At 38.5% G+C, this 63,475-nt stretch overlaps 1 protein-coding gene and 1 long non-coding RNA gene across 2 annotated transcripts; both read left to right on the plus strand.

Moving 5' to 3' along the window:
- The first annotated feature begins 16,809 nt into the window (after window positions 1-16,809).
- LOC148268925 (uncharacterized) lies at window positions 16,810-57,118 on the plus strand. Its single transcript, XR_015816734.1, has 2 exons — window positions 16,810-16,910; window positions 56,678-57,118. It is a non-coding gene; the product is annotated as an uncharacterized LOC148268925 (long non-coding RNA).
- Window positions 18,942-21,480, plus strand: LOC110808742 (Pentatricopeptide repeat (PPR-like) superfamily protein). The gene has a single exon (XM_022034339.2). It carries the CDS (start codon window positions 19,014-19,016, stop codon window positions 21,150-21,152), a length of 2,139 nt encoding a protein of 712 aa, XP_021890031.2. The 5' UTR covers window positions 18,942-19,013; the 3' UTR covers window positions 21,153-21,480.
- Window positions 57,119-63,475: the final 6,357 nt, after the last annotated feature.

Raw genomic sequence — 63,475 nt, forward strand, 5'->3', positions numbered from 1 at the left:
ATGGGTGTCTTAGTTCATGGTTTTAAAAGTTCAAGTCTCTTATCGTTTGGTGTGAAATAATAATTTTTCAGTGTCCCATACTGGAAGTATGTTATTTTCAAATTTGAGAATGGATCAATTTATTGTTTGCAAAGGGATATCACATGATCGATTATTGCAAAGTAAATTGGTCTTTTCCTTTCAAGTCAAATGTATTTTTGCAAGTAAATAAGTGTTCTTCAATTTCCTAGATCGAAATAAAATTGCCCTGGTTCCTTAGACAACATACATTAGTAGTCTTTTCTTCACAAAATAGGAATTCTTTGCTTTATTGTTTTGAATATAAACGTTTCACAAGATTTTGTTAGGAAAGACTTTGCTTTCGATGTCTTATATCGTAAGAACTTTAGTTTGGAGTTAAAAGTTCATCCATTCAATATGTTGAAGATGAAAGTGTCATGATTTATTGTCTCATGATAAATGTTCTTGTTTTTTTAAAATTAATGTGTCACGACATCTATATAGATTACGTTGATTCTGAGACAAATAAATCCTCTTTGGTCATTTGGATTGTCTCATATTAGTAGTTTCTTGTTTCCAAAATAGGGTGTCCTAGTTAATAGTTTTGAAAATCCTATTTTCTTTATCTTTTGATATGAAAGAATCTCCTCTTGATGGTCCATAATAAAGCTATCTTAATTATAAAAGTTAAAATATTTGATTTAATTGTTACAGAAGTGAACTTATTTATACAACTTAGGTGTATTTTGTCGTCTAAGAGAATGTTCCTTAATTTCTTGGGTCAAAAGAAAGTGGTGCCCATATTGAAAGTGTTTTAAAATCAAAATAAAGGCTCCTTGATTCATAGTTTTAAATATTAAAAATTCTTGATATTTTGGTATAAAAGCGAGTGTCTTAATTTATTGTGTTAAAATAAATGTACTTGATTTTTTAAAATTATTGGTCCTTGGCACATAAACAAATGCTCCATTGGCTTGGTGAGGCAAAATAAAACTGCTTCACTCCTTAGGGTTGCCTTTGTAAATTATTTGTTGGTCGAAAAATATGGGTGCCTTGTTTCATGGTTTTAAAAATTCAAGTCTCTTCTATTTTGGTGTGAAATAATATTTTTCAATGTCCTATACTGGAAGTATATCACTTTTAAAACTGAGAATTAATCAATTTATCATTTGGAGTGAGACAGCACTTGATCCATTATTGCAAAGTAAATTGGTATTTTTCATTCAACTTAAATGTATTTTTATAGCTAAGCAAGTGTTCGTCAATTTTTTGGGTCAAACTAAAACTGCACTTGCTCTTCGGACAACATACATTAGCAGTCATTTCTTCCCAAAATAAGAGTTGTTTGCTTTATTACAAAGTTTCACAAGATTTTGGTAGGAAAGACTTGGCCTTTGGTGTCTTATATGATAAGAACTTTAGTTTGGAGTTCAAAGTTCATTAATTCAATGTATTGAAAGTGAAAGTGTCATGATTTATCGTCTCAGGATATCCTTGAATCACATTTTTGAATAATAAGGTTCTTAATAATTTGACATAAAAGCGATTATCTTGAATTATTGTTTCAAAATAAATGTACTTGATCTTTCAAAATTATTATTTCTTCGCACTCAAGCAAATACTCTTTTTGTTTGTGGGGATAAAATAAAACTGCTTTGGTCCCTCGGGTTTTCCCCCTATAAATCTTTTGTCGGTCAAAAAATATGGGTGTCGTGGTTCATGATTTTAAAAGTTCAAGTCTCTTCTCGTTTGATATGAAATAATGGTATTTCAGTGTCCCGCACTGAAAGTGTGTTACTTTCGAAATTGAGAATGGACCAGTTTATTGTTTGAAGAGAGATATCACTTGCTATATTATTGTGAAGTAAATTGGTCTTTTTCTTTCAATTTAAATTTATTTTTGCATGTAAGCAAGTGTTCCTCAATTTCTTAGATCGAAATAAAAATGCTCTGGTTCCTCATAGAGCATATATTAGCAATGTTTTTCTTTTCAAAATATGAATTCTTTAGTTTATTGTTTTGAATATAAAAGTTTCACAAGTTTTTGACAGGAAAGACTTGGTTTTTGGTGTTTTATATTGCAAAAATTTTAGGTTGGAGTTAAAAGTTCATCCATTCAATGTGTTGAAAGCAAAAGTGCCATGATGTATTATCTTAGGATAAATGTCCTTGTTTTATCAAAATCAATAAGCCATGACATCTATTTTAGTTTCTTGATTCTAAAATAGAGTGTCCTAGTTCATGGTTTTCAAAGCCTAATTTTCTTTATCATTTGTTATGAAGGAATCTCCTCCTAATGGCTCATAATGAAACTATCTTAATTATGAAAGTAAAAATATCTAATTGTATTGTCACAAAAAATAACTTGTTTGTTCAACTTAGATGTATTTTGTTGTCTAAGAAAATGTTCCTTAATTTCTTGGGACAAAAAAAAATGGCACTCATGTTGAAAGTGTTTTAGTCTTAAAATAGAGACTTATTGATTCATAGTTTTGAATGTTAAAAGTTCTTAATAATTTGGTATAAAAGCAAGTGTCTTAATTTATTGTGTCAAAATAAATGTACTTGATCTTTCAAAATTATTGTTCATTAGCACCTAGGCAAATGATCCTTTGGTTTGGTGTGACAAAATAAGCCGCATTGGTCCCTTGAGTCATCCCTTATAAATTATTTGTCAGTCGAGAAATGTGGGTGCTTTTGTTTATGGCTTAAAAAGTTCAAGTCTCTTTTCTTTTGGTTTGAAATAATAGTTTTTTAGTGTCCCATACTGGATGTATGTTACTTTTAGAATTAAGAATGGATCAATTTATTGTTTAGAGTGAGATATCACTTGATCAATTATTTCAAAGTAAATTGCTCTTTTCCTTTCAACGTAAATGTATTTTTGCATCTAAAAAGTGTTTCTCAATTTTTTTGATCGAAATAAAATCCCTCTGGTTCCTTGAACATCATATATTAGCAGGTTTTTCTTCCCAAAATAGGAGTTCTTTGGTTTATTGTTATGAATATAAAAGTTTCACAATATTTTGGTTGCAAAGACTTGGCTTTGGGTGTCTTATATTACAAGAACTTTAGTTTGGAGTTAAAAGTTCATCCATTCAATGTGTTGAAAGTGAAAGTGTCATATTTTATCATCTCAGGATATTCTTGATTCATAATTTTAAATGACAAAAGTTCTTAATATTTTGGTATAAAATCAAGTGTATTGATTTATTGTGTCAAAATAAATGTACTTGATCTTTCAAAATTATTATTTCTTGGCACCTAGACAAATGCTCTTTTGGTTTGGTGGGGCAAAATAAAATCGTTATGGTCCCTTAGGTTGTCCCTTGTAAATTCTTTTTCGGTTGAGAAATATAGGTGCCTTTGATCATGGTTTTAGTAGTTCAAGTCTCTTCTGGCTTATTATGAAATAATGATTTTTCGGTGTCTCGTACTTGATGTATGTTACTTTCGAAATCGAGAATGGATCAATTTATTGCTTGAAGGGAGATATCACTTGATCCATTATTGCAAAGTAAATTTGTCTTTTTCTTTTAACTTAAATATATTTTTGCAGCTAAGCAAGTGTTCCTCAATTTTTTAGGTTGAAATAAAATTGGTCTAGTTCATTGTACAACATATATTAGCAGGTTTTTCTTTCCAAAATAGGAGTTCTTTGGTTTATTGTTTTGAAGATAAGAGTTTCACAAGATTTTAGTAGGAATGACTTGGCTTTTGGTGTTTTATATTGCAAGAATTTTAGTTTAGAGTTAAAAGTTCATTTATTCACTCTGTTGAAAGCAAAAGTGTCATAATTTATTATCTTAGGATAAATGTTCTTGTTTTATCAAAATTAATATGTTATGACATCTAAGAAGATTTTGTTGATTCCGTACCAAATAAATACTCTTTGGTCATTCAGATTGTCGCATACTAGTAGTTTCTTGATTCTAAAATAGGGTATCCTGGTTTATGATTTTGAAAGCTCAAAATATTTTTATCCTTTGATATAAAAGAAGCTCCACTTGATGACCCATAATGAAACTCTCTTAAATATGAATGTAAAAATATATGATTTCATTGTTATAAAGAGAACATGTTTGTTTAACTTAGAGGTATTTCGTCGTCTAATAAAATATTCATTAATTTCTTAGGCCAAAAGAAAATGGCACCCATGTTGAATGTGTTTTAGTCTCAAAATAGAGGCTCTTTTTTTCATACTTTTGAATTTTAAAAGTTCTTAATATTTTGGTATAGAAATGAGTATCTTGATTTATTTTGTCAAAATAAATGTACTTGATCTTTTAAAATTAGTGTTCTTCGGCACTTAGACAAATGCTCCTTTATAATGGTTGAACAAAATAAAACTGCTTTGCTCCTTCAGGTTGTCCCCTGTAAATTGTTTATTGGTTGAGAAATATGGGTTCTTTGGTTCATGGTTTTAAAAGTTCAAGTCTCTTCTCATTTGGTATGAAATAATAGTTTTTCAGTGTCCCATATTGGAAGTATATTTGATCAATTTATTGTATAAAGGGAGATATCACTTGACCTATTTTTGCAAAGTAAATTGGTCTTTTCCTTTCAACTCAATTTTGTTTTTGTACCTAAGCAAGTTTTCCTTAATTTCTTGGGTCGAAATAAAACCACTCTAGTTCCTCGGTCAACATATATTAGCAATTTTTTCTTCCTAAAATAAGAATTCTTTGGTTTATTGTTTTGAATATAAAAGTTTCACAAGATTTTGGTAAGAAAGACTTGGCTTTTGGTGTCTTATATTGCAGGAACTTTGGTTTGGAGTTAAAAGTTCATCCATTCAATGAGCTGAAAGTGAAAGTGTCATGATTTATTGTCTCAAGATAAATGTCTTTATTTTATCAAAATTAATGTGTCATGACATCTAAGCAGATTTCATTGATTTTAGGGCAAATAAATCATCTTTAGTCGTTCAAATTATCCCTACTAGTAGTTTTTTAGTTTCAAAATATGGTGTTCTAGTTCACAGTTTTGAAATCTCAATTTTCTTAATCCTTTGATATGAAAGAATCTCCCTTTGATGACCCATAATGATACTATCTTAATTATAAAAGTAGAAATATATGATATTATTGTTATAAAAGATAACTTGTTTGTTCAAATTAGATGTATTTCGTCGTCTAGGTAAATGTTCCTTAATTTCTCGGGCTGAAAGAAAATGGCGCCAATGTTGAAAGTGTTTTGGCCTTAAAATAGGAAGTCCTTGATTAATATTTTTGAATGATAAAAGTTCTTAATATTTTATTATAAAAGCGAGTGTCTTGATTTATTGTGCAAAATGAATGTACTTGATAGTTTAAAACTATTGTGCCTTAGCACCTAAGCAAATGCTCGTTTGGTTTGGTGGGATAAATAAAACTTCTTCGGTTCCTTGGGTTATTCCTTGTAAATTGTTTATCGGTCAAGAAATATGAGTTCCTTGGTTCATGGGTTTTAAATTTCAAGTGTCTTCTCTTTTGGTATAAAATAATTGTTTTCACTGTGCCATACTGAAAGTATGTTACTTTCAAAATTAAGTTGGATCAATTTATTGTTTGGAGGGAGATATCTCTTGATCTATTATTCTAAAGTAAATTTTTCTTTTCCTCACAATTTAAATATATTTTGGAACTTAAGCAAGTGTCCTTTTATTTCTTGGGTTGAAATAAAACTACTCTGTTTTTCAGATAGCCCATATTAGTAGTCTTTTGGTCCCAAAATAGGAGTTCTTTGTTTTATTGTTTTAAATATAAAGTTTCATAACATTTTGGTAGGAAAGACTTGGCTTTTGGTATCTTATATTGCAAAAACTTTAGTTTAAAGTTAAAGGTTCATCAATTCAATGTGTTGAAAGTGAAAATGTCATGATTTGTTGCCTCAAGATAAATATTCTTGTTTTTTCAAAATTAATGTGTCATGACATCTAAGCACATTTCGGTGATTCTGGGGCAAATAAATCTTTTTTGGTCATTTAAATTATCCCATACTAGTAGTTTTTTCATTTCAAAATATGGTATCCTGATTCATGGTTTTGAAATCTCAAGTTTCTTTATCCTTCGATATGAAAGAATCTCCTTTTGATGACCCATAATGAAACTATCATAGTTTTAAATATAAAAATATATAATTTTATTGTTATAAAAAAGAACTTCTTTGTTCAACATAAATGTTTTCATCGTCTAAGCAAATGTTCCTTAATTTTTCGGGGTAAAAAAAAAGAAGAATATGAACAATATTCTAGGGTTTGTTATGACCAAATGGTAAAGAAAGGCTTCAGGAAATACGTTGGTATGTAGTGTTTTGAAGCAATTTGCAATTAGTTTGTTTTGTCACTTTTCTTTATATCTAAGTTACGTTGGAATGACATTTAAGACGTGTTCCACACCCCTTTCCCTCTTGTATCTTCTTGTACTAGTATGGACACTTAGTCTTTTATATGTTTTTGAATGCTATAAGGCATTATTTTTCAATGGCTTGCTTTTTTTTTTTTGTTCTTTAAAGTTGAAATAAATAGTGATTTGTGTTAATGTCTATTTAAAACATGTTCCACAACCCTCTATCTATTGAGGACACTTGGTATTTTATATGGTCTGAAATCTTAGAAGGTGTCGATTTTCTATGGCTTGGTTTTTTATTTTTTTTAATGTTTTTTTTCTCTTTAAGGTTGAAATAAGTAGTGATTTGTGAGAATGTCTATTTAACAATTTCTGTTTTGCTCCATGAAATTCATCTTAAATTAGTAGATACTTGAAGAAGTCTATCTGCCTATGATATGCTTGGTGAAATTTTAAAATATTTACTTTTCTGTATGCCAAACTTTTGGGATATGGCTCAAGACCTTTTCAAATAATTTAGTCTTTAAAACATGGATAGAAAAAACTTAGTTTTATGTATTATGGCGTTGCGTTTAATTAGGGAAGGAAAATTCAAATTATTGTGTGTAATAATTTTGACCAATTATGTTTTGCTGTCTTTGTTTCACTCTCTCTCTCTCCCCCATTTTTTCTAGAGTAACAGCTTGTTTTTTGGGTATATATCATACTGTTAAATTAAGCCCTTTTCCTCTATAATTTTTTTAGGTATTTCATAATGATTTTTCATCCTTGTTAATTCTTACTGTTTGTATTCTGAAATCAGGAACTGAATACATTAAATGTTTCGAGTCTATAAATAACTTAGTTTTCTATCATGTTTAGATACTTTTAATTTAATTCGGCATACCTAATTTTTAATTAATTTTCTAAAATAAATTAGGTTGTGTAGAAACTTTGTCTCTAGTGCACGTGTTTCCCTTGTGTGCGCGCGGAGAACCTACTGGGCGCATGTGTGTTGGTCGTGCCTTACATGTGAGCCTATGTGTCTGTGTGTCTTCGGTCTCGCGGGCAATCTTCCCACGGGTACTCTAAATCTCGCGGGTATCCTGTTCTTTCTCTGAGGGAAGGATGCTTGAACAGAAATGTTTAGAGAACTTCTGCGCATTGATGGCTTAAGGATGCTTGAACAGGTTTGATACTATGAAAGCTTTTACATGTCGATTGCTTGGTTAAAGTCCAAACAAAGTATTATTTGAACTCAATTCTCTTTCTTTTGTCTTGCATTTAACTTATCTTCTATTGCTACTAGACCTAATTACTTTTGTTCTTCTTTTCTGAGGTTTGTTATCACCAAATGGTAATGGCATGCTTCAGGAAATACGTTGATATGTAATGTTTTGAAGCAATTTGCAATTAGTTTGTTTTGTTGCTTTTCTATCTAATCCATTTACATTGGTTGGACATTTAAGACGTGTTCCACACCCCTTTCCCTGCTGTATCTTCTTGTACCAGTGTAGACACTTGGTCTTTTATATTTTCTAGAATGCTATAAGGTGTTGATATTCAACGACTTTTTTTTCCTTTAAGGTTGGAATAAGTAATTATTTGTGTTAATGTCTATTTAAAACGTGTTCCACACCCCTCCATCTCTATTGAGGACACTTGGTCTTTTATATGTTATGGAATCCTATAAGGTGTGGATTTTCTATAGCTTCATTTTTTTTGTTTTTTTTTTCTATTTTTTTTTTCTCTTTAAGGTTAAAATAAATAATGATTTGTGTGAATGTCTTAATAATTTCTTTTTTGCTATACGAGATTCATCTCAAATTAGAAGATACTTGAATATGTCTATCTATCTATGATGTGTTTGATGAAATTTTGAAATATTTACTTTTCTGTATAAATATATTTATTTGTTATATATTTTAATGTCTTATGTTGTTTATAAGAAATAATTTGTTCGTACAAATAATCTAACAACCAAAATAAACTATCATAGTATTTTATATTATTTATATATTTAAATTTATCTAGTTATAAGTTTATGAACAAGTATACAAAATCATCAGTAGCACAAGTATTATTTGCTTTCAACAAAACGAAAAGAACTCATAAGTTAAAGCAATTCACCAGTTGGCATGAAAAGGTGAATATTTCGTTTTGCCTGTAGTCACAGAAATCTCTTTTTAACTTGATTATTTCATAAGATTAGATTTTTTTGATTTTATAAAATTAAATAAAAGAATATTGGTCTAAAAAATGTCTATAAATTCAAAGTTTAATATTTAATGAAAATTTTGGTATCAATTGTAATATTGCCTTTGAGAAGTGATGAAACTTAAAGAATAATTTATCTTTTCAAAATTTTCATCAATTTTAATTATTTTGTCCTCATGAAGTACATAATTGGTAAATTTTCAAATTTTACTTTCAATAAATATTATATAAAATTATTAAATTGATTTTCAAAATTTAATACTTCTTATACTTTATTCTATTTTTTATTACAATTGTATCTTTGATATTTTTTATTTATTGTAAACGTTTATTTTCATTTTATTTTTTAGTAAAAAATCAAATAATATTTTAATATTTAACAAAAATAAATTAAAATAAATAAATAAATAAATAAATAATAAAAATAAATTAATATTATTGCTAATTTATTAATATTTTTAACTATTTTTTAAGCTTCTAGACATAACTAAAATATTTTAATATTTTTTTGTTAGAAAATAAAAAATTTAATTTAAAATAAATAAAAAGACACTATATATTAAATTCTAATAAAAAATTATTAGAAATTAAATTGTAATAAGTGTTAAATTTAAAAATTAATTTAATAACTTATTTTAAATATTATATGAAAATGACATAATAAGATTTCTCATAAAATAAATAAATAAATAAAAAGCACTCCCACTTTTTCACTTAAGTTATTCTACTTGTTTGTTTCATGTGCATATAAATGTTGAGATTTATATTGTAGCGCCCGGACCGAGAAAAAAAAAAAAAAAAAAAGAAGAAAAAGCCACGTCGGCAGCCACGTCAGCAGGACCGGCCAACTGGGACCTGCCACGTGGCAAAACCACGTCGTTCCAAAAAGGGCCACGTTGGCGATCCGCGTGGGCGCGATCGGACGACCCAGATCAAACGTGCGATCGGACGGCCCAGATTTAAACGCACGGACAGCCCAGATTCAATCAAAAACGGACTGCCCAGATTAAAACAAAATGGACGGCTGAGATCAAAAGGCAAGGGGTTATAAATAGAACCCCCACACCAGACCACAAACCCTAGCCGCCTGCCGCTCGCCGGAGAAGACGAACCAGAAGCCGGCCGCCGCCACCTGCCGCCGCACCGGAGGAACTTCCGACCGCCGATCGAGGTAAATTTCGTACCCCCGACTCGTTTTTCCACGCTGATTCCTCCTGTGGCCAAATCGGAGCCAAAATCCTGGCCAAACGGCCGGAATGCACGGCCGAAGCCCAGCGGCGCCGCCGCGCCCTTCTCGGTTTTTGCCTCCGATGAGGCCCTTCCCGGCCTCCGTTTGATGCAATTTTTATATCACCGTGATCACCACTCGTTTCTCTACAGGTTGACCAGAGCCGAATCACCAAAACACGAACCTCGCCGGAGAGCCGCCGCACCCGAGAGCGCCGCCGGCGGTAAGCTCCGTTTTTCCGTGATTTTTTGGCCCCCCGAGGGCCCTAGGGTTGTTTTCTCGCAGGGACCGATGCGAGTGTGGCCGAATTCGGCCGGAAACGGCTGAAAACAGCCAACCTGAGGTGAATCGCCGCCGTCAGCGGCGGCGCTGTCGCCGGAGCACGGCGGAGCCGCCGTGCCGGAGTTGCGATTAGGGCCGAAAGGGGCCCTGGGCCTAATTTGGGATTTTTTTAGAACACGTGCAGGTACCAGTAGTGCGTTTCAGTTCCCCGAGGAAAATTCGGGGAAAATTAGGGATAGCCTGCAAGCGCACTGTGAAGCCGTGTTCGGACCCCGAAACGAGTAAGGACCCCTCACCTTATTTCCTATCACGGTTTTAAAGTTCAATAAATGATAAAACGATATTTCATGAATCAACGAATGTGTGAAATTGCTTAAGGTCGCTAATGGAGCTCGAGTCTAGTGTGTTTGTCGGTTAATTGTTATTTGGCCTGTTTTACAGTTTTAAAGGTAACATGAGGTTCAATGTTTTCATTTTATAGTTTCGTGTGCATATTTTACTGTTTTATTGATTATGGATTAAATGACCGGGATATTGATGCTGTATGTTGTCTGCTTAGCATAAATTATCGTTTTGCTTGCTTGTATGTGGATTAATGATGCTGACTGAGGAAAAAGAGAATGAACAATTATGTAAATGGATAATGGTATAATGTGGTCAGCCTGACTAGATATCCTGGGAGATGGTGGACGGACCGGGTCCGTAGGGAACCCTACCGGGATTGTGGTCTCCCATACCGGACGGGGTATGGAGATCTTATGTGTTTTGGCGCCCATACCGGACGGGGTATGGGGACGGCCCGTTTCAACCTCATATCGGACGGGGTAATGAGGTATATGGTTTGGCGCCCATACCGAACGGGGTATGGGGACGGCCCTGGAATTTGATTTCAAGTGTTAAGGATTAACGGGTAGCGGGACCCCTATGGATCCCCATGGATAGTAGTGGGCTGGTGAATTAGGAAAATATGTTGTGTAACGATTGAATTACGAAAAGTGTGATAGGTATTATCTTATACAGTTCATATATATGTTTCCATGATGATGATGATGTTATTGCTTTCGTATATTGTTTTATGAATTTCACCGAGGTAAGTAAATGGTAAAGGTTTATTTATCGATAAAAGGATTTGTTGTAAATTATGTTCCATTGGTCGTTTTGTGTTTTCTACCCACCTTTACCTCCGTGACGGTGAGATATCGTGATGTCTTTACTGGGCTAGTGTAGCTCATTCCTTATTTAATCATTTCAGATCAAGAGGACATCGTTCCCGAGCTGATTCCGCAAGAGGACGACGAAGGGGACGCCTAAAGACTCCATAGTCACATTCGTAGTTTTTACTTTCAAGTTTCTCCTTTAGGTAGTTTAATCTTTTATATTTTGTGAGCACGTTTCGGTTTCAGTGTAAGGGATGTTATTCAAATTTTGACCTCGCTTCCGCATTCGATATTTATAATATAAATTCAATTACGAATTTTCGGGGCTGCTACAGTTGGTATCAGAGCCGCATTTCCTCGGACCCATCCCTTACACTAATGTGCCTTAGAGAAATACTCACCGATATATTGTTACTCAATCATTCCTTGTGAATGCAGGTACACAGGAATGAGGAGAGGAAGGCCCCCACTAAACCGAGCGGCCCCAGATAATTCAATTCGGGAGGATTTAGATAGACTATTCGAGATGGTGGAGGCTCTCGCAGCTGCCCAGTGAAGGCAAGAGGAGAGAAGGGAGTTACTGGGACCTCCTCCGCTAGCGTAGGTCGAGCCCCCGCTACAGCAGGCTGATCCCGAGCCACCCCGGCAGGAGCCTGTCTCTCCACGATACCACCCGGCACCACAGCCGCGGTCGATCCGGTACCACAGCCACAGTACCAACAGGTGCCGCCACAGCACATTCCAGTGTCCCCACCCCATCAGCAAGCACCACCACAGGGTCCCCCAGTCCACCCTCAGCCGGCCCCAGTCCCTCTACCTCGGGACCCCGCTCCCTCCTTGATCGACCCCGGCTTCATAGAGAGGTACAGGAGATTGAACCCTTCTACTTTTTCAGGGGGATCCTCGTTCGAAGAGGCCCAATACTGGCTGACAGAGACTGAGAGAGCTTTTGAGACATTGGGAGTAGTTTCTGAGCAGAGGGCTGCCATTGCCTCCTACATGCTGGTAGGGGAAGCAGTACGCTGGTGGGAGCTCAAGCGGGCCACCCTGCCTGTACCAGTTACTTGGGAGCAGTTCCTAGCGGCCTTCCATGCGGAGTATCTCCCTAAACACATCCAACATTTAAAGGAAATGGAATTTGCTCAATTGGTCCAGGGTAATATGACAGTGTCGGAGTATGCCCGCAAGTTCCTGGAGCTGGGCCGACATGCCCCGGAGACATTGTTGGATGAGGGCCGAAAGGACAGGAAATTCCAGTGGGGCCTCCGCCCGGCGATCAGACAGCACTTATTGGTGATGGAGCTCGAGACATATTCGGCAGTCCTGGCAAAGGCGCAGATCATAGAAAGGAGCTTCGACACCCGCCCTCAGCTAGCGAGAAGTTTCCGACCCTCAGCCCCGCTCCGCAGACCAGCGCCTACCATGCCTGTCCAAACCAGTAAGAGGCCCAGGCCTGCCATTCAGGCCCCTCCTCAGGCTATGGGGGCAGCACGTGGGAAGATCTGCCAGTACTGCGGCAGGGATCATGGGGACCGACCCTGCTACCGCCTCAACAACACCTGTCGCATATGCGGCAGTGCCCAGCACTATGCGAGGGAGTGCCCTAGGAACCAGAATCAAGGGAGGCCTCCAATCCAGGGCAGAGTTTACAACCTTACCCAGAAGGATGCCGACGCAGACCCGGACGTGGTACATGGTATGTATACTATCTCTGGCCACCTTGCTCATATTTTGTTTGATACTGGTGCATCACATTCTTTTATTTCACATGTTCTTGCTTCCAAAATTTGTGTATCACCTGATAGACTTGATTCATTATTGTTTGTATCTACCGCTGGGGGGGAGACATTGCTAGGAGAGGTTGTCTACAGGGCATGTGCCGTGGAGATAGCAGATAGGAAATTGAGGGTAGACCTGATAGGGTTAGACACAGGAGATTTTGATGTAATCCTAGGAATGGATTGGCTAGCGGCGTATCACGCCACCATAGACTGCTTTAATAAAAAGATTGTATTTAATCCTCCCAACAAGGAGCCATTTACAAGTTAATAAAATTATTCGGTACTGATTTTCTCCAATGACAAATTCTTTTCTTCTTAATGCCCAGTGCCTAACTAGGTAAACCCAAGAAAGAAGTTTGTATCCAAGAGATTCCAGTAGTCCGAGACTTTTCAGATGTATTTCCGGATGAACTGCCCGGTCTACCAGGGGACAGAGAGGTCGAGTTCACCATAGACTTACAGCCAGGAACCCAGCCCATCTCGGTAACTCCTTACCGAATGAGTCGCATCGAGATGGAAGAGCTAAGGAAACAAATCACTGAGCTACAAAACAGGGGCTTCATTAGACACAGCATTTCCCCATGGGGTGCCAGGGTTACATTTGCAAAGAAAGGGGATGGAACGTTGAGATTGTGCATTGATTATAGAATGATAAACAAGGTAACAATTAAGAACAAGTACCCTCTTCCCCGGATTGATGACCTTTTCGATCAGTTGCAGGGTGCACAGGTCTTTTCTAAAATAGATTTACGATCAGGTTACCATCAGGTAAAAGTGAGAGCAGAAGACATCCCCAGGACGGCATTCCGAACCAGGTACGGACACTATGAGTTCCTGGTTATGCCGTTTGGGCTAATCAACGCCCCGACCATCTTTATGGATCTAATGAACAGAATCTTCAGAGAATTCTTGGACCAATTTGTCATCGTGTTCATCGATGATATCTTAGTTTACTCAAAAAGTAGGGAAGAGCATGCTCATCATCTTGCCCAAGTCCTACAGGTACTCAGAGAAAAGAAGTTGTATGCAAAGTTGAGCAAGTGTGGATTTTGGCTCGAACAAACCGCCTTCCTAGGACATGTTATATCGAAGGAAGGGGTGTCGGTGAACCCCGAAAAGGTTGAAGCGGTACTTGGTTGGGAAATGCTGACAACAGTTAAGGAAATTCGCAGTTTCTTAGGGATGACAGGTTATTACCGCCGGTTTGTCGAAGGATTCTATAGTCTAGCAGCTCCTCTAACCCGACTCACAAAGAAGAATGCAAGGTTTGAATGGAATGAGAACTGCGAGAGGAGTTTTTCAGAGTTGAAGAAGCGACTGACTACTGCACCAGTGCTGGCTCTACCGAGTGGATCAGGAGGGTACACAGTTTATAGTGATGCCTCCTATCTGGGCCTGGGTTGTGTCCTAATGCAGCATGGAAAGGTTATAGCATATGGGTCTAGACAGCTAAAGAATCATGAGAAGAACTATCCTACCCATGACTTGGAGCTTGCCGCCATCATACACGCCTTGAAAACCTGGCGCCATTATTTGTATGGAGAGACCTTTCAGATCTACACCGATCATAAGAGTTTGAAGCATATCTTCACCCAGAAGGATCTCAACATGCGTCAGAGGAGGTGGATGGAACTCCTCAAGGACTATGATTGTGACATCCTATACCATCTAGGTAAGGGCAACGTAGTGGCCGATGCCCTCAGTAGGAAAAGTGCAGGCACCCTAGCCCATCTGATGGTTTCAGAATGTAGGTCCATTGGGGCTACACAGCAGGTTCGCCTGCGAGACCTGAAGAGAGTCACATGTTTGGGCCACCTAGCAGTCCAACCCGAGTTAATCCAAAGAATAAAGGAAGCTCAGTCAGTCGACCCCGCCCTAGTAACCCGCAAGAAGAGTGCAGAACAGGGAGTGAGCTCAGAATTTCAGATCTCCACCGACGGATTGATTCGTTTCAGGGACAGAGTGTGTGTCCCAGACGACAGTGAGTTAAGAAGAGACATCATGACAGAGTCCCATAGTTCAAGGTTCACCATGTATCCAGGAAGTACGAAAATGTACCAAACTATGCGACCTCGGTTCTAGTGGAATGGGATGAAGAGAGATATAGCCGACTTTGTATCTAAGTGCTTGGTATGTCAGCAGGTCAAAGCAGAACATCAACGCCCGGGCGGGTTACTTCAGCCTTTACCGATTCCAGAGTGGAAGTGGGAACATATCACCATGGACTTCGTATCGGGACTACCCAAGGCACGATCGGGACATGATGCTATATGGGTAATTGTTGACCGACTCACTAAGTCTTCCCACTTCCTGGCCATCAGAATGACTGATCCCTTGGACAAGTTGGCAAGAATGTATATCCGGGAGGTAGTCAGACTACATGGAGTTCCAGTAACAGTGGTATCCGATAGGGATCCCAGATTCACTTCTCGGTTTTGGAATAGTTTCCAGCAAGCTATGGGAACAAAGCTGTCTCTTAGTACTGCTTTCCACCCCCAAACCGATGGACAATCAGAGAGGACAATTTGTACGCTGGAGGATATGCTCCGAGCTTGTGTCCTTGACTCCGGGGGCCATTGGGACGACCACCTATCCCTGATAGAGTTTGCTTACAACAACAGTTACCAAGCAAGCATCGGCATGACCCCATACGAGGCGCTATACGGGCGTCCGTACAGGTCGCCGATCTGTTGGGAGGAAGTGGGCGATAGAAGATTGTTTGGCCCGGATTTGGTAGAAGAAACCACGTCTAAGATAGTTAAGATCAGGAAGAACATCCAGACAGCTCAGAGTAGGCAGAAGAGTTATGCCGATACCTGGAGAAGAGACCTGGCCTTTGAGAAAGACGACCGGGTGTTTCTTAAAGTCACCCCCTTCAAGGGAATTAGTAGGTTCGGCAGGAGGGAAAAATTAAACCCCAGATATATTGGACCCTTTGAAATCTTAGACAAGATTGGTACCACTGCCTACAGACTTGCACTGCCTCCTGAGCTCTCCTGGGTTCATAATGTGTTTCATGTATCTATGCTACGTAAGTACAATCTGGACCCTTCTCATGTCTTGGCTCACGAACCGCTTCCACTCCGAGAGGACTTGTCTTATGAAGAAGTACCGGTCAGTATCACGGACCGAGAAAGCAGAATACTCCGCAACCGGAAACTATCATTTGTAAAAGTCATGTGGCAGAACCACACGCCCAGGGAGGCGACTTGGGAACTGGAATCAGAATTTAGGGCCCAATATCCCCATCTGTTTTATCAAGAGTAATGAGGCAAATTTGGGGACCAAATTTCTTTATGGGGGGGAGAGTTGTAGCGCCCGGACCGAGAAGAAAAAAAAAAAAAAAAAAGCCACGTCGGCAGCCACGTCAGCAGGCCCGGCCAACCGGGACCTGCCACGTGGCAAAACCATGTCGTTCCAAAAAGGGCCACGTTGGCGATCCGCGTGGGCGCGATCGGACGGCCCAGATTCAATCAAAAACGGACGGCCCAGATTAAAACAAAATGGACGGCTGAGATCAAAAGGCAAGGGGTTATAAATAGAACCCCCACATCAGACCACAAACCCTAGCCGCCTGCCGCTCGTCGGAGAAGACGAACCAGAAGCCGGCCGCCGCCACCCGCCGCCGCACCGGAGGAACTTTCGACCGCCGATCGAGGTAAATTTCGTATCTCGACTCATTTTTCCACGCTGATTCCTCCTGTGGCCAAATCGGAGCCAAAATCCCGGCCAAACGGCCGGAATGCACGGCCGAAGCCCAGCGGCGCCGCCGCGCCCTTCTCAGTTTTTGCCTCCGATGAGGCCCTTCCTGGCCTCCGTTTGATGCAATTTTTATATCACCGTGATCACCACTCTTTTCTCTACAGGTTGACCGGAGCCGAATCACCAAAACACGAACCTCGCCGGAGAGCCGCCGCACCCGAGAGCGCCGCCGCCGGTAAGCTCCGTTTTTTCGTGATTTTTTGGCCCCCCGAGGGCCCTAGGGTTGTTTTCTCGCAGGGACCGATGCGAGTGTGGCCGAATTCGGCCGGAAACGGCCGAAAACAGCCAACCCGAGGCGAATCGCCGCCGCCAGCGGCGGCGCCGTCGCCGGAGCACGGCGGAGCCGTCGTGCCGGAGTTGCGATTAGGGCCGAAAGGGGCCCTGGGCCTAATTTGGGATTTTTTTAGAACACGTGCAGGTACCAGTAGTGCGTTTCAGTTCCCCGAGGAAAATTCAGGGAAAATTAGGGACAGCCTGCAAGCGCACTGTGAAGCCGTGTTCGGACCCCGAAACGAGTAAGGACCCCTCACCTTATTTCCTATCACGGTTTTAAAGTTCAATAAATGATAAAACGATATTTCATGAATCAACGAATGTGTGAAATTGCTTAAGGTCGCTAATGGAGCCCAAGTCTAGTGTGTTTGTCGGTTAATTGTTATTTGGCCTGTTTTACAGTTTTAAACGTAGCATGAGGTTTGATGTTTTCATTTTATAGTTTCGTGTGCATGTTTTACTGTTTTATTGATTATGGATTAAATAACCGGGATATTGATGCTGTATGTTGTCTGCTTAGCATAAATTATCGTTTTGCTTGCTTGTATGTGGATTAATGATGCTGACTGAGGAAAAAGAGAATGAACAATTATGTAAATGGATAATGGTATAATGTGGTCAGCCTGACTAGATATCCTGGGAGATGGTGGACGGACCGGGTCCGTAGGGAACCCTATCGGGATTGTGGTCTCCCATACCGGACGGGGTATGGAGATCTTATGTGTTTTGGCGCCCATACCGGACGGGGTATGGGGACGGCCCGTTTCACCCTCATACCGGACGGGGTAATGAGGTCTATGGTTTGGCGCCCATACCGGACGGGGTATGGGGACGGCCCTGGAATTTGATTTCAAGTGTTAAGGATTAACGGGTAGCAGGACCTCTATGGATCCCCATGGATACTAGTGGGCTGGTGAATTAGGAAAATATGTTGTGTAACGATTGAATTACGAAAAGTGTGATAGGTATTATCTTATACAGTTCATATATATGTTTCCATGATGATGATGATGTTATTGCTTTCGTATATTGTTTTATGAATTTCACCGAGGTAAGTAAATGGTAAAGGTTTTATTTATCAATAAAAGGATTTGTTGTAAATTATACTCCATTGGTTGTTTTGTGTTTTCTACTCACCTTTACCTCCGTGACGGTGAGATATCGTGATGTCTTTACTGGGCTAGTGTAGCTCATTCCTTATTTAATCATTTCAGATCAAGAGGACATCGTTCCCGAGCCGATTCCGCAGGAGGACGACGAAGGGGACGCCTAAAGACTCCATAGTCACATTCGTAGTTTTTACTTTCAAGTTTCTCCTTTAGGTAGTTTAATCTTTTATATTTTGTTAGCACGTTTCGGTTTCAGTGTAAGGGATGTTATTCAAATTTTGACTTCGCTTCCGCATTTGATATTTATAATATAAATTCAATTACGAATTTTCAGGGCTGCTACATATATTTTTTTTTATAAGAAATTTAGTTATTTTTTAGCAAAAGTTTATGTTTTTTTACGGAGAAACGTAATTTTTTAACAATATTAATTTATACAACACTATAACACTAGGGATGAAGATAATGTTAAATTACTAATAGTACATAATTAATAATGAAAATTTCTAAATTGATAAAAATGTTCAGAGATCATAGGCAAAACATAGTTATAAATATATTATAATTAATAGTTCTCATCAATTTTCAAGGTTTTAATTCAAACACTCTAATAAAGTACTAGGAATGATTACCACTTAATTAAATGTTTGGATCATTTTCAAGATTAGTTGATAATTAAAAATGATTTCATATATTTCATATACGAAATATCTTAATTATTATATATTAACGTGAACATTTTACATTATTTTTAGAATAAATTAATTTAGAGAAAAAAAATGGTGAGTAAAAATTTTTGAAGGGTAAAATTAAACCTCTTTTTAAAATTCTTGCCGACCGTTAAAGCGAGAAACCCTCTTCAATATGAATTTCAATGCAAAAGGCAGGAGACTTTCATGGTGTCTCTTGCTGTGATGAGATGTAATGGACTCAATCACAAGTTATCAATCACACCATGCCCGATTTCTCTCTTCTACACAACGATACATTTTCCCTTCTTTTCCAGAATACTCCTTTACCATACTGATTATGATGATTCTTTTTCTTCTTCATCACCACCACCGGCGCTATTACTATCACCAACTCAATCTATTGTCAAATCAATTTGTTCACTGGTCTGTCAGTCTTATTCTCAACAGTCCCATGTGAGATTATCACCTCCAAGGGTCAACCTTAGTGTTGAAGCCGATTCTTTAACCCACGAACAGGCTATCACAGTCGTTGCTTCACTTGCAAGTGAAGCTGGTTCAATAGTTGCCTTGAGTTTCTTCTACTGGGCAATTGGGTTCACTAGGTTTCGACATTTCATGAGATTATATATAGTTTGTGCCGATTCTTTACTTCATAATGGGAATTTGGACAGAGCTCATGAGGTGATGCAGTGCATGGTGAGGAGTTTTGCTGAGATTGGGAGGTTGAATGAGGCTGTTAGCATGGTTTTTGAGATGCAAAACCAGGGTTTATCACCGAGTACTGGGACCTTAAATTGTGTTCTAAGGGTTGCTAGTGAAATGGGACTGATGGAATATGCGCACAAAGTGTTCGAAGAAATGTGTGAAAGAGGAGTGTTTCCTGATCGTACTACCTATAAGTTGATGGTGATGGGTTGCTGTAGAGCAGGGAGGATTTTGGAGGCTGATAGGTGGTTGAGTGAAATGATAGGAAGTGGTTTTATTGCTGATAATGCTATGTGCACTCTGGTTATTAGTGCTTTTTGTGAGAAAGGCTTTGTAAATAGAGCATTGTGGTATTTTAAGAAGATGACTGAGATGGGTTTGGTGCCTAACTTGATAAATTTCACGTCTTTGATAAGTGGTTTATGCAAAAGGGGAAGTATTAAACAAGCCTTTGAAATGTTGGAGGAAATGGTTAGGAAAGGTTGGAAGCCTAATGTGTATACACATACTTGTTTGATTGATGGCCTCTGCAAAAAAGGATGGACTGAAAAAGCATTTAGGCTGTTCCTTAAGCTAGTTCGTAGTGATAGTTACAAGCCAAACGTGCACACTTATACTTCCATGATCAGTGGGTACTGTAAGGAGGATAAACTGAATCGGGCAGAGATGCTGTTGTGTAAGATGAAAGAGCAGGGATTAGCTCCTAACACCAATACATATACTACTCTCATTGATGGCCACTGTAAAGCTGGGAATTTTGAAAGAGCTTATGAGTTGATGGATTTGATGCCTAATGAAGGTCTCACTCCAAATATTTGCACATACAATGCAATCATTGATGGCCTCTGTAAAAAGGGGAAAGTACATGAGGCTTATAGAGTGCTTAAAAGGGGCTTTTGTTATGGGCTGCAAGCCGATCGAGTTACATACACCATTCTAATATCTGCTTACTGCAACCGAGTTAATACTAGGCAAGGCCTGGCATTTTTCTGTGAAATGATGAAACTTGGCCTAAAACCTGATATGCATTCTTACACTGTATTGATTACTGCCTTCTGTAGGCAAAAGAGAATGAAAGAAAGTGAGAGACTTTTTGAAGAAGCTGTCATGCTTGACATGGTTCCGACTAAGGAAACTTATACATCAATGATATGTGGATACTGTAGAGATGGAAATATTGGTTTGGCCATAAAGTTATTCCATAGAATGAGCGAACATGGGTGTGCACCTGATAATATCACATACGGAGCTCTGATAAGTGGACTATGCAAAGAATCCAAGTTGGAAGAAGCTTGTCAGCTATATGAAACAATGCTAGACAGGGGACTGTCTCCTTGTGAAGTTACTCGGCTGACTTTGGCATATGAGTATTGCAAGAAAGACGATTCCGCTACTGCCATGGTTATCCTGGAAAGGCTAGACAGGAAACTTTGGATTCGCACAGTCAATACCTTGGTAAGGAAACTTTGTAGTGAGAAGAAAGTAGGCAAGGCAGTATTATTTTTGAACAAATTGTTGGATAAGGAACGTAAATTGGATCGTGTGACCTTGGCAGCATTTATGACTGCATGCTATGATAGCAATAAGTATGCTCTTGTCGCTGACTTGTCTGAAAAGATTTCCAAAGGAATTGGTTAGCAGATCCCAAATGTGTCTAGAGAAAATGATTGTACACTTTTTTGATTGACAAAATAGCTACAATAAGGAATTCAAGAATAGTTGAATGGCCTTTCTATTGAACCACGAGAAGTAGTTGATGGTTTTGATGCTTCTTCCTTATCCAAGAGAAGGGTTTTGGTGCCTATTTCCTTCTTCAGAAATCTCCTTAACAATATTATATCTCAATGCATATTGATTTGTTGGGCAAGCATCTTTTTGTAATTGTCATAAGAGGTGCTATTATGGTGGTGCTCTATTATATTTGTAAATCAAGTATAAAATAAAAATGCTGCATGCTTTCCATAAATTGTCTTTTTTTGAATCTCCATGAAGTAATTTGGTTTTCTTCTCTTTCTCAAGAAGCTTATTGCTCATTTTGAATTGGAACTTGATACAAGTATGATTCTGTGCATGTATTTATATTAGATTTAGTACATAATGTCCTTGGTTTATCTCCATTGAAGATGTCACGAACAATTAATGATAATTCTCATTGAAGAGAAGTAGCATTTACAATGTTAAAAGTTCTGGAGGGTATTTGGAATTGATGAAACAATGTACTTAGTGATTGTTTGGTGTGCTTCTATTCTACCATTAAAAGATAAAGAAGTTTGGTCAAATACTTTTTAGTTAAAAGCAGTATTTTCCATAATGGAAGACTTTGACAGTGAAGGTATGTTTCGGGCTGATAGTCAGAATGAATAAGAGAAGTTAGCAAATTTGGAAATGGCTGTTGTCGATGATGAAGCTCATGCACTCGCATCAGGGTATGATTCTGAAATTGAAGAGATCCTCAAGATAAGTTTGGAAGGGGTAAACATCTCGACAAAAGAAGTGGACTACTACTCACAGTGGGTTGTAAACAACGTCCCAAAATTCAGAAAACAGATGGGAGTTTCTTTTGAAGGTATGAAACATTTAACTTTCTTATTTTTCTTTGAAATTGAAAAAAGAAAAATTTTAAATAAAAAAACGGGTGTGACTATCTATTGTGATGTGAACTCATCTAGCAAGTGTATTAGTTCGAACACATACTATAGTAGTAAATTCGGATATTATCTCACGAAACCTAATATAACAATTACTAAAATCACAACTAATTGATATTATTTGGCCAACGACTAAAAGAATGAATACGAACTAAAATTTAACAAAAAAAAATAATGTGTTAAGATTAATTAATAATCAAGATATAATGACGGTTTAGATTTTAGAATCTACACTAAATTCAACTATGAATTTCCTTAATTCAATCTAAAAATAGAACTTTCATCCAATTTCATTCAATCATGTAGTAATCTTTTTCTTAAGATCAACTACTCTACCTACTTCATAATAATACACATATTTCTATGGATTAGTATGAATTAGAGCATTAACATTCAACTATCAAATATATAGATTATACCAAGTATCTCTACTTATATTCAATCTATTATGCTAACTTGATATTCTAATGAACAATCAATCTTTCAATCCAATCATTAATTATAAATTAATAAATAAGTGATCAATCTATTTATGCATTAAGCCACAAGATAACACATAGAGATTGGGAATAAAACCTTTTATAGATTGAATAAGGAAATAACAAAGTATCCTTTAGGGTTTCATCAAAGATCCCAACAGAAAAGTTTATTATACATTTAAAAAAAAATTGTAAGAGTGAAATCTAAAGAAAATATGAAACGATTAAGAATAACTGACTAGAAAACGTTCTTGATGTCTGCAACCATATTTTCTTTTCTCCTCCTCCAGTCCCCTGCTACTTTTTTAGATCATTCCCTTTTGATAGAGTTCCAGACCTAATACTATGACAAAGTCCAAATCTAATGTGGCACGTTCCACAGCCATGTCAAATTGGCACATGGTCGTGTCTTCCTCGACATTACATCAATTTTCACTTTTTAGACACGATATGGTCGTGTCTCTCAGACACACGACCATGTCTCTTTCACTAAGCGAAACAGAAATGCTGCATTCTTAACATATGGCCGTGTGTTAACCTAGTATAAGGCACACGGCCGTGTCTTTTAGGAATATGGTCATGTCTCACTCCTTCTCAGAAACAGACACGATTGTTTCTTAACACATGGTCGTATATCAACTCCCCCACACTTGAGGTTTTGTTTGTCCTCAAGCAATCTTAAATCCATTTCACAGCAAAACCATTAATAAAATCCTCCTCATCAGGACTATATTACCTCATGATAACACAAAATAATATGTACAAATGCACAATCATCTATGGAAGACAATTCAACAACTTCACAATATAGACCCCATCTAGTCCCATCTTATTCTTAAAAATTAAGTATCCAAAATATTCTATGAATCATTCAATCATTCGTAATATCCAAACTTTATAACCCAAAACATAATCAAGCTCAGTTGGCAAAAGATTCGGCATATATGCAACTTTATTTTTACTTTCTTTTTTAAAGCACCTTATTAGTTGTCCGAAATGTTAGTCAACCTTTTTACGCGAGTGCAAACATTGGTGATGCCAGTCCCTGGTTACTTAGTTGGTCACACTTCTGAATGGCCACTAGCTCTACTCATAACATCATTTTATTCTTCGAGTCAAATCGATTCACTAAGGAGTAAACTCTCCATACTAAAGGCAATTACATTCCCAGGGGCTCAAAATTGAGACCTTTTGTTAAGGTAGCATAGCGTCGAACTGTTAAGCTATGTCTCTTGGTGGTGTAAAATTGAGTGATCAACGAAGTAGTTTTTTTTTCCTACTAGCTTTACTCATAACCACCATTTTATTCTTTGAGTCAAATCAGTCCACTAAGGAGTAAGCTCTTCCTACCAAAGGTAGCTGCGTTCTCAGGGCTCAAATTGGGGACCCCTGATTAAGCTAGTATAGCGTCGAACTGCTAAGCTACGCCCCTTGGTGGTGTAAAATTGAGTGATCAACAAAGTATTTTATTATTATTTTTTCTTTTTGCATACATTATCATCTAATTCTATACCAAAATATATTTTTTTTTGTAAAGAATTATTCAGTTTAGACAAAGGAACGAATTTTATGACTCAAAATATGTAGAAGATTCTAAACTCTTAAAACTTGAATAAACTAAATAAGGTCAAATACTTCCCTTGATAAACTATTTTCACAAATAATTCTATCCCAGTACATAAATATTTAATGCTATAATTATCATAAAAAATAGTCATGATGCAACAAGACACATCAAGATCAAACCATGGAACTTCATTAAGATTTAGAGAATAACAACAAATATAAAGAATTAGAATACCACACCCCCACACTTAAATGCGACTATGTCCCCATAGTTCACGAAGCAGAAAAATGAAAGACAGTGACAACAAAAGAAACTAAACTTTCCTGAGATTTTGATGGAATAGCATCCACTGCAGCCTTGGTGAAGTTTGCGAAAAACTATCTGACGGTGGGTAGGGTGGGGGATGGAATCCTACATGCTGAAAATATGCCATTATATAATGCTCCATTCGCCTTTGGCATTCTTCAATTTTTTCTCGTCCCATACTAAGCTGCTCTAATCTCTCCTATGTGGTGGAACTTGAACCAGAACCTGCTCCTGCATCGACCTGGGGAGAATTAGGCTCACCCTTATCCATGGGTCCCGACCACCTTGATTTCAACTTGTCTAGTGGTTCCTTAGTTGATGGCTTGTCTTTCTTTTCACTAGAGCTACAAATCTCCTCAAATATGAAGTTTCTTGGTGCATTAAACTGAGGTCTCACTTCTAGCAAAGCTACTTGCTCATTGACTTCTTCATTCTTAATGTAACTACTTTCTCCAATCATGATACCTTATTCTAATGCATGTTTAAAGCAATTTTTCTTAAAAACACCTTGCACGACCAAATCAAATATATCAATCATAAAACAAGTATCTTTTGAAGTATGTGCATATTTCATAGATTCAGACATATAAAAAGTAATTTTCTCACCAAATACCTTAATAGTTAATTTACCATCATGAACATCAATTAAAGCTCTAGTAGTTGCTAGAAATGGTCTTCCTAAGATAATCAGTATCTCAAAATCCTCTTCCATATCTAAGATCACAAAGTCTACTGAAAATATAAAATTATCAACCTTAACTAGCTCATTTTCTATTATTCTAACCAAAATTTTGATAGACCTATCTGCTAATTGCAAAGTAATCCTGGTAAGCTTAGGTTTTCTGAATCCTAGCTTCTTGTAAGTATTATATGGCATCAAATTAATGCTAGCTCCTAAATCACATAATTCTTTTTTAATTGAAAGATCACCTAAGTCATATGGAATAGTAAACTTACCTGAATTCTTCAACTTTTATGGTATCTTGTTTTGCAAAATAACTAAGCATTCTTTGTTAAACATCACCGTGGCCATGTCTTCCAACTTCTTTTTGTTTGAAAAAATATATTTCAGGAACTTTGCATAGCTAGGCATCTGTTTTAAAGCTTCAACCAAAGAAATGTTGATATGTAATTGTTTAAAAATATCCAAAAACTTACTGAATTTCTTATCCTTTTCTTGTTGCTTCAATCTCCCTAAATATGGAATGTTGGAGTGTTCTCCTCCTTGATTGGGTTGTTCCTTCTCTTGATCTCCTTTTTTTCTTCATCTTTCTCCTTATTTGGGTTGCTCTCATTTGCTTGTGTTCTCTTGGTTGCTTCCACTTCCACAAATTACTTTCCACTCCTCAATGTTATAGCATTCACATGCTCTATTGGGTTGGTCTTTATGTTGCTTAGAAAAGTTCCTTGGGCACGTTACGAAATTAACGTTGCCAACTGCACAATTTGGTTCTCTAGACTCTTGATGGAAACTTCATTACTTTGCAGCCTAGTATTTGTTGCTGTCATGAATTTGGAGAGAATATCCTCTATGTTTGGTATTCGTTCAATGGGGGGCAGAGCTTGTGGGGCAGCTTGTCTTTTTTTTTTTTTAGTTACCAACATATTTCACTTATTCAATTTGTTGAGAGGGACCCCTTTATTGAACTTTAGAATTTTGAACTTGCACTGCTTACACTATCACCATATTCATGTTGTCTATCTTCTTAGTTAAAGCCTCAATTTGCGCAGATAGAGTTGTATAGTTGTCAATACTATGCAAGTCGACATTTTTTCTTGATGAGGATCTCTCATTCTCCCATTGGTAACTATTGTTCGCTATATCCTCAATCAACTTATAGGCTGTCTTAGGTGTTTTATTATTCAATGTTCCTCCAGCTGCTGCATCAATCATGGTCTTGATGTTGGCAGTGAGACCATTGTAGAATGTCTGCACTTGAAGCCACATAGGTAGACCCTGATGAGGAACTCTCCTTAGCAAATCCCAATAGGGATCCCAAGACTCATACAATGATTTTCTATCTATTTGTGTGAATGTGGTAATGTCATTCCTCAACTTAGCTATTTTTGAAGGAGGAAAGTACTTGGCTAGAAAGTGTTGAGCCATGTCCTCCCAAGTAGTGATGGAACCAGCTGGTAACGAGCTCAACCAAGCCTTAGATCTATCCTTCAATGAGAAAGGAAAAAGTCTCAATTTAATTACGTCATTGTTCACTCTATTATGCTTGAAAGTGTTGCAAATCTTTAGAAAATTAGCAATGTACTCATTAAGATCTTTAATTGGGAACCTAGAAAATTGTACACTCTACTGAATCATCTGGATGATGGCTGGCTTAATATCAAAGTTATTAGTTGTTACAGCCAGCCTTGTGATACTTAGTTCAATTCCAGTAAGGGATGGAATATCATAATCCATCATTTTACGCTCTCTTCACCCTTTCTGTTCGTCACCCATTGTTGTTGTTCCTCTTCTAAATTTCTAACACGAGACGGGAGTCGTCTACTTCTTGCTTGTGCTCTCTGTCTACGGCAAGTTCTATAAATTTATGGATCAAAAATCAATAGTTCTTTGCTACTTATGATCATACACTACAGAACCCTCTATAAATAGTTAGCAAAAGAAAACAAACAAGTTAAAAGTACCAAATTAATAAAAATCAATCAACTCTAATATTGCTAGTATCAGTCCCTGGCAACAGCGCCAAAAACTTGTTGTGATGTGAACTCACCTAGCAAGTGTACTAGTTCAAACACGTACTATAGCGGTAAATTCGGATATCGTTCCACGAAAACTAATATAACAATTACTAAAATCATAACTAATTGATATTATTTGGTCAACGATTAAGAGAATGAATATAAACCAAAACTTAACAACAAAAAAATAATGTATTAGGATTAATTAACAATCAAGATATAATGATGGTTAAGATCTTAGAATCCACCCTAAGTTCAACTATAAATTTTCTTAATTCAATTTACAACCAGAACTTTTTTCCAATTTTATTTAATCATGTAGTAATCTCTTTCTTAATGTCAATTACCCTACCTACTTCATAATCACACACATATCTCTATGGATTAGTATGAATCGATGCATTAATATTCAATCATCAAATATATAGATCATGCCAAATATCTCTACTCACATTCAATCTATTATGCTAACTTGATATTTAATGAACAATCAATCTCTCAATTCAATCAGTCATCATAAATCAATAAACAGGTGATCAATCTATTTATGCATTAAGCCACAAGATAACATATAGGGATTGGAAAAAAAGCCTTTCATAGATTAAATAAGGAAATAACAAAGTATCTCTTAGGGTTTCATTAAAGATCCCAACAAAAAAGTTTAGTTACACATCTTAAAAAAATTACAAGAGTGTAATCTAAAAAAAATGAAACGATTAAGAATAATCGACTAGAAAAAGTTCTTGATGTCTGCAGCCGTCTTCTCTTTTCTCCTTCTCCAGTCCCCTACTTCTTTTTGAGATCATTCCATTTTTATATAGTTCTAGACCTAATACTCTGATAAAGTCCAAATCTGACCTGGCACGTCCCACGACCATGTCAAATTGGCACATGGCCATGTCTTCCTCGGACTTGCATCAATTTCCAATTTTTAGACACGACATGGTCGTGTCTCCCAAACATACGGTCGTGTCTCTTTCACTGAGTGAAACATAAATGTTGCCTTCTTAATACATGGCCATGTGTTAACCTAGTATAAGGCACACGGTCATGTCTTCTAGGAACATGGTAGTGTCTCACTCCTCCTCAGAAACAGAAATATTTGCTTCTTAACACATGGTCATGCGTTAACCCGATATAAGGCAAACGACCATGTCTTCCAAGAACATGGCCATGTCTCACTCCTACTCAGAAACAAAAACGTTGGCTCCTTAACACATGGTCGTGTGTTATGGCGATATCTCTCACATCTTGTTCCAATCCACTCTAATTTACTTCCAAGTCCTAAAAATCATTCTTGAAAAGTGCCAAAGGCAATCTAACAGTATATATAACAAAAATCAATCAAAATCAACTCAAATAAAATAGGAAAATATCTATAAAATTCAATTATATCACTATCAAATAAAGGAAGAATCAGAACGGGGGTGTTTTGAGGGAGTTAAAAAGACTTGAGTCCACAATTAACTATGAGAACAAGAGCAAATGAGGGAGGATTGAGGGTGGGGTGAGGATGATTGATCAATGATAGGAAAAATAATTTCCTAGAATGTCCGTGGTGTAAATGATAGGGGTAAAAGATCAATCATTCATGGATGCCCTAATAAATGGAGCCCTACTGTTGTCTATCTACAAGAAACAAAAATATAAGAGTATAATCGCGAGATTATTAACAACATTTGGGGTATCAAGGATAAGGGGTGGCAAGCCATTCCCGCAAATCGGTCGGCTGGTGGGTTGATTATTATGTAAAGGGAGGACCATGTTCAGTGCATTGATGTGATAAAGAGAGAGTGTACTTTATCTTGTATGTTTAAAAACAACAAAGATGATTTTACTTGGATGTTCACTGGAGTGTATTGCAGGGGTAATAAAATTAAAAAAAAAATTACTTTAGAGTGAGCTGGAGGAATGCATAACAAAATGGGATGAAAACTTGTTAATTTGTGGAGACTTTAATATGACTATGAAAATAGAGGAAAGAAGTGGTGACAACTTTTCGGCTAAGAAAGCTGACGAATTCATAGAGAACATAGATAGAGTGGGAGTTATTGATCTCCCATTATCTAAAGGGCAGTGGACATGGTCAAACCAAAAATGCAGTTCGAGAATTGATAAGTTCTTTGTATCTACTAATTTGATGGCAGATTTGGCTAGAATTAGTCATAAAACAATATCTAGACACACCTTAAATCATTTCCCTATCTGTATTGAGGCTAAAAAGATCAAATGAGGTCTTACTCCTTTTTGATTGGATAACAAATGATTAGGGAAGGAAAATTTCCGGTCTTTTGTGGAAAAAATCTGAAAGAATACTGAGATTGAGGATTGTGCCAGTTTTAGAGTTGTTTAAAAATTAAGAATCTTTAAGAATGAAATCAAAATTTGGTCTAAAGAGGCTTTGGAGAATGATAGAGTTGGGTTTGACTGTATTATGATAAGAATCAATGATCTGGATTGAAAAGAAAGCATCGTGGGTTTAGATGATGTTGATAGAGGCAAGAGATGTAAATTGAAGTTTGACTTGGCCAAATACTTGAAGGATGAGGAATCCATGTGAAGGCAGAGATCTAGAGAAAAATGGTTGGTAGATAATGACATAAACACACGATATTTTCATGCTATGGCTTCTTACAAGCACAAGTGCAATTATATTGACGAGGTAAGAGTGGGTAAGATTAAAATTCATGCTAATACAGAGTTAAAAAAAGTTGTCAGTGCTCATTTCAACTATTTATATAGAAGAGTTTGAGACCAGACCTAAACTTGACGATGTACCCTTTACATGTTTATCTGAACCGGATAAATAGATGTTTGAAGTTGATTTTACTAAGGAGGAAATTCTGCTTGGATTGAAATTGTGCAGTGGTAACAAAGCACCCGGACCATACGATTTTAATATGAAATTCCTCCAAACTTTCTAGTATCTCTTAAAAGATGAGATAATGTGTATTTTCAAGGAGCTGCACTCATCAGGTAAATTTGTTAAGTCCTTGAACTCAACTTTTATCACCCTCATTCCAAAAAAGAAAGGTGTTAATGACTTTAATGATTTTTGGTCTATAAGTTTTGTTGGGTGTATTTATAAGTTAATTGCAAAGGTTTTCGCTAGGAGACTTGTTAATGATTTAGGGGAGATTATTGGTGACTGTTAACATGCTTTTGTGGGTGGTATGTAGATCGTAGATGTTGTCATGGCTACAAATGAGACAGTTAATGACTTATTAATCAATAAAAAGGAGGGATTAGTCTGCAAACTTGATATGGAGAAAGCATATGATCATGTAAATTAGAATTTTGTTGATTACACACTTGAAAGAATGGGTTTTAGCTTGAAATGGAGGAAGTGGATAAGATCCTCTCGTTACAACAACATCTTTTGCTGTTTTAATCAATGGGGGCCTTTAAAATTTTTCACCACCTCTAGAGGTTTAAGGCAAAGGGACTCGCTTTCCCCTCTCCTTTTTATAATCATTATGGAATCTCTTAATGAGATACTTAAAAAGGCGAATGAATTGTTTTTCTTGCGGGGTGTCTCAGTAGAGAAGGGGGAAAAAAGTACTATTATAACCCATCTTTTCTTTGCAAATGACACATATTTTGTAAGCCTGATTTAAAGAATTTTCTTTATTTGAGATGTGTTCTACTATGCTTTCAAGCAGTTTCAGGACTTAAGATCAATCTCAACAAATATGAATTAGCTAGAATTGGTGGTGATGGTGATGCAGGGCCTTTTACAAAAATTTTGAGATGAAAATAAGTTTCCATTCAAATATCTTGGGGTACCTATGACATCTCAAATGCTAATTAAGGCATAAGGGTGACGGATATAGAAATAGATTACGAGTGCATAATAGATATTTGTATGCAGTGAAACAAATAATTATAATCTCTTACAAAATAATAATAGATTTTCGTACAATATTAAGGCAGAAACAAAACTAATTACAAATCTCTACAAAAGATGGACTCATCAGAGTACAAGACAATTATGCACTCATAAAGGTTCATGGATCCACGGGATCCTCAAAGAGGGGTAAGTCAGCAATCGGTTCCTCACTATCTTTCTCATCTGGACGGGGGCATAAAAATGGATGAGTTCTATATACTTGTAAGAAAAATAATATGTAAACAACATCATAAGATTTCAAAGGTAATTAAAAGTATCATCAAGAGTCACGTCAGGGTTCTTTATTAATGATAAAATTGATTTGATTTAATAAAGAAAACGTCAACTCAAAGTCATATCATGTTAATTAAATCAATCATGCTAAAAATAGAGAAAATTAAATAAATCATAATATGCACTATTTTTTATTTTATTCTTCGTGCGAAGTCGTTCCGACTTCCATCTACTGATAACAATACAGATTTTTGATTACTCATATGGAATGACTAATTCATTTCATTTCTATCAATAATTTGCGGCTTGTCAAACCAACAGCACATTTACGGCTTGCCAAACCATAACACAATCTATGACCATAGTCATGCTAACCACAGTGGTCCTACTAACCACAGTGGTCCTACATGTTAACTATGACCATGACCATATTTCGCCAACGGTGACCCCTTAACGTTTCCTATGCTTTTTCTTCTTCTCCTCATCTCCTTCTCTCTCTAGATCACTCCCTCTCTCTATAAAGCTTTTTGTTGAATGGAAGAATAAAATAAAATTGATAAGAGAATGGTGAAGTGAGGGTCCCTATTTATAGAAAATGGAGATTGTTAGATTTGCGTCAAGTGGAGAAATATGGTGAACAGAGAGAAAGTCAATGTGAAAAGATGATATGTGACCACCGACAAATATGACTGATGGGTAAACAACGCGATGTGACTATGGAGCAAAAATTGAAGACACGCCACCCAAATGACGTTGACACGTCGCCCTAATGATGGTGGCATGCTGCCCAAGCGGTAGCGCATGGTGCTAAAGAGGGCAGCATGCACAGCCCAAGGCACCACACATTACCCTAGCCTGTCATGTGCCACAAGCCTAGCTTACTGCGCACACAGGCCTACCGTGCGTATGGCGCGCACGCAGCCATGCGCCCATCTGCACGCGATTGGACGCGCACACAAATCGCACCTCGTGCCCCGAGTAGATAGAACATGCGCATAGTGCGCACGTCCTGTGCTGGCCACGCGTGCATGTTACGCGGAGGTTGCGAGGGCGTTCTCGCAGGATTTTATGCCGTTTTTCTTCGTTTTTCTCTGAAATTTTTTTATTTAATTAAAAAAATATAATTTTTCTATGAAAAAAATGAAATAAATAATTTCAATAATTATTTAACCAAATAAAATATGAAATTAAAAAACAAAATACGAAATTCATCCAAAAATTTAAAATAAAAAATATTAAGGAGTTTAGACGACGTTAGGGCCCCAATAAATAGGTGTTCACATTACAAATTAAGCTGAAGGTTTTCAGGGTGTACATGCCCATCACCTTAGAAAATTTGGTCTCCCAAATTTTTCATGAATAGATTTGAGAACTTTTTTCGCATTTTGCTCTACAACTCCCATGTCACCTCTTTTAGAGTGTGATGTTGCCATTGGACCTTCACCATAGGAATCCCCTTATTGCACAAAACTTTGTCGGTCCAATCCAAGATTTCTGCAAGTAGCTCTTCGTACGTCATTTCAACTTAAACCTGCCTCTCTTGATGAGAAATGATGTAAGAAGGTTCAGGGTAGTACTTCTTAACCATGGAGATATGGAAAATATTATGCAGACCCGTAAACTTTGGGGCAGAGCAAGGTGGTATACCACAGGTCCAACGCATTTCATGATCTGAAAAGATCCCACATAACGAGGCTCAGGTTTTTCTTCTGATTAAATCGTATTTTTTCCTCGTAAGGAAAGATTTTAAGGAAGAATTTATCATAATAGTAAATTCTAAGGGTCTTTTACAATTGTTGGCATAGCTTTTCTGACAACTATAAGCGGTGCCTAAGTTTCTTCGAATGATAGTAACTTTCTCGATGGTTTTCTGAATGTAATTGGGTCTTGAACGATGTTGGTTCCTAACTTCATTCCAACAAGTGGGAGAATTATAGGACCTACCGTACAAGGCTTCATACGGAGCCATGTCGATGCTAGAATGATAACTGTTATTATAAGAAAATTCACACAGAAGAAAATACTCATACTAGTTATTCCAAAGTCAAGGACACAAGCGCGTAACATGTCTTCTAGTGTCTAGATAGTACGTTTAGACTGGTCATCTGTTATTGATACGTAGTGCTAAAGTACAATCCTGAACCAAGTGTTTCTTAAAAACTATCCCAGAAATAAGAGGTGAACCAAAGATCTCAATTTGACACAATGGATGAGGTGACGTCGTGGAGTCGAACAATCTCCTCGACGTACAGGCGGGCTAATCTGCTTGTGGAATCTGTGGTCCTGATTTATAAAAAATGAGTGGTCTTAGTCAACCTGTCAACGATGACACTTATTGTATTACAACTGGAATAAGTCCTGGGCAGATCGATGACAAAGTTCATGGTCACATGCTCCTACTTCCATCCCAGAATAAGGAGGTTTTGCAACAAACCGTCGGATCTCTGGTGTTCTGTCTTAACTCATTAACAAGTAAGGTATCGGGAGACATAATCAATAATGTCCTTCTTCATTCTAGGCCACCAATATTGAACCCTCAGTTCCCGAAATATCTTGGTACTCCTGGGGTGGATGGACAGTTTGGAGGCATAGGTAACTTTAAAAACACCATTCTAACAGTGATAAAGACCCAAATACGATCTCAAAATCTGCACAATCTGTTATTTGTGAACTTGAAATCAAAAAATTCGTTAAAAGTAAACTTACTCAAATTTTGGTTATCTTCGGGTTGGTGGATTGAGCTTTCCAAATATTCATGAAAAGATTAAACAAAACTTGGATTTCAGCGAGGTAGGCACAGTTACAATAATAGTTAAGGCAGAGTGTCTGCATATCATCAACTAATTTCTAATTAGAGGTCATGGTTTGGGCCAACAAAGTGGACTCTTTCTGGCTTAGAGCATGTATGACTATATTATCTCTACTGGGGTGGTAGATGATTTTCCAGTCATAATCCTTCAGGAGGTCCATCCAACATTTCTGTCTTCATGTTCAATTTTTTATGCGAAAATATATATTTCAAACTTTTGTGGTCAATATAATTTTAAATGTCTGACTATACAAATAATGGCGTCATATTTTCAATGTAAAAATTATAGTCGTCAACTCCAAGTCGTGAGTGGGATAATTGCGCTTAAGGGGATTCAATTATCGAGATCCATAAACAACTATCCGACCGTGCTGCATCAACACACAACCCAATCCCACTGCATTACAGTAAACTTGAAATCTTCCAGTATTGTCAGTGAGGATTAATATTGGAATAGAGGTGAGATGATACTTTAACTCAACAAAACTTTCATCACATTCGTAATCCCATATGAAAGGTACACTCTTTCGAGTGAAACGAGCTAGCAGAGCTACAATCTTAGAGAATCCATCAATGAATCGTTGGTAATAACTTGCCAAACTAAGAAAATTACGTACCTCAACGACATTTATTGGTGGGTTCCAGTTTATCATTATTTCAACATTGGATGGATACATAGAAACTCCTTCACCCAAAATTACATGGCCAAGAAACGAGACTCGATCTAACTAAAAAGAGCACTTGCTAAACTTAGTATACAGCTAGTTTCGGTGAAAGGTCTCTAATACCCTAGACAAAATGACTGCGTGTCCTTCTAGAATATTAGAATACACTAAGATATCATCAATGAACACGATGGCGTATTGATCCAATGCATGCCAAAAAACTTTATTCATAAGATTCATAAAAATAGTAGGGGCATTAGTTAGTCCAAAAAACATAACCTTGAACTCGTACTAACCATATCAGCATCGAAAAATAGTTTTCGGAATATCTTCTTTTTTGACCTACAACTAGTAGTACCCCAACCTTATATTGATATTTGAGAAGACCGTAGCACCTTAAAATTGATCAAAGAGATCATCAATATGAGACGAAGGATACTTATTTTTTACTGTTACATGGTTGAGTTCCCTATACTCTATGCATAGTCGGAGGAAGCCATTCTTCTTCTTCACAAATAACACTGGGGCACTCCAAGGGAAATGACTGAGGCGGATAAATTTTTGACCAAAAAGCTCGGAGAGTTCATTTTCCAATTTCACAAGCTCTGTACTACTAATACGATAGACAGGTTTTAAGATAAGTTGTGTTCTAAGAAGCAAATTGATAGAGAACTCTATCTCCGGGAGGGAGGTAGACCAGGTAGATCCTCTAGAAAGATTTCTGAGAAGTTACAAAAAGTAGGAATGATGTATACAGCAGGATCAAAAACCATTTTACCGTTTATTCAGAGATAGATAATAGCAAAACTAAATTATAGATTTTATTTCATTTTTGGTGATCGCGAGGTTACAATTTTACTTTCATAATTAATGATTGTCCTATACTTTTATAACCAATCCATTCCTAAGTAAATCAAATCCTAGAAAATCTAAAAGTATAAGATCTACTAATAGTTCTACTCCTGAAGCTTTTATTTTATAATTTTTATACACACAATAAGCTTCTAATAAACCCCTAGAAGGAGTTTCTACTGCTAACACTTCACCTAAAGGTTCAGGCCTAATATCTAATTTACAAGCAAATGAACAAGAAATGAAGGAGTAGGTAGCATATGTATCAATCAGAGCTCTGAAAAAAATGTCTTGGATAGAAAGCATACCCTAGATAAGGATAAGAGTGGTGAGGGCATCGGGTTCATCAAGGTGGTACACACAACCCTAGACTACTGGTCTGATCATGTCTTTCAGTTGCTATGAGCAATCCTTCATAAAGTGCTTAGTGCTTCTGCACTTATAACAAGCGTTGTTCAAACACCAACAGGGCTGATCAACATGCAAGCAATCACAATGCTGACATGGTTGGGAACGTTGGGTAGGTTGTCTAATAGGTGAAGGTAGAGCAGGGGGAGGGGAAACTCGGGGTTGTTTATTAAGATGGCTACTAACTGGGTCATGCAGTATTCTTCTCAGTTATTGGGGTTGGTGTTGTTGTTGGGTGCGAACTCGAATGATGCATTGGTGCTGGGCCGAAATAAGGTCTTCAGCCAACTGGGCATGTTCTAGCACCTCGACATACGAGTTGGGTCTCAGTTTGGTAACCCAGTCATAGATATCGGCACGAAGACCCTTTTTAAACTTTATATCTTTGCAACTCTCAAGGGTGACCATCAATAGGCCAAACTTAGATAGTTGGACAAATCGGACTGCATATTGGGCAACTGTTAAGTTTTCCTAGCAGAGGTCATGAAATTTCTCTTCCTTCTCTCAAACATAGACTAGGAAGAAGTTCTCAAAGAATGCATTCATGAAAACCTCTCAAGAGGTAGGGGTAAGTAGGACTTTCTTTTTAAGCTACCCCCAATGTTCGGCTTCATCGGTTTGGATGAAGATTGTTAAGGGAACCTTTTGTTCCTCAATTAGGTCTAAGACAGAGAAAAGCTTCTCTATCTGCAGGATCCAAGCTTCAGCTACTAAGGAGTTTGGGGCCTCCTTTAAAGTGGGATGGGTTAAGTTTCCTAAACTCTGCTCTGTTGTCAGAGATAGACTCTCAACTGGTCGATAGTCAGGGGCAAGAGGGTGTTAGTAAGGGTTTGCTTTATTTTTTGCTACAGTTGCGGTTAGACCCTAGATAGCTCAAAAGAATTCGATAAACTCAACCCTGGTTAGATTATCTTGGGCCTCAGGTCTCTCGATATGCTCTACATAAGGTTTCCCTCGCATCATCCCTATAAAAGGAAAAGAAGACATGAATTGGTGGTTTAATTTTGAAAGATGACATATTTTCTAAGTATCTTAGAAGGGTTTCCTAACTATAACCTCAGTTGTAAAGGACTATTCCGCGTAACTACTCTGATACCATTTGTGACATCTCAAATGCTAATTAAGGCATAAGAGTGCAAGATATAGAAATATATTACAAGTGCATAATAGATATTTGTATGCAGCATAATAAATAATTACAATCTCTTACAAAATAATAATAGAGTTCCATATAATACTGAGGCAAAAACAAAATTAGTTACAAGCCTCTACAAAAGATGGACTCATCAGAGTACGAGACAATTATAGATTTACAAAGGTTCATGGATCCACAAGATCATTAAAGACTTTAAGGGGCAGGTCAGTAATCAATTCCTCATTATCTTCCTTATTTGGAGGGGGGCATGAAAAAGAGTGAGTTCCGTATATTCAGTAAGAAAAAAAATATTTAAACAACATCATAAGATTTCAAAGGTAATTAAAAGTACCATCAAGAGTTAATCAAATCAATTTGATTATGAAATCGATTAATTATGAAATATGTCAGGGTTCTTTAGTAATTATGAAATCGATTTGATTTAATAAAGAAAACATCATGTCAAAGTTATATCATGTCAATCAAATCAATCATGCTGAAAATAAAGAAAATCAAACAAATCATGATACGCACTATTTTTTATTTTATTCTTCGCGCGAAGTCGTTTCCGACTTCCATCTACTAAGAGCATTACAGATTCCAAATTAACCATGTGGAATGACCAATTTATTTCATTTATATTAGTGATTTATTGCTTGTCAAACAAACAACATATTTATAGCTTGCCAAACCATGATACGATCTATGACCATGGCTGTGCCAACCACAGTGATCCTAAATGTTAACTATGGTCACGGTTGTACTTCGCTAACGGTGATCCCTACAATCATATCGCGTCACCAATCTCATGAAAGAGTACGTCATCATCCATAGGAAGCGGTCCTCACATCTTTTCAAATCAAATAGGGGGAAAAACATAAACCGCTTAGAGATAAAAAACCTAACGAAATACTTTATAAATTATGCATGCCAATACCAATACATATTTCTCATATCTATATATCATTTCATACTTAATCATTTTTTCACTGTCAATTGCATCACATATCAATATTTAACTCAAGCGTTAAATCATTTAAATTATACATGCAAATAATCAATTCATATACATTCATAAAACATGCATTAACAAGTAAATTTATTTTGTTTAAACATATAATTTAATCATGCAACCATTAATTTAAACTTTGTTAATTTTAATCTAGAAATGCTCCTTATGATGTTTAAGAGTAAATACCAAATTGCTTACTGAAACCTTGGTGTTTCCTACGCTTTTTCTTCTTCTCCTCCTCTCCTTCTTTCTCTATATCACTCCCTCTCTCTATAAAGCTTTTTGGTGGTTGGAAGAATAAAATGAAAGTGATAAGAGAATGGTGAAGTGAGGGTCCCTATTTATAGAAAATGGAGATTGATAGATTTGCATCAAGTGGTGAAATCTAGTGAACAGAGAGAGAGTCAATGTGAAAAATATGATATGTGACCACCGATGGATGGATGATGCAATGTGTCAGCGACACGAAAACTGGAAGCACACCACCCAAATGATGACGACATGTCGCCCAAGCGACGGTGGCTCGCCGCCGCCCGAGGAAGCTCGTGATGCCCCTACCACACGTCGCAAGCCTCATGCACATACGCATACGTGAGCAATGCGTGGAGCCCACGCAGGCAAAATCGCTCCCGCGGGTATTCTTGCAAAATTTTCTACCTTTTTCCTCTGTTTTTTTCTGATATCTTTTTATTAATTAAAAAAAATATAATTTGCATATAAGAAAAATAAAATAAATAATTTCAATAATTATTTAACCAAATAAATACGAAATACGAAATTCATCCGAAAATTTAAAATACGAAATATTAAGGAGTTTAAATGGCCATAGGATCCAAATAAATAGGGGTTCATATTACAAAATAATCACGAAGGTTTTTGGGGTGGTTACAGTACCATCAGGTGGCAAGTACAAAGATCAATCTACTTGGGAACCGGTTATCAATATGTTTGGGAAGAGATTAGCAGGTTGTGAGAGAGGTTTTCTTTCAAAAGATGGAAGATATACTTTAATTAAGATTAATTTGGCTAATTTACCAATCTACTATCTATCTATAGTTATTATTCCCTTGAAGGTGGCAAAAAGATTGGAATTCATTCAGTGCAAATTCCGTTGGGGTGATGGTGATGATGGTCATAAATATCACTTAGTAAAATGGGAAGACCTCAAAAGCCCCCTCACTTTAGGGGGGTATGAGTATCCGGTCCTTGGTTAAATTGAACAAACATCATCAAGTTAAATAACTTTGGAGGTATCGGGATGACAAGAATAGCCTTTGTCGACGGATCATTGATGCTAGATAAGGGGTGTATATGATGTACATCAAGGAACACAAAATTTCTATTCCTCATGGGCAGAGACTTTGGCAGAAAATTGAAATGCAATGGCATTCTTTCTGATAGTGCATTCAATGGAAAGTTGGTAGAGGCAATCTAATTAATTTTTTGGGAGGATGATTGGGCGGGTGAAGGGAGCTTAAGGAGCAAATTTTCCAGGATGTATGACCTATCAAAAAATAGAGATATGACTATAGAGAATGCGTACCAGGTCTATAATGGTGACATTATGTGGTCTATTTATGTAAAAAGGAACTTAAATGATTGGGAGGTGGAAGAATTTAAAGATTTGCTGCATCTATTAGATTCTCAAAGGGTTCCACAGTTGGATGACTAAATTGTTTGGAAACTGGGCAAAAATGAAATATTTTCTATTTTCTCTTATTATCAGCATTTGTGTAAAAATAGTTCTACTGGCAGTACTATCTTCCCGATAAATATCATATGGAAGACTAAAGTGCCTCCCGCATGGCTATTTTCTCTTGGGAAGCAAACTGGAATAGAATTCTAACCATTGACAGATTGAAATCTAAAGACCGAGTATTTGTTAGTGGCTACTTCTATTGTCTTTTGGCTAAGGAAATGTACAACCATCTGCTATTGTGGTGTCCAACAATCTATAATTTATGGTGTATAATTTACGGTCTTCTTGGGATTGATTTGGTGATTGCGGGTTCAGTTAGGGAGGAACTTTGGGCTTGGGAGGGTTTACATGTAAAAAGAAGTTTTGTTAACATTATCTCATTAACAATTTTCTGGATCATTTAGAAAGAGAAAAATAGGAAAGCTTTTGATAACGTTCAAAGTAGCTTAAATATATTAAAAGATAGGTGGTTAAATACTTTTGGGTCAGTATTGTTAGGTCATGACATTAATAGTGATGTGCATTTTGGGAATGTTATTGACATACTAACATCGCTTTAAATACTTTTGTACATGGGCGGGACCCTCGAGTTTTTTGGTACCATATTAATGCATACGTTACATTTTTTAGTTAAAAAAAAATAAAGTAAAAAACCTAAAAATATATTCTTTTGAGAGATGACTTGTGCATAAATAATACTTTTAATAAATATATTTATTAATTATATGTTTCATTGATTAATAAATCTAATATTTTTAAAATAAAAATATAATAATTTATAATTTTTAGAAATATTTATTATGAATTATTTAAATAATATTTTAGTTTATATTTAAATAATAATAATTTAAAATTAATATCTATATTGAATAAAATAAATTAAAATAAATATCTTAATATAATTAATTTATTATAATAGCTTATAGAAAAATTATTATTTAGATAATTAATTAATCAATTTTTTATTATTATGTATGCTTTTATTATTTCAATATCTATTATTAATTTTACAACATAATTAACTAAGTATAATACCGAATTATATTAAAGACATTTTTATATCAAGTTTTACCAAAAGTTATATTAGTTTCACCAACTTATAGCATAAATATAAAGGCCCAAAACTTAATTGATATGAAATATTGAGTTAATGAAACAATAGCAAAAACAATTGAGAGTTTAAGGTTTACATTCCTTGCACAGTAAATTAGGATACTCAATAAGATTACGAGAATGTCCCTTTAAGAAAATTAAAATAATAGAATTAGAAATGTAACTAAAATTCTATAGGGTCAATCTCTGCAAGGCAACTCTGATGGGATGCGGGAGGCAACCTTTAGTCACTAACCTTCTTGTTGTTTATGATCCGGATCTTGATCTTTTCGATCTGAAATGGTTAAATAAAGGGGATGAACTATACTACCCTAGTAAGAATGTCAACACTTAACAACCGATACAAAAAATCAAAGGTTGGTAAAAATTATAAAGCAACCAATGAAGCCATTTTTCTTTTAAAATAAATTCATTTAATATAAAAATATAAGTTTCATACTCACATTTTATGTAACGGCCCCAAAAATTTAAAAGAAAATGTATGTATTAAAAATTCTAAGTGCGGAAGCGAAATAAAAATTCTGATAAACATCCCTTACATAATAACCAAAAACGTATTCAACGTGTGAAAGAATAAACTAACTAAGGTAAATACTAGTAATGAATGCTATAAATAAAACTATGAATTCCCTAGACGTCTATTCGCCGTCTTCCTGCGGGACGGGCTCGGGAACCAAATCCTCATGATCTGAAATGGTTAAATAAGAAATGAGCTACACTAGCTCAGTAAAGACATCACACTATCTCACTGTCACAGAAGTAAAAGTTTGTAGAAAAACAAAAACAACTAATGAAACATAATTCATGATAAATTCATTTATCAATAATAAAAACCTTTACTGTCCACTTATCTCGATGAGATTCGTGAAAATAACATATGAAAATAATAACATTATAACCATCATAAAATCATATACACTTTGTAACGTAACACATGTTATACTTTTGTACCTCAATAATCAGACAACAAATTTCCTCTTTTACCAGCCTACTAGTATCCATGGGGATCTATAGGGGTCCCTGCTACACGTGAACCATTAACATTAATAACTTAATTCCAGGGCCGTCCCCATATCCTGTCCGGTATGGGCGCCTAAAAACCATGAACCTCAATACCCCGTCCGGTATGAGGGTGAAACAGGCCGTCCCCATACCTCGTCCGGTATGAGAGACCACGTTCCCGGTAGGGTTCCCTACGGACCCGGTCCGTTTACCATCTCCTAGGATATCTAGTAAGGCTGTAGCCATTATCCATTTATCAATCCACATAATTTTTTCTATTTTTCTTGATCTCATTATCCAATCAAATATAAACACGTAAACCAATAATGAACACCAAACAAGATAACAACGGGTTCACAATAATTCAAACCATAATAAATGAAACCGTGATTCATGCACACGAAACCATAAAATAAATACATCAGATATCATACTGCATTCTAAACTATAAAATAGATCAATTAACAACTGACCAAAAAATACATCAGATTCGGGCTCCATTAGCAACCTTAATTAATTATACACAATTCATGAAATATCGTTTTATCATTTATTGAGCTTTAATACCGTGATAGAAAATAGGGTGAGAAATTCTTACTTGTTTCGGGGTCTGAAATCGGCTTTATAATGTGCCTACTGGTTGTCCCTAAATTCCCTGAATTTTCTTCGGGAAACTGAAATGCACTACCGGTACCTGCACGTGTCCCAAAAAACTCCAAATCAGACCCAGGGCCCCTTTTTGGCCAATATCAGAATTTTGACACGGCGGCTCCGTCGTGCTCCGGCGATGGCACCGCCGCCCGTAGCGGCGATCCGCCTTGGGTTGGCCGTTTTTGGCCATTTTCGGTCGAATTCGGCCAAACTTGCATTGGTTCCTACGATAAAACAACCCTAGGGCCCTCGGTGGGCCAAAAAATCACGAAAACGGAGCTCTCGGGTGCGGCGGCTTCTCCAGCGCGAGTCGCGATTTGATGTTTTGCTCCTGTCAACCTGTAGAGAAAAGGACGATGATCACAGTGGTGTAAAAATTGCATCAAACGGGAACCAAAAAGGGCCTCATCAGAGGCAAAAATCGAGGGAAGCCGTGGCGGCGCCACTGGACTTCGACAGTGTTTTTCGACCGATTAGCCAGTGGTTTGGCTCTGATTTGGCCATAGGCGGATTCAACATCGAAAAACGAGCCAAGAAGGGAAAATTTACCTCGTTTGGCGGTCAAAATATCCTCCGGTGCGACGGTGGGTGGCGGCGGCCGGCTCCTCTGGTGATTAGTTCTTCTTCTCCGGCGAGGGTACTGGCGGCTAGGATTTGAGATTGGGTGTGGGTGAGGTTATTTATAACCTTCCCTTTTTAATCTCAGCCGTCCATCATGATTTAATCTGAACCGTCCGATCGCAATTAAAATGGAAATAAATCTGAACCATCCATCGCGATGCGATCTGGGCCATCCGTGCGTGATTCAATTTGTGCCGTCTGCACGAGTGAGATCTTGACCGTTCGATTGCGTGCACGCGGATCGCCCACGTGGCTCTGTCCCGCGTGGCCTCCCGCGTCAGCTTCCTTGCCACGCGACGTTTTCTGGTTGGCCGTGGCTGCTAACGTGGCACAACTTTTCAAAATTACATTTTGATCTCCGGTTTTCGATTTTCTTTTCAAAAACACCCCATAATCTAAATTTTCACCCCTTTTTCCCAAAATCAATTTTAATTAAATCCCAAAAAATAATTTTACCCTATTTTATCATTATTATTATTTTTATTTTTATTAAATTAAATTAAATTAAATTAAAACCTTATAAATTAAATATTAAAAAATTAAACTAAAATTCTAATGTAAATTAAAATAAATTAAAAAATAAAAATAATAAAATTTGGGTGTTACATTTTAAGTCCTCAAACTCGACTTGTGAAGACAATAATCAAGATAACAATTCATTATACATTCCAAGGAATAGTAATCGTCAACTTTGCCTTTTTACCTACCTATCAGTGCCTCTAGGGGTCCATAGGGGTTCCCCCTACAAGTGACCCAATATTCAATTTATCAATTAACTGGTCGTCCCTATATCCCGTTCGGTAATGAGCGCCAAACGTACCACCACCTCAATACCCCATCCGGTATAAGGGTGAGCAAATACTTCCCAACCCCTTCTGGTATAAGACTTCCCAATCCCATTCGACTAAGATAATGTTCACAATAGGGTTTGTCCTATGTACCAATTCCGTACACCCTTTTCCATGATACCCGATAACCCTTTTTTGCATAAATGTTCACATCATCCACAGCCATCAATCACACAACCAACTCATTCCATATTCACAGGGCAATAGAGTGATAATTACACAGGCAGTATAAATAAATAGATTACAACTAAATGAGACATGATCAAGTCATTTATTGCAAACCAATCAACAGATAGGGATAAAAATGGTTAAAAAAACTAATGAACAAGAAAATAATTAAAACCCATAAATTAAATTACATGAAGTACCGGTAAACAATTAAAGCAGTATAGCAATAAATAGACAACATAGATAAGTTAGGGTAATTATACACTAATCGATTACTGGCTTCACTGGTGACTTGTATTTAATTAATCAGGAATTTCTAATATTTACAAAGTATATCGTTATTATTTGTTAAACTTTAATTAACCATAACAGGAAAAAAATATGAGGGATTCTACCCCAAGTCGGTGTTCGAAATACTGCCATTTTCACTGCACTTCCCGGTGGTTCCCAGATTTCTTGAATTTTTTCTGTAAAAATGAAAAATACATGTCACCTATTCCGAAATACCATAAAAAGGCCAAAAGAAGGGTTTTTAATTTTTTCGACCGGTTTAGGGTTCCTGCACGGCAGTGGCACCATGCTCCAGCACCAGCTTTACTGTCCACGACATTTCTTCTGGGTCTACCAGTTTTGGTCGATCTTGTGTGAAAATTTATAAAATTAAAGGTTAAGTGGCCTCTGTTTGCCCAAAAAAGAGAAAATCTGAAACGTATCGGAGGGGGGAGGGATTTTTCGATGCGGTGGCTCTGCTATTCCTCTCTCTTGGCTGAGGATTTTCTTCGGTCCATCTATCCAGAAACATCTTACGAATTCAATGGTCGAAAGATTGAATCAAACGCGCACGGAATCGGGCTCCTCAGAGCAGTTTTGGGTTGCAGGTGCAGCAGCTCGCCCGAGCTCCACTCTTATTTTTTATTTTTCTTTTGGCCTCTCGGTGCTGATATGGGTGTGGGTAAACTTAAAATCGAATTATAAAGCGAAAGAGGGAAAAACTCACCTCCTCGGTGTCGGTGGAGGCTCTGATGCGGCGGCGACAACAGTCAACTTACCTTCTAGCTGCCCTTTTTCTTCTTCTCCAGCGGGTTTAAGTGCGGATAGGGTTAGAGCTTTTTAGAAGCGATGCTTAAACACCCTCTTTGTATTTATCTGGGTTGTCCATGCTAGGACCCGTGACCCACTCCCAGCCATTAGATCTCTCATATTTGGAGAGTCAATCTAGATCACACGATCAAATTAAATCTAGACATTTGATCGCACCTAAAGAGAAAACGAATATGGGTTGTCCATGCGCGCGGGAGGAGATTTGGGCTGTTGGATCAGCTTGCACGCAGATCGTTGCGTGACTTTTCACGTGGATACGTGTCTGCATGTCTTCCACATGGTGCATGGCGACCAGCCGCACTGCTGACGTAGCGATTGATGTTGTCAAATTTTTTTGTTTATTTTCACCTTTACCCCAGTTTTCTAGATTTCTTTTCAAATAGGTACTTTTTTATTTCTACTTTAGTCCTGATTTTTAAAAATATTTTCAAATGCATTCAAAACACAATTTTCTTTAAAAATTCAATTAAAACTAAAATTAAATTTTTTTTAATTTATCTTATCATTTTAATTTAATTATCCTGGGCCTAAATTTCGGACCCGGGTGTTATAACTCTTCCTCCCTTAAAAAAATTTGGTCTCTCAAATTTGCTGCTCTCTCACTAGTTAAACAGCTGAGAGTACTGGACCTGAAGTCTGATTCTAGCTCCCAAGTAGTCTCGTCCTTCGAATGATTCTGCCATACGACCTTGATGAAGGGAATTTCTCTATTACGAAGCACTCTGCTCTTCCGGTCCAAAATACCAATTTTTACCTCCTCATAGGATAGATCTTCCTGGAGTGGAAGTGGCTTATAAGATAAGACATATGAGAAGTCTGAGTTATACTTGTACAGCATAGACACATAGAATACATTATGGACTCTAGATAGTTCTGGAGGTAGTCTATTGGCGGATGTTCCAATCCTGTCCAAGATCTCAAACAATCTGATGAACTAGGAGTTTAACTTTTCCCTCTTTCCAAACCTGCTAATTCTCTTAAAGGGAGTGACCTTAAGGAACACCCGATCGCCTTTCTCAAATTCCAAGTCTCTCCTTCGAGTGTCTGGGTAACTTTTCTATATACTCTGGGTTGTTTGGATGTTCTTCTTGATTTTAACTATATTCGTTGTGGTCTCATCTACAAGGTCTGTGTCAATCAATTTTCTATTACCCACATATTCCTAACATATTGGCCAATCTATAGGGTCAGCTATACAATGCCTTATACAGAGCCATGTCAATACTTGTTTGATAACTATTATTGTAGGCGAACTCTATCAAGGGTAAGTGATTGTCCAAATACCCTCCAAAGCCTATAACATAAGCCCTGAATATATCTTCCAATGTACGAATGGTTCGTTCTGATTGTCCATCTGTTTAAGGGTGGAATATTGTACTAAGGAACAGTTTCATTCCCATTACTTAGTGAAAACTTGTCCAAAACCGAGAGATGAACCTGGGGTCCCTATCTGATACCATTGTCACCATAACTCCATATAGTCTGACTATTTCCCAAATATAGATTCTAGCTAGCTTGTCTAAAAGGTCAATCATTCTGATGACCAAGAAATGAGAGGACTTGGTGAGTCAGTCAACAAATACCCAAATTGCATCATGCTTGAACATGCCCTAGGCAACCCTGTTATAAAATCCATAGTGATATATACCCATTTCCACTCTGGGATTGGTAATGACTAAAGTAGGCTGCCTGGGCGTTGATAATCTACCTTGACCTACTGACATATAAGGCACTTGGAGACGAAATTAACAATTTTCTTTTTCATTCCACTATACCAGAATTGGGGTTGCATGCTTTGATACATCTTAGTACTTCCAAAATGCATGGTGAACTTTAAATTGTGAGCATTTGTCATGATATCCCTTTTCAATTCACTATTATTTGAAACACATATCTTGTCCTAGAATCTGAGTAACCCATCGACAGAGACTCAGAATTCTAAATTTAAACCTTGTTCTATATCCTTTCTAAGAGCTGCTAGAGTGGGATCAGTAAGTTGAACCTTCTTTATTCTCTGAATCAATTTGGGTTAAATAGCTAGATGAGCCAAGAATGTGGCCCTTTTTAAATTTCGAAGTTGTATATGTTACACAGCCTTTATTACCCTACATTAAGAAATCATTATGTGAACCAACATACCTGTACTTTTCCTGCTAAGAGCATCAGCTACCACATTATCCTTATCCGGGTGATACAAGCTCTTACAATCGTAGTTCTTAATGAGCTCTATCCAATGCCTCTGACACATGTTGAGATCCTCCTAGGTGAATATATGCTTTAAGCACTTATGATATGTATAAATCTCAAATGTTTTCCCATACAAGTAGTGGCATTAAGTCTTTAAGGCGTGGATAATGGCAGCAAGTTCCAAGTCATGGGTGGGATAATTCATTTCTTGAGTTTTCAACTGCCTAGACTCATAAGCTATGACTCTTCTGTACTATATCAGAACGCAACTAAGTTCTCGATAGGACACATCACTGTATACTGTATATCCGCCTGTCCCACTCGGCAGAGCTAAAACTAGCACGATAGTCAATTGCTTCTTGAGTTCTATAAAGCTCCTTTCATATTCATCATTTCACTCAAACTTGACGTTTTTCTTTGTAAATCGGGTTAGGGAGGCGGCTAGGCTTGAAAACCCTTCTAGAAACCTACGGTAATAACTTGTCATGCCCAAAAAATTTTAAACTTCCTTAATCGAAGTTAATTTCTCCTAACCCATCACTATCTCAACCTTCTTGAGATTCACTGATACCTCATCCTTTGATATTATATGCTTTAGGAAGGTAGTTAGCTCAAGTCAAAACCCACATTTACTCAATTTTGCATATAGTTTCTTTTCCTTAAGAACCTGTAAAACTTGAGTTAGATACTGACCGTGTTCCTTTATGCTCTTTGAATGGAACAGAATCTCATCAATAAATACTATGATGAACTGATCAAAGAACTGCTTGAAGATCTTGTTCATCGAGTCCATAAAAATGACAGGTGCATTGGTTAACCCAAATGACATGGCCAGGAACTCATAGTGCCCATACTGGGTTTTGAAGGTCATCTTGGGGATTTCCTCTACCCTGATCTTTACTTGATGATATCTCGAACGCAAGTTAATCTTGGAGAAAATCAGAACGCCCTATAACTAATCGAAAAGATCATCAATCTTGGGGATGAGATACTTGTTCTTGATTATGACCATGTTCAATTCCCTATAGTTAATACACAACCTCAAGGACCCATAATCTTTCCTTGCGAATGTGATTCCAGCACCCCAATGAGATATACTGTGTTGGATGAACTTATTATCCTGCAAATCTTTGATCTATTTTCTTATTTTTTCCATCTCAACCTGACTCATTCGGTAAGGGGCAACTGAAATGGGCTGGGTGATCGGCTGAAAATCTATGGCAAATTTAACTTCTTTATTCACCAGTAATCTTGGTAGTTCATTAGTGAATACATCCAAAAAATCTCGAACCACAGGAATCTCTTGAATGCAAATTTCTTTCTTAGGCTTGCCTTGCGTAGAAAATAATAACTGAGTTAAAGCATTTGATAAATAATTACTATGAGGGAATAATATCTAAAACTTTCATTAATTTATGAAAGACTTTTTGTTAGGAATGTTGAATATAAGCTTCTTATGAAAACAATCTAGAGTGGCGTGATACACCGCTAACTAGTTCATTTCTAAAATTACATCGAAATCCCTTGTGTCTAGTGTTATCAGATCTACACTCAATTTCCTACCTACTATTTCTACGATACAAGCTTTGTATATTTCAATTCCTAATAATGTCTTATTATCAGGTGTAGACATAAATAACACAAAATCAAGACTTTCAAGTAACACATTTAAATTTTTTGTAAAAGCATGTGAAACGAAAGAATGTAATGCACCAGTATCAATTAAAACATGTGCAAGGTAATTACAAATAGTGTATGTACCTTGTATCATGTCTGGGTTGACTTCGGCATCCTACTAGAATAGGGTACAGGCTCTATATTGGATTAGAGGTCTTGCCTTATTATGATTCCGCAGACACTCTCTCGCGTAGTGTTGAGCACTTTCGCATATGCGGCAAGTATTGTTGAGGCGATAGTAGGGTAGGTCCCCATGGTCCTTGCCAGAGTGCTGACAAGTTTTGATTTATCCTGTTGTCGGGGCTTGAGGAGAAGCTTAAGTCGTGGGCCTAGGTCTCTTGTGTTCCTGAATCGATACAGTAGGTACCGGTCTACGATGTGGAACCGAGGGCCTAGAATTTTCCACTATTGGAGGAAAGATACAGAGGTTCCTTTCTATCATATGTGCCTGGGCCAAAACTATTGAGTAGGTGCTGAGCTTGAATACATATAGTTGTTATCTAATCTCAAGACGGAGGCCCCACTCAAACTTCCTTGTCTTTCTACCTTCGTGCATCATGCTCTTAGGAGAGTATTGGCCCATCTCCAGAAATTTTTTAGCATACTCAGACACTATTATTTCGCCCTGGACTAGGTGTGTAAACTCTATCTCCTTCAAATGTCGAAAGTGTTCGGGGAGGTACTCTGTATTGAAAGCTGTCGGAACTATTCCCAAGTGACTAGAATGGGTAAAGTGGCCTACTTCAGTTGCCACCAACGACCAGCCTCACCCACGAACATGTAAGTAACAAGTATGATATTCTATTCGAAAATCACCTTAAGAGTTGTGAAGCCTTCTCTATCTCTATCAACCAATACTCAGCTTTCTCGAAACTGGATGCCCCTGCAAAAGGTAGATGAGTTAAGTCTTTTGTACCTCTCAATATAGCATGAGGCCATCACGGGTGGAGCTGGGTCCTGTTGAAGAGGAACTGGATTATGCTGGAGAGGGACTGGGTGACACTTTGGCGATACTTGGTTGTATGGTGAGGGCATGAATTGTATTGTGGTAGTGTTGGAGGATATGGTAGAGGAGCAGAGTTGTACCGATGTGGCACTAGATCCTCTCATTGTAGGGGTGGCTTATATTACGGTAGTGGTGGAGGGTCAGACAGCTCCCTCCTATCTTTCCTGGTTTGCTGGGCAGAGATGAGTCTCTCTAGCATCTCGAAGAGCTGATCGACATCTTCTCAAAGTGACCTATCCTGGGCTGCTATGTTCAGTGGGTGTTTTCCTCTCCTCAAATCCTTGTACTTATATTTCACGATGAAGGGTTGTGAGTTAGGTTGTATTGAATGATTCTAACTTTTTTGTGCAGTGAATGTTTCCGATGAACGCGACTCTGATACCAACTATAAAGGCCCAAAACTTAATTGATATAAAATATTAGTTAATGAAATAATAGCAGAAGCAATTGAGAGTTTAGGGTTTACATTCATTCCACAGTAAATTAGGATACCCAATAGGGATACAGAAATACCCCTTTAATGAAATTAAAATCACTGAATTAGAAATGTAACTAAAATCCTATAGGGTCAATCTCCGCAGAGCAACTCTAATGGGATGCGGGAGGCAACCTTTAATCGCTAATCTTCTTGCTGTTCAGGATCCGCATCTTAGTCTTCATGATCTGAAATAGTTAAATACAGAGAATGAACTACACTAACCCAATAAGAATGTCAAACTTAACAACCGATACGGAAAACCAAAGGTTGGTAAAAATCATAAAACAACTAATTGAACCATTTTTCTTTTTAAATAAATTTATTTAATGTAAAAACATAAGTTTTATACTCATCTTTTAAGTTCTCAAACTCGACTTGTAAAGACAATAATCAAGATAACAATTTATTATACATTCTATGAAACAATAATTGTCAACTTTAACTTTTTGCCTACCTACTGTTACTTATGGGGGTCTATAGGGAGGTTCCCCCTACATGTGGACCCAATATTCAATTTATTAATTAACTGGCCATTCCCATATCTCGTCCGATAATGGGCGTCAAACGTACCACCACCTTAATACCCTGTCCAATATAAGGGTGAAAAAATACTTCCTAACTCCTTCTAGTATGAGACTTTTCAGCCTCATTCGACTAAGAAAATATTTACGGTAGGGTTTGTCCCATGTACTGGGTCCGTACACCCTTTCCCATGATACCTAATAACTCATTTTTGCATATATGTTCACAACATCCACAGCCACCAATCACACATAACCAGCTCATTCCATATTCACAAGGCAATAGAGCAATAATTACACAACCAGTATAAATAAATAGATTACAACTAAGGGATACATGATCAAGGCATTTATTGCAAACCAATCAACATATATGGGTAAAAACGGTTGAGTAAACTAATGACCAAGAAAGTAATTAAAACCCATAAATTAAAGTATACGAAGTAACGGTAAACAAATAAAGTAGAATAACAATAAATAGGCAACACAGATAAGATAGGGCAATTATACACTGACCAGTTACTGACTCCACTGGTGACCTGTATTTAATTAATAAGAAATTTTTAATATTTACAAATTACACCATTATTATTTGTTAAACTTTAATTAACCGTAATGGGAGAAAATGGTGATGGATTCTTACCCCGGATCGATATTCAAAAAACCACCTTTTTTACCGCACTTCCCGACGGTTCTAAGATTTCTTGAGTTTTTTCTGTGAAAATAAAAAATACACGTCACGTATTTTGAAATACCCTAAAAAGGCAAAAATAAGAGTTTTTAAATTTTTTCAGCCGGTTAAGGGTTGCGGCATGGCAGCGCCGCCGTGCTCCGGTGCCGGCTCCACCGCCCACGATGGTGTCTCCTCTCGACCTAGCTGGTTTCAGCCAGTTTTGTGCGAAAACCTACAAAACTCAAGGTTAAGTTACCTCTATTGGTCGAAAAAAGAGAAAAATTGAAACTCACCAATTGGGGGGGGGGGGGGGCGGCCCTGTCGTTCCTCTCCTTGACTTGGGATTTTCTTCAGTTGACCTACACAGAAACGTGTTAAGAATTCAATGGTCAAAAGATTGAAGGAAACGGGAAGTGGAATCGGGCTTACCGGAGCAGTTTTGGGTCGCAAGTGTGGCGACTCGACTAACCTTCGCTCTCATTTTCGGCTTCCCTTTTGGCCTTTCGACATCGATATAGGCGTGGGAAGGCTTAAAATCAAATTCTAAAGCGAAAGGAAAAAAAACTCACCTCCCTGGTGTCGGCGACAACTCTAGTGCGGCGGCGATGGAGGCTCTGGTGCGGCGACAACGACGGTAGGCTTTCCTTCCAGCCACCCTTCTTCTTCATCTCCGGTGGGGTCAAGTGCAGCTAGGGTTAGGGTTTCTGAGAAGTGATGTGTAAATACCTCTCTGCATCGATCTAGGTTATCCGTGCTAAGACACGTGGTCCACTCACAGTCGTTGGATCGCTTTTATTTGGAGAATTAATCTGGGTCACACGATCGAATTAAATCTAGTTGTTCGATCGAGCCTAAAGAGAAAATGAATCTGGGTCGTTCATGCCCGCGAGAAGAGATCTGGGTTGTTGGATCCGCTGGCACGCAGATCGCCCACATGGCTTCTCGCGTGGACGTGTGTCTATTATGTGGCGCGCGACGACCAGCCGCGCTGCTGACATGGCAGTCCATGTGGCCAAAGTTTTTATTATTTTTAATTTTACCCCAGTTTTCTAGATTTCTTTTCAAATAGGTCATCTCTTATTTTTATTTTCGCTTTGATTTTTGAAAATATTTTCAAATACATCCAAAGCACAATTTTTTTCAAAAAATCAATTAAAATTAAAATTAAAATTTTTTTAATTTATCTTATCATTATAATTTAACTATTCCGGACCTAAATTCTGGGCCCAGGTGTTACAATAAACATCATATAGATAAATTGGATTCTTAAGATGCTTAAATTGCTTATAATAATTAAAGTTTTATTTAAAACAATGAACAATCACTTGCCATGATAAAGCACTAATAAAAAATAGTATTTTATTAAAAATATATTTCTTTGTTATAAATATTTTATTATTTACATTATTTTATGGATACATTAAATAAATAATAAACAATCATTTAAAATATATTTATTTTATTATTTTATTATTTGCTTAAAAGAAAGATTGTTCATTAAAAAAAAGGTAGCCCAAAAATCAATTAAAGCTATCATTCTACTTTTCTCAACTTTTGTTTTTACATGTTATGTTGCATTTATATGCCATATAGAATAACATTATGTATATTACCATTAATGTAATACCCGAACTCGAAAAGTGGCCCGGGATAATTTTTTCTTATTAAATTATTTTATTAAAATAATTATTTTATTTTATTTTTATTTAATTAAAAGTTTGAGAAAAAATGAATTAGGGACGAGATTAGAAATAATTTTGAAAAAAAGGAGTGAAAATTTAAGTTCGTGGGATTTTTTGATTAAAAAATTAAAAACATGGGGTCAAAATGTAAAAAGAGAAAATTCAGCCACGTGGGATGGTCTAGTCAGCAACCCCAATGCGTTGATGTTGGTGCCACGCGGGAGGCCATGCAGGCGATCCGTGTGCGATCTACGTGTCAAGCGATCCGACAGCCCTAGTCTGATCTCGCGCGTGTGAACGACTCAGATTCGTTCTCTCCTTAGACATGATCAGACAGACAAGATCAATTGCGATGAACGGTACAGATTAGTCCTTGCAATCGGCCTAAGCAGGTAAAGATTGAACGACCCTCCTCACTCCACGTCGATGCGAATGGACAGTTCAAATCAACGCGAGATGGGTATAAATACCTCGCATCGCTAGGAAACCCAAACCCTAGCCGTCAACCCCGACCGGAGAAGAAGGTCGACCGCCGACCGCCACCGCACCTGGAGACCCCCCCACATGAAAAATTCAGAAAACTCGGGACCTGTTAGGAGGCGTAGTAGACAACGCAGCGTCTCGAAACACCGATCCGGATAAGGATCTCTTACCCTATTTTTCGTTACGATAAATTGAGGTTTAACGATGTATAATTTTATTTTTTAATGAAAATTTAGAAAATTCTAAAAATAATTACAGGTTACTAGTGGAGGCAGAACCGGTTAGTTCACAAATGTCCTAATTTTCTGTTTATTTTCCTGTACTGTCTTCCTTGTTGTTATCGTATTATGCATGTTTCTTAATTTATAGTTTTAATGGTCTTATCGATTTATCTTGTTTATTTGGTTATCTGGTTATTCGATCCCTTATTATGACAAACTATATCATCTGTATAAATGTCGTCTAATTGATCTATAAATATAATATGAGATATTGGTATGCGTTTGTTAGTTGTTTTTCTTGATGAGAATCTTTATGTGAAAGACTTACTGGGTACCCAGGGAAAGGGCGGACGAGTTTGGTATATAGGGAACTCTACCGTGAACGTCACCTCAGTTGGACAAGGTTGAAAAGTCCCATACCGGAAAGGTTTTAGAGATATGGTTTACTCTCATAATGGACGGGGTATCGAGACGATGGAATGTTTGGCGCTCATTACCGGATGGGGTATGGGGACAACCGGTTAATTGTTAAAATTGGATATTGAGTTCACTAGTAGGGGAACATTCCTATAGATCCCCAAAGGAACTAGTAAGCAAGTAAGAAAGAAAAATTATCATCTTTTATTCTCTTATACGTGAAAATGAAAAGTAGTATAGATATGTGTCTTCATATGTTGTTTTTTGGAGAACTCGTAACCGTAGGTATTAAACAAACATCTCTAAGTTAAATGTATTTAATTAAAGTAAGAGCTCCATTAGTTGGTTTTCTGATTTTTACCAATATTCAATTTTCCATATCTGTTATTAGTTTGATATTCTTACTAAGCTAGTGTAGCTCACCTTTTCATTAATTATTTTATATCAAGAAGACCAAGATCCAGATCCCGATCAGTAAGAGGGTTATGAGTAGTTCACCACTCAGATTCCCTTCAAGTGCTAGTGAAGGTTATCCTAATATGCCTATTTATTCGTTTTTTTCTTTAATTACCGTTTATCTTTTAGAATGGACATTTCTGTAGTCCTATTGGATATTCTAAATTATTGTGTAAGGAATGTAAACTTTAACTCTATTATTCGCTTACGCATTTAAATTCTAAATTAATTTCCTTTAAGGTTCCGGGCCTTTACAGTTAATTTAATAATTAACAAATATACTTAATTAAATATAATTTAAAATATTAAGTATTGAAGTGCTCAAAGTAAAAAAGAAAGTAATACTTAATTAAATTAAATTAAAAATATTGAACACTTTTGAAGTGCATCTACACTTATTTTAAATGATTGATTTTCTTCCATATACTATATCTTACAAATTTTTTGTTGGGTCATATACCAAATAACGAAAAAATAAGTTCTCTTGGACTTATTTTTTTTACTTCATCTTCTTTGTTAATTGCATAAAAAAATCCCATCTCTTCATGAATATGCTCTCCAAGGACAACATTGTAGCGCCCGGACCGGGAAGGAAAAAAAAAAAAAAAAAAAAAGCCACGTCGGCAGCCACGTCAGCAGGCCCGATCAGCAGTCCCGGCCAACCGAGACCTGCCACGTGGCAAAACCACGTCGTTCCAAAAAGGGCCACGTTGGCGATCCGCGTGGGCGCGATCGGACGGCCCAGATTTAATAAAAAACGGACGGCCCAGATTAAAACAAAATGGACGGCTGAGATCAAAAGGCAAGGGGTTATAAATAGAACCCCCACACCAGACCACAAACCCTAGCCACCTGCCGCTCGCCGGAGAAGACGAACCAGAAGCCGGCCGCCGCCACCCGCCGCCGCACCGGAGGAACTTTCGACCGCCGATCGAGGTAAATTTCGTACCCCCGACTCGTTTTTCCACGCTGATTCCTCTTGTGGCCAATTCAGAGCCAAAATCCCGGCCAAACGGCCGGAATGCACGGCCGAAGCCCAGCGGCGCCGCCGCGCCCTTCTCGGTTTTTGCCTCCGATGAGGCCCTTCCCAGCCTCCGTTTGATGCAATTTTTATATCACCGTGATCACCACTCTTTTCTCTACAGGTTGACCGGAGCCGAATCACCAAAACACGAACCTCGCCGGAGAGCCGCCGCACCCGAGAACACCGCCGCCGGTAAGCTCTGTTTTTCCGTGATTTTTTGGCCCTCCGAGGGCCCTAGGGTTGTTTTCTCGCAGGGACCAATGTGAGTGTGGCCGAATTCGGCCGGAAACGGCCGAAAACAGCAAACTCGAGGCGAATCGCCGCCGCCAGCGGCGGTGCCGTCGCCGGAGCACGGCGGAGCCGCCGTGCCGGAGTTGCGATTTGGGCCGAAAGGGGCCCTGGGCCTAATTTGGGATTTTTTGGAACACGTGCAGGTACCAGTAGTGCGTTTCAGTTCCCCGAGGAAAATTCAGGGAAAATTAGGGATAGCCTGCAAGCGCACTGTGAAGCCGTGTTCGGACCCCGAAACGAGTAAGGACCCCTCACCCTATTTCCTATCACGGTATTAAAGTTCAATAAATGATAAAATGATATTTCATGAATTAACGAATGTGTGAAATTGCTTAAGGTCGCTAATGGAGCCCGAGTCTAGTGTGTTATCGGTTAACTGTTATTTGGCCTGTTTTACAGTTTTAAATGCAGTATGAGGTTTGATGTTTTCATTTTATAGTTTCGTGTGAATATTTTACTTGTTTACTGATTATGGATTGAATGACTGGGATATTAATGCTTTATGTTGTCTGTTTGGCATAAATTACCGTTTTGCTTGTTTGTATGTGGATTGATGATGCTGACTGAGGGAAAAGAGAATGAAAGATTATGTAAATGGGTAATTGTATAATGTGGTCAGCCTGACTAGATATCCTGGGAGATGGTGGACGGACCGGGTCTGTAGGGAACCCTACCGGGATTGTGGTCTCCCATACCGGACGAGGTATGGAGATCTTATGTGTTTTGGCGCCCATACCGGACGGGGTATGGGGACGGCCCGTTTCACCCTCATACCGGACGGGGTATTGAGGTTTATGGTTTTGGCGCCCATACCGGACGGGGTATGGGGACGGCCCGTTTCACCCTCATACCGGACGGGGTATTGAGGTTTATGGTTTTGGCGCCCATACCGGACGGGGTATGGGGACGGCCCTGGAATCCGATGACGAATGTTAAAGGTTAACGGGTAGCGGGACCCCTATGGACCCCCACGAATACTAGTAGGCTGGTAAATAAGGAAAAGATATGTTGCATAATGATTGAATTACAAAAGGCGTGATAAGTGTTATGTTTTACAGTTTATATGATTCCATGATTATGATAATGTTATTGCTTTCGTATATTGTTTTATAAATTCCACCGAGGTAAGTGGATGGTAAAGGTTTTATTATTAATAAAAGGATTTGTCGTAAATCATGCTCCATTGGTCTTTTGTGTTTTCTACCCACCTTTACCTCCGTGACGGTGAGATATCGTGATGTCCTTACTGGGCTAGTGTAGTTCATTCCTTATTTAATCATTTCAGATCAGGAAGACATGGTTCTCGAGCCCGTTCTGCAGGAGGACGACGAAGGGGATGCCTAGAGACCCCATAGTCATACTCATAGCTTTACTTTCGAGTTTCTTTTTTTTGTTAGTTTAATCTTTTATATTTTGAGCACGTTTTTGGTTTTCGTGTAAGGGATGTTAACTGAAATTTTGATCTCGCTTCCGCATTTGATATTTTTGAATATAAATTCCATTTTAAATTTTCGAGGCTGCTACAGTTGGTATCAGAGCCGCATTTCCTCGGATCCATCCCTTACACTAATGTGCCTTAGAGAAATACTCACCGATATATTGTTACTCAATCATTCCTTGTGAATGCAGGTACACAGGAATGAGGAGTGTAAGGCACCCACTAAACTGAGCGGCCCCAGATAATTCAATTCGGGAGGATTTAGATAGACTATTCGAGATGGTGGAGGCTCTCGCAGCTGCCCAGCGAAGGCAAGAGGAGAGAAGGGAGTTACCGGGACCTCCTCCACTAGCGCAGGTCGAGCCCCCGCTACAGCAGGCTGATCCCGAGCCACCCCGACAGGAGCCTGTTCCTCCACGATACCACCCGGCACCACAGCCGCGGTACGATCCGGTACCACAGCCACAGTAGCAACAGGTGCCGCCACAGCACATTCCAGTGCCCCCACCACATCAGCAGGCGCCACCACAGGGTCCCCCATTTCACCCTCAGCCGGCCCCAATCCCTCTACCTCGGGACCCCGCTCCCTCCTTGATCGACCCCAGCTTCATAGAGAGGTACAGGAGACTGAACCCTTCTACTTTTTCAGGGGGATCCTCGTTCGAAGAGGCCCAATACTGGCTGGCAGAGACTGAGAGAGCTTTTGAGACCTTGGGAGTAGTTCCTGAGCAGAGGGCTGCCATTGCCTCCTACATGCTGGTAGGGGAAGCAGTACGCTGGTGGGAGCTCAAGTGGGCCACCCTGCCTGTACCAGTTACTTGGGAGCAGTTCCTAGCGGCCTTCCATGCGGAGTATCTCCCTAAACACATCCAACATTTAAAGGAAATGGAATTTGCTCAATTGGTCCAGGGTAATATGACAGTGTCGGAGTATGCCCGCAAGTTCCTGGAGCTGGGCCGACATGCCCCGGAGACATTGTTGGATGAGGGCCGAAAGGCCAAAAAATTCCAGTGGGGCCTCCGCCCGGCGATCAGACAGCACTTATTGGTGATGGAGCTCGAGACATATTCGGTAGTCCTGGCAAAGGTGCAGATCATAGAAAGGAGCTTCGACACCCGCCCTCAGCCCCGCTCCGCAGGCCAGCACCTACCATGCCTGTCCAACCCAGTAAAAGGCCTAGGCCTGCCATTCAGGCCCCTCCTCAGGCTATGGGGGCAGCACGTGGGAAGATCTGCCAGTACTGCGGCAGGGATCATGGGGACCGACCCTGCTACCGCCTCAACAACACCTGTCGCATATGCGGCAGTGCCCAGCACTATGCGAGGGAGTGCCCTAGGAACCAGAATCAAGGGAGGCCTCCAATCCAGGGCAGAGTTTACAACCTTACCCAGAAGGATGCCGACGCAGACCTGAACGTGGTACATGGTATGTATACTATCTCTGGCCACATTGCTCATATTTTGTTTGATACTGGTGCATCACATTCTTTTATTTCACATGTTCTTGCTTCCAAAATTTGTGTATCACCTGATAGACTTGATTCATTATTGTTTGTATCTACCGCTGGGGGGGAGACATTGCTAGGAGAGGTTGTCTACAGGGCATGTGCCGTGGAGATAGCAGATAGGAAATTGAGGGTAGACCTGATAGGGTTAGACACAGGGGATTTTGATGTAATCCTAGGAATGGATTGGCTAGCGGCGTATCACGCCACCATAGACTGCTTTAATAAAAAGATTGTATTTAATCCTCCCAACGAGGAGCCATTTACAAGTTAATAAAATTATTCGGTACTGATTTTCCCTAATGACAAATTCTTTTCTTCTTAATGCCCAGTGCCTTGATATTGTATTTTCCCTAACTAGGTAAACCCAAGAAAGAAGTTTGTATCCAAGAGATTCCAGTAGTCCGAGACTTTCCAGACGTATTTTCAGATGAACTGCCCGGTCTACCAGGGGACAGAGAGGTCGAGTTCACCATAGACTTACAGCCAGGAACCCAGCCCATCTCGGTAGCTCCTTACCGAATGAGCCGCATCGAGATGGAAGAGCTAAGGAAACAAATCACTGAGCTACAAAATAGTGGCTTCATTAGACACAGCATTTCCCCATGGGGTGCCGGGGTTACTTTTGCAAAGAAAGGGGATGGAACGTTGAGACTGTGTATTGATTATAGAATGATAAACAAGGTAACAATTAAGAACAAGTACCCTCTTCCCCGGATTGATGACCTTTTTGATCAGTTGCAGGGTGCACAGGTCTTTTCTAAAATAGATCTACGATCAGGTTACCATCAGGTAAAAGTGAGAGTAGAAGACATCCCCAAGACGGCATTCCGAACCAGGTACGGACACTATGAGTTCCTGGTTATGCCGTTTGGGCTAACCAACGCCCCGGCCATCTTTATGGATCTAATGAACAGAATCTTCAAAGAATTCTTGGACCAATTTGTCATCATGTTCATCGATGATATCTTAGTCTACTCAAAAAGTAGGGAAGAACATGCTCGTCATCTTGCCCAAGTCCTACAGGTACTCAGGGAAAAGAAGTTGTATGCAAAGTTGAGCAAGTGTGGGTTTTGGCTCGAACAAACCGCCTTCCTAGGACATGTTATATCGAAGGAAGGAGTGTCGGTGAACCCCGAAAAGGTTGAAGCGGTACTTGGTTGGGAAATGCTGACAACAGTTAAGGAAATTCGTAGTTTCCTAGGGATGGCAGGTTATTACCGCCGGTTTGTCGAAGGGTTCTCTAGTCTAGCGGCTCCTCTAACCCGACTCACAAAGAAGAATACAAGGTTTGAATGGAATGAGAACTGTGAGAGGAGTTTTTCAGAGTTGAAGAAGTGACTGACTACTGCACCAGTGCTGGCTCTACCGAGTGGATCAGGAGGGTACACAGTTTATAGTGATGCCTCCTATCTGGGCCTGGGTTGTGTCCTAATGCAGCATGGAAAGGTTATAGCATATGGATCTAGACAGCTAAAGAATCATGAGAAGAATTATCCTACCCATGATTTGGAGCTTGCCGCCATCATACACGCCTTGAAAACCTGGCGCCATTATTTGTATGGAGAGACTTTTCAGATCTACACCGATCATAAGAGTTTGAAGCATATCTTCACCCAGAAGGATCTCAACATGCGTCAGAGAAGGTGGATGGAGCTCATCAAGGACTATGATTGTGATATCCTATACCATCCAGGTAAGGGCAACGTGGTGGCCGATGCCCTCAGCAGGAAAAGTGCAGGCACCCTAGCCCATCTGATGGTTTCAGAATGTAGGTCCATTGGGGCTACACAGCAGGTTCGCCTGCGAGACCTGAAGAGAGTCACATGTTTGGGCCACCTAGCAGTCCAACCCGAGTTAATCCAAAGAATAAAGGAAGCCCAGTCAGTCGACCCCGCCCTAGTAACCCGCAAGAAGAGTGCAGAACAGGGAGTGAGCTCAGAATTTCAGATCTCTGCCGACGGATTGATTCGTTTCAGGGACAGAGTGTGTGTCCCAGACGACAGTGAGTTAAGAAGAGACATCATGACAGAGTCCCATAGTTCAAGGTTCGCCATGCATCTAGGAAGTACGAAAATGTACCAAACTATGCGACCTCGGTTCTGGTGGAATGGGATGAAGAGAGATATAGCCGACTTTGTATCTAAGTGCTTGGTATGTCAGCAGGTCAAAGCAGAACATCAACGCCCGGGCGGGTTACTTCAGCCTTTACCGATTCCAGAGTGGAAGTGGGAACATATCACCATGGACTTCGTATCGGGACTACCCAAGGCACGATCGGGACATGATGCTATATGGGTAATTGTTGACCGACTCACTAAGTCTTCCCACTTCCTGGCCATCAGAATGACTGATCCCTTGGACAAGTTGGCAAGAATGTATATCCGGGAGGTAGTCAGACTGCATGGAGTTCCAGTAACAGTGGTATCCGACAGGGATCCCAGATTCACTTCTCGGTTTTGGAACAGTTTCCAGCAAGCTATGGGAACAAAGCTGTCTCTTAGTACTGCTTTCCACCCCCAAACCGATGGACAATCAGAGAGGACAATTCGTACGCTGGAGGATATGCTCCGAGCTTGTGTCCTTGACTCCGGGGGCCATTGGGACGACCACCTACCCCTGATAGAGTTTGCTTACAACAACAGTTACCAAGCAAGCATCGGCATGGCCCCATACGAGGCGCTATACGGGCGTCCGTGCAGGTCACCGATCTGTTGGGAGGAAGTGAGCGATAGAAGATTGTTTGGCCCGGATTTGGTAGAAGAAACCACGTCCAAGATAATTAAGATCAAGAAGAACATCCAGACAGCTCAGAGTAGGCAGAAGAGTTATGCCGATACCTGGAGAAGAGACCTGGCCTTTGAGAAAGGCGACCGGGTGTTTCTTAAAGTCACCCCTTCAAGGGAATTAGTAGGTTCGGCAGGAGGGGAAAATTAAACCCCAGATATATTGGACCCTTTGAAATCTTAGACAAGATTGGTACCACTGCCTACAGACTTGCACTGCCTCCTGAGCTCTCCCGGGTTCATAATGTGTTTCATGTATCTATGCTACGTAAGTACAATCCGGACCCTTCTCATGTCTTGGCTCACGAACCGCTTCCACTCCGAGAGGACTTGTCTTATGAAGAAGTACCGGTCAGTATCACGGACCGAGAAAGCAGAATACTCCGCAACCGGGAAATATCATTTGTAAAAGTCATGTGGCAGAACCACACGCCCAAGGAGGCGACTTGGGAACTGGAATCAGAATTTAGGGCCCAATATCCCCATCTGTTTGATCAAGAGTAATGAGGCAAATTTGGGGACCAAATTTATTTATGGGGGGGAGAGTTGTAGCGCCCGGACCGGGAAGAAAAAAAAAAAAAAAAAAAAAGCCACGTCGGCAGCCACGTCAGCAGGCCCGGTCAGCAGTCCCGGCCAACCGAGACCTGTCACGTGGCAAAACCACGTCATTCCAAAAAGGGCCACGTTGGCGATCCGCATGGGCGCGATCGGACGGCCCAGATTTAATCAAAAACGGACGGCCCAGATTAAAACAAAATGGACGGCTGAGATCAAAAGGCAAGGGGTTATAAATAGAACCCCCACACCAGACCACAAACCCTAGCCGCCTGCCGCTCGCCGGAGAAGACGAACCAGAAGCCGGCCGCCGCCACCCGCCGCCGCACCAGAGGAACTTCCGACCGCCGATCGAGGTAAATTTCGTACCTCCGACTCGTTTTTCCACGCTGATTCCTCCTGTGGCCAAATCGGAGCTAAAATCCTGGCCAAACGGCCGGAATGCACGGCCGAAGCCCAGCGGCGCCGCCGCGCCCTTCTCGGTTTTTGCCTCCGATGAGGCCCTTCCCGGCCTCCGTTTGATGCAATTTTTATATCACCGTGATCACCACTCTTTTCTCTACAGGTTGACTGGAGCCGAATTACCAAAACACGAACCTCACCGGAGAGCCGCCGCACCCGAGAGCGCCGCCGCCGGTAAGCTCCGTTTTTCCGTGAT

This window comes from Carica papaya, chromosome 2, assembly GCF_054855325.1.
Source record: "Carica papaya isolate Zhongbai chromosome 2, ASM5485532v1, whole genome shotgun sequence".
Classification (NCBI taxonomy): domain Eukaryota; kingdom Viridiplantae; phylum Streptophyta; class Magnoliopsida; order Brassicales; family Caricaceae; genus Carica; species Carica papaya.

What these genes read in the sequence shown, in the direction of transcription:
- LOC110808742 (XM_022034339.2), top strand. Translation starts at nt 19,014, where the DNA reads ATGGTGTCTCTTGCTGTGATGAGATGTAATGGACTCAATCACAAGTTA.